Below are 65,539 nucleotides of genomic sequence, written 5' to 3'. Positions count from 1 at the left end.
GGTTGAGAGAATGCCAAGAGTGTGCAAATCTGTCATCAAGGCAAAGGGTGGCTATTTGAAGAATCTCAAATATAAAATATATTTTGATTTGTTTTACACTTTTATGGTTACTACATGATTCATTATGTGTTATTTTATCGTTTTGATGTCTTCACTATTATTCTACAGTGTAGAAAATAGTCAAAATAAAGAAAAACCCTTGAATGAGTAGGTGTTTGAACTTTTGACCGGCATATATGTATGTATGTATGATATATATATATACTTGAAATAGGTAATTACAATATTTACCCAGCAGAAGGCAATGTTGTTTACTTGATTACAGGTCACAGATCCCCCCCACACACACAATTTACATTGGGGGTTTCGAATTACAGGTTAATATTGTCAGGACACGTTGCAGAAAAATAACATGATCATAGCCGTGGGTCTGTGACCTGTAATCGAGTAAACATTGCCCTCTGCTGGGTAAATATTGTGATTACATATTGCAAGCAGTTCTTCAAATTGACCTTAAGAGAGCACTGTATCCTACTACATGTCTATCATCATGCTAGCCTTTGGAAGAGAGAATACAGGATGAGTGCGTCATAGGCCCTATATACGTCCCAATTAATCACATTCTTTCCAATGAATGGAAGTCTAGATAAATGCAGTCTAATAATAGTTTCACATAAACTCAAATCAAATGTTATTTGTCACACGCTTTGTAAACAACAAGTGTAGACCAACAGTGAAGCGCTTACTTACGGGCCCTTCACTTAGCAGCAATGCAGAAAGAAAGAAAATAGAGGAATAATAGAAAGTAAAACACATAATAATAAAACAAATAATACACAATGAGTAACGATATATTGACTAGTACCAAGTCAATGTGCAGGGGTGCGAGGAAATTGAGGTAGATATGTACATATAACTAGGTATAAAGTGACATATAATAAACAATACTATATACTACATGTACATACAGTTTGTGTGATAACCAGGTATAATTAGACCCAGGAACATGTACGATACATGACGAGGGCTAACAGATATCACACACACACAAACTGTGAATAAGAAACCCTGCTCTATGTATTTTAGTGTAAACAGCAACCCCATGAACAGAGACAGTATATTATTTGATGCATTGAACTGTATTCTGGAAGGTTCAATAAGTATTTCTAAGTGTCAAGCTTATCATGTTTGGGCATCTGACCAGGGTCTACAGTGTTGAGGTGGCTCTGGGTAAATCCACACGAGCATACCACCTGAATGCATGCCGAATAGGGCTTCATGCTAAGAGATATGTTAGTGTGGATATTGGAACCGAGCCATACAGTCTCAGGCTTGTTGCGTTGCCACTATTGATGTGTAATTATTCTGAACGCCCAAAATACAGCAAGTTATCAATATGACGTTAGATTTCAACACAAGACTCGTAACAAACGTTTTATGAACCATGGAGAAATGTAGCCATAAAACAACACAGCTTCTGTGAAAAATCTGATTGACCACATATTTCACATAACACGTTTCTGGACGAGGCTGGATACCAGGAGGATCTGAGAATGACAGACTGTTGTTTAGTACAGTAGCCTACACACACACCATTGTGTTCATATGGACAGATGGAGATAGATACAGTAAACCTACATGAGGTCAGATGAGATGGTATATTGACTCTAGAGAGTATTTTTGTACAGTAATGAGGTGACAGGTCGTTGCATTTCCACAGCACAGCCTTGGGAAGGGAGATTTCACTGGAAAAAGCTAGGCCATGTCTCCATCTAATCACTTGCCTTACCGTTTTGAAGTAGGAAACCTAAAGTATTTTATGCCATTGCCACCACATATGAAATTACCAAATCTATTCCATTTGATCTGGATTTGCCAAGACGTAAAACTATTGACGTAATACTTTTGGAGTCAATTCAATCAAACGCACAGTGCAGTATTTGTACAAGACCGTATGAATTTGGCCCTCAGTCAGTGGTCAGGTGCCTTGGTAATAGTAAACAAATTGTGAAATATATATCTCTTGCAGTAGCTGACAGCTAGCTGACTGTCAGAGTCTTTTAAGAACAGTGGGTTTGGAGTCAGGCGCAGAGAGCAGAGGGTTAGAATAAATGTATATTTTATTACCGGAAAAAACGATCACGCCAAAAACACAAGGCACATCAACTGACCGGCCCATACACAGGACCCAAAATGTCTGGAGAAACAAAACACAAGGCACATTAACTGACCGACCCATACACAGGACCCAAAATGTCTCGAGGGCGACCCGGGGGTCGAGGCGCTGGGCGATCCGGGTGGAGGCGGTGGAAGTCCCTCAGTAGTGACGGGTCAAAATGTCCCCCACCGGTACCCAGCACATCTCCTCCGGACCGTACCCCTCCCAGTCCACGAGCAACTGTAGGCCCCTCACCCGGCGTCTCGAGTCCAGAATAGCACGTACTGTGTACGCCGGGGACCCCTCGATGTCCAGAGGGGGCGGAGGGACCTCCGGCACCTCACCTTCCTGCAGGGGACCAGCCACCACCGGCCTGAGGAGAGACACATGAAACGAGGGGTTAATACGATAGTAAGTAGGAAGCTGTAACCTATAACACATCTCGTTTATCCTCCTCAGGACTTTAAATGTCCCAACACACTGCGGCCCCAGCTTCCGGCAGGGCAGGCAGAGGGGCAGGTTTCGGGTCGAGAGCCAGACCCGGTTCCCCGGTGTGAACACGGGGGCCTCACTGCGGTGCTGGTCAGCGCTCCTCTTCTTACGTCCACTAGCCTGTTTTAATGATTCCTGGACGACTCTCCAGGTGTCCCTCGAGCGCTGCACCCATTCCTCCACCACAGGAGCCCCGGTCTGGCTCTGATGCCATGGAGCCAGGACCGGCTGGTAGCCCAACACGCACTGGAACGGAGACATGTTAGTAGAGGAGTGGCGGAGGGAGTTCTGGGCTAGATCTGCCCATGGGACGTACCTCGCCCACTCACCAGGCCGGTCCCGGCAATACGACCGCAGAAACCTACCCACATCCTGGTTTACTCTCTCCGCCTGCCCATTACTCTCGGGGTGGAAACCCGAGGTCAGGCTGACCGAGACCCGCCGCCGTTCCATGAACGCCCTCCAAACTCTGGACGTGAACTGGGGACCCCGATCAGAAACGATGTCCTCAGGCACACCGTAGTGCCGGAAGACATGGGTAAACAGAGCCTCCACAGCCTGTAGGGCCGTAGGGAGACCCGGCAATGAGACGGCAGGACTTAGAAAACCGATCCACAACGACCAGGATCGTGGTGTTTCCCTGAGACGGGGGAAGGTTGGTGAGAAAGTCCACCGACAAGTGCGACCACGGCCGTTGTGGAATGGGGAGGGGCTGTAACTTCCCTCTAGGCAGGTGTCGAGGAGCCTTGCTCTGAGCGCACACCGAGCAGGAGGAGACATAAAACCTCACGTCCTTTACCAACGTGGTTCACCAGTACCTCCCCCTATGAGTCCGCACTGTCCTCTCGATCCCAAGATGACCCGAAGAGGGTAGTGTATGGGCCCATCGAATCAATTTATCACGGACACCAAGCGGCACGTACTTAACACCTGCTGGACACTGAGGGCGTAACGCCCGCTCGATCTCCGTGTCCACCTCCCATACCACCGGTGCCATCAGACATGAAGCTGGGAGGATGGGAGTCGGCTCGATGGACCTCTCATCGGTGTCATAGAGGTGGGACAGCGCGTCGGCCTTCGTATTTTGGGAGCCTGGCCGATATGAAATCGTAAAACGAAAACGGGTAAAGAACATGGCCCACCTGACGCGGATTCAATCTCCTCGCTGCCCACATTACAATGGTCAGTCCAGATGAGGAAAGGGTGTGTGACGACCCTCCCACTCTGTCTGCCGTATTCTCTCTGTTATTTCCTTATTAGGATGCTGGTGGGCGGAGTTGGGAGGGTCGTCAGCTACATGGGAAACACCTGGGCCCGGTGTCTCCCAGGATAAATACACCACTTCCCCATTCATGGAGGAGACTCTCTCCATGCAGACACCCTCTGTAGATTGTGTTGTGGTTCTTGGTGGCCGTTTGTTTGTTTGTTTGCTTTGGCACCTTTCATCACCCTGCATTATCACATTCATGCATGCAAAACACTCACTTACACTACTGATTACTGATTACACACACCATTGTCTATTATACTTAGTTGCTTTAGGTAATAAATACATATTTTGCTACTCATTATCTCCACGTTGTCTCCCTTTGTTACGGGCTTTGAGCCGGTTCGTGACAAGTGGGGGCTCATCTTCTTGAATGAATGACCTTCTTGATCCAAATCAGTCAGGTTTCAAGACTAGTCATTCAACTGAGACTGCTCTTCTCTGTATCACGGAGGCGCTCCGCACTGCTAAAGCTAACTCTCTCTCCTCTGCTCTCATCCTTCTAGACCTATCGGCTGCCTTCGATACTGTGAACCATCAGATCCTCCTCTCCACCCTCTCCGAGTTGGGCATCTCCGGCGCGGCCCACGCTTGGATTGCGTCCTACCTGACAGGTCGCTCCTACCAGGTGGCGTGGCGAGAATCCGTCTCCACACCACGTGCTCTCACCACTGGTGTCCCCCAGGGCTCTGTTCTAGGCCCTCTCCTATTCTCGCTATACACCAAGTCACTTGGCTCTGTCATAACCTCACATGGTCTCTCCTATCATTGCTATGCAGACGACACACAATTAATCTTCTCCTTTCCCCCTTCTGATGACCAGGTGGCGAATCGCATCTCTGCATGTCTGGCAGACATATCCGTGTGGATGATGGATCACCACCTCAAGCTGAACCTCGTCAAGACGGAGCTGCTCTTCCTCCCGGGAAGGACTGCCCGTTCCATGATCTCGCCATCACGGTTGACAACTCCATTGTGTCCTCCTCCCAGAGCGCTAAGAACCTTGGCGTGATCCTGGACAACACCCTGTCGTTCTCAACTAACATCAAGGCGGTGGCCCGTTCCTGTAGGTTCATGCTCTACAACATCCGCAGAGTACGACCCTGCCTCACACAGGAAGCGGCGCAGGTCCTAATCCAGGCACTTGTCATCTCCCGTCTGGATTACTGCAACTCGCTGTTGGCTGGGCTCCCTGCCTGTGCCATTAAACCCCTACAACTCATCCAGAACGCCGCAGCCCGTCTGGTGTTCAACCTTCCCAAGTTCTCTCACGTCACCCCGCTCCTCCGCTCCCTCCACTGGCTTCCAGTTGAAGCTCGCATCCGCTACAAGACCATGGTGCTTGCCTACGGAGCTGTGAGGGGAACGGCACCTCAGTACCTCCAGGCTCTGATCAGGCCCTACACCCAAACAAGGGCACTGCGTTCATCCACCTCTGGCCTGCTCGCCTCCCTACCACTGAGGAAGTACAGTTCCCGCTCAGCCCAGTCAAAACTGTTCGCTGCTCTGGCCCCCCAATGGTGGAACAAACTCCCTCACGACGCCAGGACAGCGGAGTCAATCACCACCTTCCGGAGACACCTGAAACCCCACCTCTTTAAGGAATACCTAGGATAGGATAAAGTAATCCCTCTCACCCCCCCTCCCCCTGAAAAGATTTAGATGCACTACTGTTCCACTGGAGGTCATAAGGTGAATGCACCAATTTGTAAGTCGCTCTGGATAAGAGCGTCTGCTAAATGACTTAAATGTAAATGTAATGTCATCCGGGACATTTGAACTATTGGTTTGGGAGACCGTGGAGGTACGTGTTTGGGTTGCTAATTGTGTTTGATAGGCCCAGTATTGGTTGCCTTTTGTTGTTTGGTTTGTGTGCTGTGTTGGAGAGACTATAATGGTTAGTTTCCAGGCCCTGCCTAGCCTGAACTCTTGTTCTACTTTCTGTTGGGACATCAGTCTGAGGTGAGTAATCTGCTGTGTACCTCGGTGGGAGATTTGGGTAGGGTAGTGGAACTTGCTACCCGGAGCTATAGCCTTTTTCCCCTGATAGGTTTAGCGACGTGTTTCATTTTTTGGAATATGTTGGGCATGGTTAATGTTTGTTATTTTTGTGTGGTGTCTGTGGACTGAGCAGTTGTCTCGGGGGCACATCCGTGGCTTGGTGGAATTTGCCAGCATGCTGGGGAGTTCTATTTCCTTGCCAGCAGGCTACAGTGCATAAATTCCCACCGCAAATCTGCACGAAGACTAGGGTTGAGTTATTGTAGGTTTTGGGGAAGCTCCGTATCTCATCTCTCTTCTGTGGTACTCAGGGGATTGTCAATTCTCGGGTTGTGGTCTGGTGTGCTCAGCAGAAGGGAAGAGCCAGAATTTTTTTTTGTGTGATTATGGCGTCTTATGTAGATAAGTTCATTCGCTCTCCATCAGAGGAATTGTTAGATTTAGGTACTAAAGAACAGCTGTTGAAGGTCGCGGAACACTACAAGGTTGAGATGAGTGATAAACGTCTAAAGAATTCTATTAGGTTGATATTGAAGGCCAATCTGATGGAGAGTGGTATTCTAGAAGTTACCACTGGGCCAGCCTCTGCTGAGGATTTGTTGTCTCCCCATAACGTTACAATGGACATTCCATCGGTTAGTCCTAGTAGCCTTCTTTTTGAACAGCAGAAAGAACTGCTTTTGTTACAGCTGGAGCATGATCGTGAGAAGAGAGAGCATGATCGGCAGCATGATCGTGAGAAGCTAGAGCATGATCGTGTAAAATATGAAAAGGAATTGGCATTTAAACAAGATATGGAGCGTGCTAAAATCAAATTGCAACAAGAACGTATAGAGTTGGTTAGGGAAGGAAAGATCTCAGGGGAGAGTTTGTTTTGGGAAGGTGACCCAGATTTACCTAGGGGTAGTTCCGCTTTTGGTCGTGCCCCAGAGACATTTGATATTGTTGGGAACTTACGGTTATTGCCTCGGTTTAATGAAAGGGACCCCGAGACATTCTTTTCGTTGTTTGAGCGGGTTGCTAACGCTAGGAGTTGGCCTGATTCTGACCACACTTTAATGTTGCAGTGTGTGCTGACTGGTAAAGCGCAGGAAGCATATTCAGCTCTTAGTGTACACGATAGTGCCAGTTATGATAAAGTTAAAACAGCTGTGTTACAGATTTATGAATTGGTCCCTGAGGCTTACCGCCAACGATTTAGAACTTTAAAAAGGGATGATAACCAGACTCATGTTGAGTTTGCGCGACAGTTGTCTTTACAGTTTAATCGCTGGTGTTCCGCCTCTGCAGTTGTGACTTTCCAAGGGCTGTGTGATCTGATTATGTTAGAGCAATTTAAGGACACAATTCCTGATCGTATTGCCACGTATATTAATGAACAGAAAGTAAAGAATGTTGCTGAAGCTGCAGTTTTGGCAGACGAGTATGTGTTGACTCACAAAAGTGTCTTTGCAGAACCCCGTATTCGGAAAGGTTCGGATAGATGCTCACCAAGATACTTTGGTTCTCGGGCAGAGTTCTATTCAACTAGGGTTGAACCTGACTCCCATGGTAAAGCTGACTTTGGGCATGAGTGTCACTACTGTCAAGGTTCAGGGCATTGGAAAAACGAATGTCCACTTCTCAGGTCAAAGGGTGCTTACGCTAAATCTAAGCCTACTGCATTAGCTGCACCTGTTCCACATCAGTTCATTCATGGCTCATTTCCTCAGGCCCAGGAGAATGTGAAAGTCCATATTGATCCAGACTATTTACCTTTCATTACAGAAGGTTTTGTGTCTATGTTAGGAAGTAAAGACCTAGTGCCAGTGAAGATCCTGAGAGACACAGGTGCCTCTGAATCATTTGTGTTGGAGTCTGTGTTACCCTTTTCTGCTGAGACTGATTCGGGGAATAGTGTTCTAATTAGGGGAATAGGTTTGAACACTCTATCAGTTCCATTGCATAAACTGATGTTGGATTGTGGGCTGGTGAAGGGTGAAGTTGTTGTGGGTGTGCATCCTTCGTTGCCTATTGAGGGTATCGATGTTATCCTTGGGAATAACTTGGCTGGTGAGCGTGTATGGCCTGTCGTGTTTCCATCTCTAGTGGTTTCCACTAAGCCGTCATTTGTTGGGATTCCTGATGAGAGTGTACAGAGTTTCCAAGAGGTGTTCTCTGCGTGTGCAGTGACACGTTCTATGAGCCGTGGCGAACTGGTCACTGCGCCGACTAATGATAATAATACAAAGTATGTCACTGTTTTCCCTGTTATCCCGTTATCTGTAACCCGCTCAGATCTAATCAATGCGCAACGGGATGACCCCACGTTGGAAGAGTTGCGTGATCAAATTGTGCCTATAGAACAGTTGGGAGATGTCGCCCATGGCTATTTTCTCCAAGAGGATGTCCTGATGAGAAAGTGGGTGTCTCATGATAGTGTTTTTCTGGGGAGGCAATTAGTCAGGTTGTTGTACCAGTTAAGCTTCGTGAGTTGGTGTTGGAAACTTCTCACAGCGACGTGGCTGGACATATGGGGGTGAGGAAAACCTACAATCGCATATTAAGACATTTCTTTTGGCCTAGATTAAAGAGGGATGTTTCTGATTTTATCAAAACTTGTCACACCTGTCAATTAACTGGTAAGCCTAATCAAGCTATTAAACCAGTACCATTGTTTCCTATTCCTGTACTCAGCCAACCTTTTGAGTATCTGATTATTGACTGTGTGGGTCCTCTGCCTCGTTCTAAAAAGGGTAGTAGTTACCTGTTCACTGTGATGTGTCAGACCACTAGGTTTCCTGCTGCCTATCCTCTCCGATCTATCACGACTAAATCGGTGTTAAAAGCTTTGACTCAGTTTCTCTCATTGTTTGGAATCCCTAAGGTCATTCAGAGTGATCAAGGATCTAATTTTACCTCTAATCTGTTTGGTCAGGTTCTTCAACAGCTCCATATTAAACACAATTTGTCTAGCGCCTATCACGCGCAAAGTCAAGGAGCACTGAACGTTTCCATCAAACACTAAAGTCTTTGTTGAGAGCTTATTGTACTGAGATGGATAAGGATTGGGAGGAGGGGTTGCCTTGGTTACTGTTAGCTGCTAGGGAAGTTTCACAGGAGAGCACAGGTTTCAGTCCAAATGACCTTGTGTTTGGACATAGGGTGCGTGGACTTTTATCTGTTCTCCAGGATAACTGGAAGTCTCCCGAGCCTCCTCAGTCCCTGTTATGTATGTGTGTGATTTCCGGCGACGGCTGTATGCCGCTGGTGAAATGGCTAAAGAGAAGTTATCATCTTCACAGGAGAGGATGAAGGGCATATTTGATCGCCGAACTGAGCCTCGTCACTTTAGTCCAGGTGACCAGGTTCTTGCTCTGCTGCCAATTGTTGGTTCTCCTTTTCAAGCCAAGTTTCAAGGTCCATATACAGTGGTGCGCCAGTGCACTGAGCAAAATTATCTAGTTGCCACTCCAGAACGGAGGAAAGCACACCAGCTGTGCCATGTAAATCTGTTAAAACCCTATTATGCACGTTCCTCTGAGACTGAACAGTGGGATTCTACAGAGGACGGTAAACCTGTTCTTTTGGCTGATACCGTTGTTTCCTTGGGTTCTTGTCGTGCTAGATCTGTGCATGAGGAGGAAGATGTTCCTGGTCCTGACGATTGTATATTGCAGGGTAGATTGAAAAATTCAGAAACACTGGATATTTTAGACAGTCTTCTCACTCACCTACCTGTTGATGGGCGGAAAGAGATAGTTGGTCTGATTCAGAGATTTCCAGGTTTGTTTTCTGATACACCTACACGTACAAACTTAATAGAACATGATATTGACATTGGAGGTGCTGACCCCATTCGTCAGCGCTTCTATAGAGTTTCTTCAGAGAAACTACGTTGTCTGGATGCTGAGGTCAAGTACATGCTGGAGAGTAAGATAGCAGAGCCTTCTTTCTCCAGTTGGGCTTCTCCCTGTATCTTGGTCAGTAAACCGGATGGAACAAACCGTTTTGTACGGACTACCGTAAGGTAAACAGTGTCACAAAGCCAGATTCATTTCCTCTTCCTCGGATGGAGGACTGTGTTGATCAAGTCGGTGCAGCTAAGTTTGTGAGCAAATTTGACCTGTTAAAAGGCTATTGGCAGGTGCCACTGACGAGTAGGGCACGTGAAATCTCTGCCTTTATTACACCCTTTGGTCTGTACTCGTATTCAGTTATGAGTTTCGGTCTGCGCAATGCACCTGCCACTTTTCAGCGACTTATGAACAGGGTTGTCGCCGGTCTGACCGGGTGCGCTGTTTATTTGGACGATGTAGTGATCTATGCAGATACTTGGGAAGAACATCTGTCCCGTATTCAAGCCTTGTTCGAACATCTGGCTGCGGGTCGCCTCACAATCAATCTGGCAAAATGTGAGTTTGCTCAGGCGACCGTTACATACCTTGGAAAAATGGTTGGGCAGGGTGAAGTGCGTCCTGTTCGGGCTAAAGTGGTGGCTATTGATGCTTTTCCACCACCAACTACTAAAAAGGAACTGATGCGTTTCTTGGGCATGATTGGTTATTACCGTAGTTTTTGTAATAACTTCTCTACTGTGGTCGCTCCCTTGACAGATATGCTGAAAGCTAAGGCTGTTTATGTTTGGTCTACTCGTTGTCAACACGCTTTTGAAGAGGCAAAGAGGTTGCTTACCTCAACTCCAGTGCTGGCTGCTCCTCGCATGGATTTGTCATTTACCTTGCAGGTGGATGCTAGTCATGTGGGGGCAGGTGCAGTTTTGCTGCAAGCAGATGTGTCTGGGATTGAGAGGCCTGTTAGTTTTTTTTCCAAAAAGTTTAACGATTATCAGTTGAACTATTCGGTTATTGAAAAGGAAGCGCTAGCATTAATTTGGGCACTACAACGATTCGAAGTGTATGTCGGGTCGGGGGTAGTACCTATTGTGGTCTACACCGACCATAACCCCCTCACTTTTTTGAGGTCCATGATGTGTCCAAACCAGAGGATAATGCGATGGTGTTTATTTTTACAATCATTCCATCTCGATGTGAGGCACATCCGGGGGACTGAAAACGTGATTGCTGATGCGCTCTCTCGTGCGCCCTGTTCCTAATGTTTACGTGACTGACCATTGTTTCGTATTGTCATGTTCTCTCTGTCCTGTCTGCTCCCTCCTGGTCTTGTTTTCTTCTTTCCTCTTAAATGTTGCTTCCTGTGCGAAGGTCGCTGAGGTCTGGGGAGGAGGTTGGCTGGGGCAAATTGTAAGTGTGAACACGTAAACCCTCATCAATTTGTGGCGCAGAAGCTGTGTCAATTTGGAACTTAGAGGCTGGTATTTTGTTCCGGGGTCCTTGTTGGTCCCCGGTTTTATGGGGGGGGATGTGACGACCCTCCCACTCTGTCTGCCGTATTCTCTCTGTTATTTCCTTATTAGGATGCTGGTGGGCGGAGTTGGGAGGGTCGTCAGCTACATGGGAAACACCTGGGCCCGGTGTCTCCCAGGATAAATACACCACTTCCCCATTCATGGAGGAGACTCTCTCCATGCAGACACCCTCTGTAGATTGTGTTGTGGTTCTTGGTGGCCGTTTGTTTGTTTGTTTGCTTTGGCACCTTTCATCACCCTGCATTATCACATTCATGCATGCAAAACACTCACTTACACTACTGATTACTGATTACACACACCATTGTCTATTATACTTAGTTGCTTTAGGTAATAAATACATATTTTGCTACTCATTATCTCCACGTTGTCTCCCTTTGTTACGGGCTTTGAGCCGGTTCGTGACAGGTGCTTAGCCCCCTCAAGCCAATGTCTCCACACCTTCAGAGCCTTGACTACAGCTAACAACTCCCGGTCCCCCAAGTCATAGTTCCGCTCCGCCAGACGAGCTTCTTCGGAAAAAAAAGCGCAGAGGTGGAGCGCTATGATAGCACGGCTCCCACCCCAGCCTCGGACGGGTCCACCTCCACTATGAATACCACAGAGGGGTCCGGATGAGCCAGCACGGGAGCTTTGGTGAACAGCTCCTTCAGACGACTGAAAGCTCTGCCCGCCTCAGCTGACCAGCGCAAGCGCGCCGGCCCCCCCTTCAGCCACCTGACCAAAACCCCTGATAAACCTCCAGTAGTAATGGGCAAACCCTAAAAACCGCTGCACCTCCTTTACCGTGGTCGGAGTCGGCCAATTATGCACAGCTGTAACGTGGTCACACTCCATCACCACCCCAGAGGTGGAAATGCGATAACCCAGGAAGGAAATGGCTTGTTTGGAGAACACACATTTCTCAGCCTTGACCTACAGGTCATGCTCCAGCAGTCACCCAAGTACCTTGCGCACCAGAGACACGTGTGCGGCGGGTGTGGCAGAATAGATCAGTATGTCATCAATGTACACTACCACTCCCTGCCCGTGCAGGTCTCTGAGAATCTCGTCTACAAAAGATTGGAAAACAGCTGGAGCACCGGATTATACGCACTCCTAAGGTCCAGTTTTGTGGAGAAACGCGCCCCGTAAAATTATTCCACCGCCGTGGCGATGAGAGGTAGAGGGTAACTAAACCCCACTGTGATGGAATTTAGACCTCTATAATCAATGCACGGACGCAGACCTCCCTCCTTCTTCACAAAAAAGAAGCTCAAGGTGACGGGTGACGTGGAGGGCTGAATGTACCCCTGTCCCAGAGATTCAGTGACATATGTCTCCATAGCCACTGTCTCCTCCTGGGACAACGGGTACAAGTGACTTTTGGGAAGTGCAGCGTTTACCAGGAGGTTTATCGCGCAGTCCTCTCGTCGATGAGGTGGTAATTGGGTCTCCCTCTTCTTACAGAAGGCGATAGCCAAATCGGCATATTCAGAGGGAATGCGCACAGTGGAAACCAGGTCTGGACTCTCCACCGTCATCGCACCGATGGAAACTCCTATGCACCTGTCTGAAAACTCCTCTGACCACCCTCGGAGAGCCCCCTGTCTCCATGAAATCTCCGGATTGTGATGAGCCAGCCAGGGAATTCCCAGCACCACTGGAAATGCAGGTGAATCAATAAGGAAGAGACTAAGCCGCTCCTTATGATTCCCCTGTGTTACCATGTCCATTGGAACCGTGGCCTCCCTGACCAGCCCTGACCCTAATGGTCGGCTATCTAAGGAGTGCACGGGGAAAGGTTGGTCTAACGACACCAGGGGAATCCCTAGCCTTAATGCTAGCCCACGATCCATAAAGTTCCCAGCTGCGCCTGAATCGACTAGCGCCTTATACTGTAGAGAGGGAGAAAAACCTGAAAAATAAATTAGTAAGAACATATGGCCAACAGGTAGCTCTGGGTGAGTCTGGTGCTGACTCACCTGGGGTGAACGAGGAGTGCTCTGCCTGACTTCCCTACTCCCAGACGAGCTCCTCCAGCACCGATCGGCAGTGTGTCCTCTCCGACCACACCTGGTGCAGGAGGAGCCTCCTCCTCTGGTCCCCCTCGATGCGGCCCCCCCTAACTCCATGGGGATTGGAGCGGGAGGGCATGGAGGTGGAATCAACAGGGCCCGTTCTGGACGCCCGCGGGCAGCCAGCAGGTTGTCCAGTCGGATGGACATGTCAATCAGTTCGTCGAGGGAGAGGGTGGTGTCCCGACAAGCTAGCTCCCTGCGGACGTCCTCCCAGAGACTACAGCGATAGTGGTCCATCAAGGCCCTGTCGTTCCATCCCGCCCGGCAGCCAAGGTCCGGAACTCTAGTGCAAAGTCCTGCGCGCTCCTCGTCTCCTGTCGCAGGTGAAACAGCCGTTCACCCGCCGCTTGGCCCTCTGGTGGGTGGTTGAACACGGCCCGGAACCGGCGGGTGAACTCGGGGTAGTGATCCCTCGCCGAGTCTGGGCCATTCCACACTGCGTTGGCCCACTCCAGGGCTCGACCTGTCAGACAGGAGACGAGGACGCTCACACTCTCCTCCCCCGAGGGAGTCGGATGAACGGTAGCCAGGTACAGCTCCAGCTGTAGTAGGAACCCCTGGCACCAGCCGCCGTTCCATCGTACTCCCTGGGGAGCGCCAGACGCAGGGCACGGATCCGGACGCTGGAGGAGGGGTAGGTGGTGCTGGCGGAAGCGGAGCTGGGGGTGAGGTAGGGAGGCCACTCCTCTCCCATCGGTCCATCCTCTCCATCATCTGGTCCATTGCCGCCCGATCCGGTGGAGAATGGACGTATGATGGAGTACTCACTCCTCCATCGATGGGAGAGGAGGTGCAGCTGCTCCTGCTGACTCCATTTAAACGGTGCGTGATTCTGTCAGAGTCCTTTAAGAACAGTGGGTTTGGAGTCAAGCGCAGAGAGTAGAGGGTTCGAATACACAGGACCCAAAATGTACAGAAAAATAAAATACAATCGAACATCCACAACTAACGGTAAAACAATCCCGCACAAACCTAGGCGGGCCTGACTGGCTTAAATAGACAAAAATCAAGAAACACAATAAGGAACAGGTGCAACTAATAAGACCAAACTAACAGAAAAGGAAAAAGGGATCGGTGGCGGCTAGTAGACTGGCGATGATGACCACCGAGCATCGCCCGAACAGGCAGGGGAGCCACCTTCGGTGGGAATCGTGACACTGACATTCATTATGTTGGTATCAGAGACATGGGGGAACTTTAAGGAAATGACTCAGAACACAGAATGACACAGAACACAGCAACAACAGCACAGTTTCTGTTTGAGCCATCTCATGATACTTTGTGGTGGTTACAGCACCTACACAAAATAACCCCATAATGTCAAAGGGGAATTATATTTGTCTTTTTTCTACAAATCAATTAAATATGAAAAGCTGAAATGTCTTGAGTCAATAAGTATTCAACCCCTTTGTTATGGTAAGCCTAAATAAGTTCAGGAATAAGAATGTGCTTAAAGTCACAGAAACAGTAGGTTGCATGGACTCACTATGTGCAATAATAGTGTTTTAATACTGTAGTGGGCTAAATCAGGGTCACCGTGATTATTTGTAGTCTTAAACAAATCTACATTGAAACAAAGTATATACCTCACACACATGGTTATGAGCTTAAAAAAAGACACCTATACCATGTCAGATATAGAGTTGATGTATTACATTTTGATTTTGCATCCCAATATTACACTTTATATACATCACAGAATACTTTAAAAATATATATATTTTAATTTTACCCCATTTTTCTCCCCAATTTCGTGGTATCCAATTGTTAGTAGCTACTATCTTGTCTCATCTCTACAACTCCAGTATGGGCTTGGGAGAGATGAAGGTCGAAAGTCATGCGTCCTCCGATACACAACCCAACCAAGCCGCACTGCTTCTTAACACAGCGCGCATCCAACCCGGAAGCCAGCCGCACCAATGTGTCGGAGGAAACACCTTGGACCTGGCAACCTTGGTTAGCGCGCACTGCGCCCGGCCAGCCACAGGAGTCGCTGGTGTGCGATGAGACAAGGATATCCCTGGGTGGGAGGCCCCGGTGCACAACTGAGCAAGAGAACAAGTACATTAGAGTGTCTAGTTTGAGAAACAGACACCTCACAAGTCCTCAACTACCCGCAAAACACCAGTCTCAACGTCAACAGTGAAGAGGTGACTCCGGGATGCTGGCCTTCTAGGCAGAGTTCCTCTGTTCAGTGTCTGTGTTCTTTAATCTTAATCTTTCCTTTTTATTGGCCAGTCTGCCTAGAAGGCCAGGAATTTTAATTAGGAATTTTCTATTACTGTATCTGTACTTTTACAGAATTATGACAATTGGATACCTTTTCCACCACTGGTTAGAGGTAATAATACAGACAACAACAATAACACATCATCTTCAAGCAGGCCGACTGTTCTCTTTCTTCAAGGCTTCACTATTCGACCCGTTTAATCTGCATGTGGTCTTTTCCATTTCTCAAAAGCCCCCTTCACTCCTTGAATGTGGAACGAATCTTTCAATTACCAATAATAAACTGCCCTTTTAGATTTAGGTTCCCTACACCCAGTGGTGGAAAAAGTAGCAGTTGTCAGACTTAAGTAAAAGTTTAGATACCTTAATAGAAAGTAGAAAGTTCCCTGAAAGTCACCCAGTAAAATACTACATGAGTAAAAGTCTAAAAGTATTTGGTTCTGAATATACTTAAGTGTCAAAGGTAAATGTAATTTCTAAAATATACTTAAACATCAAAAGTCAAAGTATAAATCATTTTAAATTAATTATATTACGCAAAACAGGTGGCACCATTTTCTTGTTTTGAAAATGTACAGATAGCCAGAGGCGGATGACCATGTGTTCTCTTGATAAGTGCGTGAATTGGACAATTTTCCTGTTCTGCTAAGCGTTCAAAATGTAACGAGTACTTTTGGGTGTCAGGGAAAATGAATGGAGAAAAAAGTACATTACTTTCTTTAGGAATGTAGTGAAGTAAAAGTGAAAGTTGTCAAACATATAAATAGTTAAGTAAAGTACAGATACCCCAAAAACCTACTTAATTAAGTAGTACTTTAAAGAATTTGTACTTAAGTACTTTACACCACTACCTACACCCTAGAAATAGCCTAAATATGACATACCCTAACTATGCTATTCTGGGGTGCCCAGGTAGCCTAGCAGTTAAGAGTGTGGGGCCAGTAACTGAATTGTCTCTGGTTTGAATCCCGAGTCAGCAAGATGGAAAAATCTGGTCTTCTGCCCTTGAGCAAGGAAGTTAAACAACAACTGCGCCGATGACATGGGATAAGGCAGCCCCTTGCACCTCTCTGATTCAGAGTGGTTGGGTAAAATGTGGAAGACGATGACATTGAATAAGGCAGCCCCTTGCACCTCTCTGATTCAGAGGGGTTGGGTAAAATGCGGAAGACAATAACATTGAATAAGGCAGCCCCTTGCACCTCTCTGATTCAGAGGGGTTGGGTAAAATGCGGAAGACACATTTCGGTTGAATGCATTCAGTTGTGCAGCTGACTAGGTTTCCTCCTTTCCTTATTCAGTTATATACTGAGGAAATCCTTACTTTAGGTGTTTTCTCCTTCAAGGAGTGTTTATCGTAGCACCACTGTCTTGATTTCGGGGTTTTGGCAGCTCACAACAGAACAAGGAGAGGAAAAGGAACATTTCCTTAGAATAGGAACCCTTGTTTCAGTTCTGCTTCTGTTTTTTTTAAGGGAAGGACTGCTTCTAAAATGGGGATATGAGGATGTGTTAGATGCAAAGCTATGGAACAGATAGTTCTGTTTTGGTTCTGTGATGGTAAGAGAAGGCAGGGAGGAAGGCCCTACTGCCAAGCAGAAAGCAGCTCTCCACGATCAACTCAACCATGAAGGCTTTAACTCGACTGGGACTGAGAGTGAAGCTTGAAAGCCTCAATCCCTGATGTCTGTTTGACAGTAAAAAACATAGAAGAAATCCCCATCTCTGTCAGGAGAGCTTGTCTCAGTAAGAGATGGAAGTCTAAGCCATTTAAACTGACAACTATTTCAGTAATGGGATGAAAAAATCTAACTAACTGGTTGGATTAGTTTAGAAAAATGTGTTATTTATTTTTGGGTAGCATAACATTTAATCAACTCTACATATAAACCTAATCCAAATATGAATGAATTTGCCCCTCTGCCCACTAAATGGCAGAAAGGTAAGCCTCACTTGAATCCTGCCCTAAATTTAAGGTGCTTTTGAGTGACATCAGAAGAAAAGTTGAGGCTAGAAACACAAAAAGTTTTGTAGATGAAACAGGGTGAAACTAAGAGGGACTTTTCGATTTAGTGGAAGAGTGCAAAAGGTATCTTTAGGAGAGAAAAGAGAACAGAGTAAACTTCAGTTGGAAATTAGATCTTGTGAACTCAAGTACACGTATTTAGGGGGTCCCTTTGAGTCGGCATTATGTCAGTGGGTTTGTTTGTTAGTCCTAAATGTCAAGTTTCCATCCCCCACATCTGTGGATGAAACTGTTCCTCCAGACTATGTACACAAACACTGACTGAACAGAGCCCCTGACATAGCCCCACTGTGGTTACTGGTGAATAGGTGGAGGGTAAAAAAAAATAGTGCACTATGCACATCTGCTTGTCCCTACCTTCAGCCTCAGTCTAAACCGACAACAACAGAAAGTGTAGTGACAAAAACAGAAAGTGTAGTGACATCGGTCTCGTCTCTGCAGCCCCTTTTACTTAATGTGGTCTGTCGAGGGAAAGTCGAGCAACCTCAGACAAGGTCTCCCACGCGTCGATGGAAGCTGTGAAACCTTAAAGTGCAGTCAGTTTAGCAAAGCTAAACCCACACACACATATATATATATATATATAAAAACAAGCACAGTTATGTACAGGCCTTTAGCAGACCATGGACCACATACTGTAGACAGAGAGACGTTGTGGAATATAAACCATTTCTATATCCATCAACTCCCACATATTTACCCAACATGTTGACACACAAACATTTGTTGACTCATGTCTGACAGGTTTGTGGTGTTGAAGGAACTGATGTTTGAAACTGGATATTATTTTCGTGTACCTTTTCAGCCCTCTGACTAACTGGGAATTTACTAATTCAACGTTTTCATTCTTAAACACCCCTTTCTCAAGATTTTAAGAAACCCCAAATGTGTGTGGCATGTAGTTGTAAAACTCCTACTCACTGGACATAGGTGTAAGTTATGGCAATTGTATTTGCTTATAAAATTGCTTTGATGATATTTGCATTAAAGAATAAAGTACAGATGAAAGAAAAAAGGGAAACCATTACAATTGATCCACTAATTGGTACCAGGTGGCAAAAACAACAAATGCAAAACAGCAAGAGCTAGCAGTGACAGCTTTGCGCCTGAAGACAGCTTCGACACTTGGTATTTGTAAACAGTAGCCAAGTCATATCGATGAACAACTTTAGTCATTTGAATTATACTTTATTACCACGTAGGGCCTAGGCTATAATTATACAAACAACTCCCACAAAGTTGACGTAACGATGTGGCCACTCTATGACGCGTGTTGTTGATACGGAGCTGTGCGGTAGCGGCGCTAGAGAGTGGGTTGCATTAAATTACATTGTTGTTCGATGTGGAGGCAGGCAGCATACATATATGTTGGATAGTAGGTTGTAAATAGCCTAATGGGTATAACGTGCTTGTGTCCACATTATTTAGCGTCCAACCATCGCTCATTCTGAAATATCTGACGACCGATGAACGAGGACTCGTCGGCGATATCCACCTGACAGCGGTTACAACACAGATAATAAACAACAAAGACCGAACGGAAGTGTCGCTCTCAGATCCATCCCTACAGAAATCTGTCAGATTCGTTTTTTTTAATGCGAAACCTGCTTTATTGTGCCACCTAGTAATTTAGTTCCACTGATTGTATTGCACACATTTATTTTGCATATTTGGCGTACACGGCTGGAATCCAATCACCTCTCACGCGCCCGTGCATGGAAGTTTGGAGAGCGTGTTTTAAGCGAATAAATAGGGTCTTTATGCTCTCATAGTTCTATACCTACACTGTAACCAAGTTGTCCTTGTCCAATTGTACGTGTTATTCGGTGGACCTGCATCGAGCCTCAGCCCCTGGACTGACCGAACCAGCATTCCAGTTCATTTGACAGGCACCGCCTGAATCAGCTGGATTTGATGTGCTTTTAGAATCCGCTGGACGAAGATGTGGGTGCACCCTGAAGAGGTGTTGCAGGCGGGTGCGTTGTGGATAACCGAGCGAGCAAATCCGTATTTCATCCTCCAGAAACGCAAGGGCCACGGGGACGGCAGAGGAGGACTAGCGGGTGAGATGCATATAACTGTCTCTCTCTCCGTCTCTAAATCATGGATTATTGTAGCCAAGCATAGCTCAACTCCACGAATGTTCTATCGTCGAGTTCAGATATACTTGGCTAGGATTATTTAACGCTATCACAGCTGTGATTGCAAGCAAATTATTGTTCTCTGGCCGGGTCTCTCGCTTGGTTTGGGAGATTATTCATGCCTCACGGATGTTTAGTGATGGAGTGAAGATTGCATGCGTAGTGAGGGATAGAGGTCCGGTCACTCGGATATCAAAGGGGTGACAATGGCATGAGGGGATCTAGACCTGTATGAATGAATAGACACGTGACCCTAATAGCCCCTACTACTATATTTTATTTATTTAACTAGACATGTCAGTTAATAACAAATTCTTATTTTACAATGATGGCCAAACCCTCCCATAACACGGATGACGCTGGGCCAATTGCTCGCCGCCCTATGGGACTCCCGATCACAGCCGGTTGTGATACAGCCCGGGATCGAACCATGATCTGTAGTGACGCTGCTAGCATTGAGATGCAGTGCCTTAGGCCGCTGTGCCACTCGGGAGCTACAATAACTAGACAAATGCAGGTGTGATTTTAATCTGAATAAGGTTTTAGAATAGTCATAGGGCCATTGTTGTATGCTTATGGACCACCTCCCATAGAACTACATACAATGGAGCTAGTGGGCATTCAGCAGCTAATGTACCCTATTGATCAGCATCCCAAGATCTGGGCTATTTATGTAGGCCTTGTACTTTAGGTGATCCTGGAAAATTGTAACGAATATTGTTGCAAAGAGTAAGCCTTCTATATACCCTTTAAACCATTAACAAAACAAGGAATGAAATGCATAGATTTGTTAAATAGATAATCATTGACTGTGCTTAGTTCACTCCAATTGTAATCTCATTAGGCTACTAGCTAGCTAACATAAGGCTGGACACATCTCCCCTGACAGGGAAGACAAATTCCAGCACTTGGGACCGTTAAAAGGCTCCAATAAATGGAAATGAACCTGTGATTGATTAGAGCCCAGCACGCCCAGGGAATGTTAAAATGGCTGGTGATGTGTCATACCCCGTACTGAATTTTGAATGCCACCGAGACAACCCATACACAAGGAGACACGCAGAGCAAAGGCACACTCTTTCTTCCCGGCAGGAGTAGTACATGCTGAATCATCTCTCCCTCTCCTTTCTCTACTCATCTCCTCTATTCCTCTTCGACTTCACTCACTCCCATCCAAATTAGTCCACAGTCACTAGGAGGACTGCTACATCAGGGAGGAGCAATCATTTTAAGGACCGTAAGTGGTGGCGACTGTCTGCATCTGAAATGGTGCACTATTTCCTATGTAGTGCATTACTTTTGACCAGGGCTCATGGGGTTCTGGTCAAAGGTAGTGCATAATGTAGGGCATAGGGTGCCATCCCAGTCAGGCTGACCTGGATTCAGTCTGTCTGTTGAACTCATCGCAACTGTGAGAATGATGTGAATGATGCTACCTTCTTAAAAAAAGGATAGAACATGATCAGTTGAAAAGTCAGTCGGGTTCATTAAAGGTACAGTAGATTCAGTCCAAGTCTTTGACTCTGAGCCATAGAGATGACTCTGTATGAATATATCTATAGCCCTCTCTATACAGTATCTATGTAGCCCTGCTTTGACTAGACTGGCCGTCGCAGTCATGGTGGGTCAAAGAGAGTTGAACTGTGTGCTGCTGTCCTCAGTGCCAGTCAGTCACTCCCTCTTCAGTGTCAGCCAGCCAGTAATGAATATGACAAGGGGAGCCAAAATGGCCTGCAAGTATCTCACTTCATTGGTCAGCAACAAGACATTTCGCTGACATTTTACTGAAGGACGGAGATATTATTTTTCCCCGCAATCCAGCGACTGAAAGTTAACCCCCGAACCAACACTGCCTCTCCCTATTGTCTCGGGATAGCGACACAAAGCGTGCGGTGGTGATATGTGATGATGTCATTGTTATGTGAATACTGAGCGGGACCGTGTGGTGTGCCAGTTGGCCTGCTGAGGAGAAGAGAGAGCCTGGGCACAATGACTGGCACTGCCCAGTAAACACCCCTTTTCAGCGGGCAGAGAGAGAAAGCCAAGCGAGCACCTGGTCCTCCTGGGGCATATGGAAGGGCACCAGGGCCAACGCTTTTTGATTTATAGCCATATTTATGAGGCTACTTGATATGAGGAAAAGTCAACATTATCATTTTTTAAATTTAATTGATTTATAGAGACTGAGAAACAAAAAATAGTACAGTTTCATTATAGATGACTAGTTCCCCTAAAATCAATCTTAAGTCATAAGATTTGAAAAATGTCAAGCTTCAATTTTGAAATGTTGACTATGGTAATTTGGTAGGTGCTTATATTTTTTTCTATTTCCCTCTTTTACAATTGTGTATTAATACGCATGTGAATTGGAAATGTTTGTTTTTGCATATCCCCACTCTCCTTGAGACACCCTCAGAGAGTGGTGTCTCTGCTAGGGTCTGCCATTATCTACAGCGACACTGGAGCAATTTGGGTAAGTGCTTTGCTCAAGGGCACATGGGCAGATTTTTCACCTTGTCGGTTCGGGAGTTAGAACTAGCAACCTTTCGGGTGCTGGTCCAATGCTCTAACCGCTAGGCTACCTTCCACCCCAAATGTTGGATTGGAGCTTATTCACCATATGATACTTTCAATGCAGAAATTACACTATCCAAGGGACAATAAGCTAACCTATATTACCTAACATTTCACAATAGTGTGACATTTTGGAGTTGTATGACCTGAAACTCTACTAGGCCTACATGTGTTGGGTGACTAACATCATGTAGACCTGATGACATCGCCCTCAATAGACACTTGGACTAGACTTCTAACCATCGACCTCTTTGACCATCGAACATTACCCACACAATCATCTGCTGCTTTACGTCACCTATCTATCTTATCTGGTGACCTCTGACCTGGAGGTACACATTGAGGCTTGGGAAAGAAGAAAAGGAATAACACTACAGCTGTGTTACAGGGGGTTAGGTTAGAGAAACATGACTTAAAATAACATGTATGGTGTTACTTCGTATCAGGTTCTTGTTATTTGAAACAATATTGATTCTCAGCCAGTGGGGTGATTAGGTGCAGTGTCAGTACTTGGGAGAATATAGACCAGTGTTTCCTCTGTAGCCATTTAGCTGTGGTGCTGCTCCACAGCAAAATCATTACCGCCACGTCCAAAACAATATGGAACATGAGAAAATCTTTCTGCCAATGCTAGAACAGTCCACATGTACTTTTCCTCTGCAAACAAACGAGTCATGAATATAAAAATCTGGTAACCCCATAGTAGAATCGTTAATATTTTATAGTCGGCTTGTTTTTGTGTGTTCTATGCAAGATGCATATTATTCTCATGGCACATTCAAGTTACAAGTGCCATAAGGAGGGAAACATGCATTCTGACAAGCAGTCGATGCATGTGTATTTCTCAACTCTTAAATATGCACGAACTGCACCAGGCAGTTTTTAGTGCATGGGGGATATTTGGGATAAATGTAACACTGGTCAATTGTAGGATAGCTCAAGTACAGGCAGGGGGTGTGTTACACTGGGTTACCCTACCAGGTAGCTAGCTCTACACTATATTCACTGTGTTTATGCATAATAACTAGTTGCCCTATTGGGCTAATCATTAACCAATTAGTTTAACTGCAGACAGGTAGTCGCATGCTTCAGCCTATTTATTTGCTCTTCTCTGCATCAGTTGGGCTACAAGTGATCATGCTTATTGCTAATAGCATACCTGATAATAGACTATATGCATTGTCCAATATGTTAAAATCTTTTTTTCAAAATAATTTTACAAATGTGTTATTGCGCTCATTTCTGGAGGTGGAAATTATATTTGAAATGGTGTCAGCATAATTTTATTTTTGTTGATTTTTGCAGTAGAAAGTCATTTTTTAATAAGTCACCAGTACTGAGCTTCTCAGTCCTTCTCCATACAAAATGATCTGGCAGGGAACCCAGACCCCCAAAGCAAGGGTGGGACCCTTCCTTCAATCCCCATCGGAACTTCCCCTCCACTGCTATATATTTTTCCAGATGAAACACTGAAATAGACCCAACAGAAAGAAGGATGGAGACCGATTGTTTTTGCTCTAAGATGGTGTTTTTTCCCACTCTTGAGTGGAAAGTAGGAACTAGCCATCTCAACTGAACAAAGAATGGAGCTTTGCTAAGTAACAATAGGCAGCCCAGCTTCTGACCTTGTTTCTTGGGTTCTCCAATCTATAAAAAGTCCAAAACATCACATGATGCTGGTCTGTTCTCCAGTCTACTGTATGTAGACTCGGGCTCGTTTCTTTCCATCCCCACCCACAACAAAGGAAGCATTTCTCATCATTGGAGCTTAGTTTCTGTACGTCTTGTTTTTCTTTGGTCGTGTGTGTGTGTGTGTGTGTGTGTGTGTGTTAGTTACGTTGGGGGTGTTGAAAGTACAATCAAATGTATAGGAACATATAGTCACAGACAATTGTGTGGTTTCCCAAAGTTCATGTTATGGATTAAAGGGTAAACACTAGGCTATAGGTCTGGGGTCCTTCTCTTCACCATATACAAAACACCACAGTACAGTAGTTCATGTTAACTCTTGTTATTATAGCATGGTGGAGGATCATGTGTTCTGAGGGGAAAAGTAGCCCTCTGATCAAAACAAGTAATATTGTCACGATGATGTAGGGTGCACTAATTCCTTCTTCATAAAATACCGTGCATACTAATCCTCTCCATTGCTGTTTATCTTAACTGTGCAGATTATTTGGAGTGAGAGGTTTGAGCTGTAGGTTGCATGTAGTCGTGGAAGTCACAGGATGTTGTGGGTCTCACTCGTCAGTGGTCTCTTTTGTTGTGCTTGACACCTGTACTTCCTGTGTTAACCCCTAACTCACATCCCTGCAACACCGCTGGGTTCAGGTCATGCCCTGCCTATCCAACTGAGAGGTGCTTCACAGATATTTGTTCAGTGTTCTGCAACTCCATGTCTTGAGGTAACCCCCATGGTTGCACATTTTGTTCCAGCCCAGCACTAGCACACTCAATTCAACTAGTCCACTCATCATGTTCTTAGTTGAATGTGGTGTTAGTGCTGGGCTAGACCAAAAATGTGCAACCCTGGGGGTGCAGAACTGGATTTAACACTGTTCAACAGAAACAACCGGTTGAAGTTTGAAACTGAAAATGTCCTTATATGCCCACAACATGTTTGTCAGAAAGGCCCAGATCCTGTATTCTTGCATTAGCCAGCCCCAAGTAACAACAACAGCTTCGGTGTCTGTGCTAACCCTTTGAAATGGAGGCTAACACACAAACCTTTTGCATATCGGCCAAGCTGTTCTGTTCTCTCCCATCTAATTCATTTTCTGTTTCCCCGTGATTTCGTACTGTAGCTCTATGTTTGTTCTGCTTTTGCCATTGCAGTTAACACTTGAAGCAAATAAATATTCTAACGTTTCTGTACAGTTATCAATGGTGACTAATGTGAAGATACAGTTGAAAGTTTGTCTGTTGGTTTTGTTCACGGTGAGTTGCAACTACAGGTATAGGCCTAGTTCAGATGGGAAATCTCAAGCCCTTACACTTGTCAGAACCGACGGCCATATTGATTACGACCATCCAGTGTGAAACCTGAATTGCCCTTACTGCTTCTTAAAGGCCCACACTGTGATATATACAGCCATCATTGATCATTAACATGTTAATGATATATTAATTATCTATTTGCCTTTAATCAAATCAAATCAAATTTATTTATATAGCCCTTCGTACATCAGCTGATATCTCAGTGCTGTACAGAAACCCAGCCTAAAACCCCAAACAGCAAGCAATGCAGGTGTAGAAGCACACTAAGCACTTCTCATTGAATTCGTCCTAACCTTTGATTGCACCCTGCATAGGATTAAAAGAGAGAGAACAGGAGGGAGAGGGAAATGAATCCCCATAGATGTAATTGTATTCAGATGTCTTTATTAGAGCAGCTAGTGGAGATGAGTGGTGTCCCAGAAGTCCTCCAGCAGACATCATGTATGGACAGAAGAATATCATCCAGACTGGCCGTTTTGGTTTCTCTTGCTCCCTTTCTGCATGTCTGTCTCTGTTCCCCTCTCTCCCCATATTGCTCTTTTCATCTATCTCGGTCTGTGTGACTCATAGAATTCTATGCGTCTGATGCGCCACTGGCAAAAAGCTGTCATGGTAAAATTCCCAACAGGGAATAGTTTCGGGGTGACTGGGGAATATGGCAGTCAAAAAGCTTCTTTCTATCAAAGGTTGAGTTTGTTGGAGGAGTGTCATTTCCACTCAAACTTTGATGACAACATATTAGTGTAGACCCCAAGACATTAAAAAAAACTAGACTTATCACTATTCACAACAAAAGCCTTTCAGCAAGACTAGGGTATTCATCACTTCAGATGTTTTTCCTCCACTTTAAAAAATATATATATATTTTTTGGGGGGGAATTGTGGTACCAGTTTCTTATTTTATGATCTTGTGGTTTACAATAGACAGTAGCTAGACACTAGTCATGTAGTATTACTGTAAACAACTCTTTAAAAGAGACTGGAGTTATTGGCTTCTTTCAGCTGTCATGAGTCCATAATCTGTCCATCTATCTCTCCACTTCCCTCGTTCATTAGATTATAGGGGATTCATCCCTCGTTCATTAGATTATAGGGGATTCATCCCTCGTTCATTAGATTATAGGGGATTCATCCCTCGGTCATTAGATTATAGGGGATTCGTCCTTTTTATTCCAGGGGACTTTACTCTCACCTTCTTCTCTCCGCATCGATCTGTCACATGGGAAATCTGAGCTCTGTGCCATCTGCCCATCCACCCCATTTCTCCATACAAGAACACTGATACCAGATTCACACATTAGTGCCAACCAGAACCGTACTGTGCTGGCTGGGATATTTCTTCATTGTGTCTTTTCCAGCACAGTTCCAGCAACTATGGTGGATGTGTAACCAGGCCAGCCCAGACCCCATCCACTAAATGTCTCAGAGTAGGAGTGCTGATTTAAGATCAGGTCCCCACCTGTCCATAAAAACATATCTAATTATGATCTAAAAGGCTAAACTGATCTGAGTTCAGCACTCCTACTCTGAGATGCTTTGTAGATATGGGCACAGCCCTGGTTTGTGTGGCTCGGTTTGGTCCTATAATATAAATTGGGCATGAAGCAGTCAGGACAGGAAAGCCACAGCTGCCCGTCAGCCCTAAATACCCCTTCCTCCTCCCTCTATTTCATAAGTGGTGATCTCATAGCCAGAGGGCTCCATCAAGGGCCTTTCAAGGAGAGCATAAGTGGTCTAACAAGGGTTAATGTCCCAGAACGGTCTGCTGTCTCACATGGTGGAGGGGGCTGCTTTGTTACGTTTCCGAAATGGGCTAAAACAGAAACTCTTTTGTTGGGTTTTTGCTTTGAAGTCATTTTTTTAGGGGGAGGATTCATGACTTGTTTGTATTTGCTTTTCAAGACAATCAATGCATTATCTATTCAACGTCCAAACAATGTTGTATAGATGATCATGATATTCCCACAGTGTCTCCCTTCCTAACCCACGGTATTCCCTACTCCTCCCACCGCAGGTCTGTTGGTAGGAACACTGGACGTGGTGCTGGACTCCAGTGCTCGAGTGGCCCCCTACAGAATCCTTTACCAGACACCTGACTCCCTAATCTACTGGATCATTGCTCATGGTGTGTACTGTGTGTGTCTAGTTCTCTCTCGCTTTTTCTTTCTCTCCCCCCTCCCCTTTGCACACAAGGCCCTCTCTTCCTGCACCATGTTCTCACTTCCTGCTAATGCCAAGCATCACGTCATGGCCCACTGCTCTTAAAGGGCTAGACTGGGGAGAAACGGATACCAGGAATGGGAATCGATGGTGATTCGCTCAAAATACGAGGGGCTGTCATGCTTTTTTTTTTTTTGTTAATTAGCTAGCATGGTAAATCTTACATTACATCTGCTGACTTCATCTGTTAACACTCTCTCTTTGCATGTTAAAGGGTTAACCACCCTAATGTCCTATATGGAAAAGCTAAAAGGATAACTCGGGGCTGTAAATGTAAGATACTGACACGATCTCAATCAAATGGGCTATCTCATCACACCTCTTTTGGCTAGTTACAATGGTTTGTGACATCACAGAAACCCCAATCTTCACCTTCCTCTTTCCTTGAGCAGTTCTGTCACACAAATAATTTATTACTCTGGAGGAGCCACAATGCAATCCCATGGACCCATGACAAGCGGACAGGAAAGGAAGGATTTATTTTTAAAGAGGGATCATTGTGTAAGTAAGGAGAGGCTTCAGAACTATACTCCCCAGATGTAATGAACAATGGCTCTGTTTTTAAATGAATGGCGAGAGAGCGGAGAGACACACGCACACTGCAACGGTTTTGACTATGACTCTTGAGTTTAGTTTTAGTTAGGGGGTCACGGGTGCCAGGTAGGTCATGTTTTGATTTCTCCTTTTTGTTTGTGAGTCAGTCTCATCTGTCAGACATAGTCTAGACCAATACAAAGGACTGATGACAAAGTCGGTATTATAATATTGATAGAAATAACTTTGTTATTTTACATTGTATGACCCAAAATGAAATGATCATGGAAATAATATCAAAACACATTGTATCACAACAATGACTTTTCTAGTCACAAAATAATATAAATTGACTTAGGAAAGTCCTGCACACACACAGCATCCATGATATAATAGAAAGGCCTGTAGCTCAATCTGGCTTTATCGGGGGGTCGAAAAGTCTGTTATGTTGGAGGACTTTGAATAGTGTGTGACTACGAGCATGTGTATTTGCCTTAGTGAGTGCTCCCATATGGAAAAAGGAGTAGGGGAAAGAAACAGGAGAGAAGACCCTCTCTGAAATGGAAGCCCAGAGAAGAAGACTCCTGAGGGCTGGCCTTGAAATGGCAACCACTCCTCCCTCCCCTCTCCCTATCCGCCCATCCTCCAGCACAGAGGGAGCGTGGAGCAGTCTGTCTGCCAGACGTCATCGCTAATGTAGCTAAGAGATGAGCAGCAGTGGGCTACTTACAGGGGAGATGGATGACGGATGAGGCCTCTAACAATAGTGGACACTGAGGTTTCTGTGCTAGCAGGCTCTGCCTGGACTGGCTCTCAGATTTCACTACCACTAAGTAGCTGCTAACAAGTAGCCACAGTAGCACCAATAAGGATTTGCCTGCCAATACTATTCACAATTCTCCTTGAATTTAAGGTGTGCTGTATTGCAGGGCATTATTATTTCACCTTTTTAAGTAGGATCGTAACATATCTGAAGCTAATTGGCCAATAGCGCTCTAGCCATGAGCTTATCGCCATATGTGTGGTAGTTCGAGCAGAGGGGATGGCCAAGTAATGTCAGTGGCTGGGCTGTCTAGATTTAATCAAACTTTATTTATATAGCACATTTCTTACAGGATGCGTTTCAAAGTGATTAACAAATAAAAGATAGTTATTTGTATTTAAGACAATAAAACATTTAAGAGAACTTAAAATAACAGTACATATGAGACTAATTCATTAAAATACATGTGATTATATATGGGAATATGATTAAAATAACCCTAAGTGAAAGCATGTCTAGATGCTGTTCTAAGGCCAGGACCATAGTGGCTGTTCTGAGTGACCTTTGGAACAGCTGAAAGGCTAGTGACAGAGGATCAGAGGGACAACCCGGCACATAAGATATCAGACATGTATTCAGGTGCAAACCCACGTAGTGCTTTAAAAATCAATAAAGCAATTTTAAAATCCACTCTAAAACTAACCGGCTTACCAATGCAGTGACTTTAAAATAGGTGGTGTGTATGTGCTCTCCTCCTGGCCTTTGTAAGCACACGTGCTGCTGCATTCTGAATGAATTAAAGCTGGCTTATGTTTTTTTGTTGAGGGGGGAGACCAGACAGGAGTGTATTACAATAATCAAGCCTGTCAGTAATAAAAACATGCATTAGTCAGTGTGGGCTTGACAGAGGAATAGTCACACTTTGACAATGTTTCTAAGGTCATTAAAAAGCTGATTTGGGCACATTTCTGATGTGGGCCAGTAAACGAAAGGGTGCTAGATTGAGTCCCCGAGCTGACAGTTTAAAAATCTGTTCTGCCCCTGAACAAGGCAGTTAACCCACTGTTGCTAGGCCGTCATTGTAAATAAGAATTTGTACTTAACTGACTTGCCTGGTTAAATTTTTTTTTTAGGTCAGTCTAAAATAACACCTAGGTTTATAGCCTGGTGGGTTGTCTAGTAGTCTTGATTAGCCGTCTGAACAGCTTGTTACTGCTCTCCGTACTGTCTTTCCCCTCGTCTGTCACTGGTCCTGAATCATGTACCTCCATACTACTTAGTATCCAGAAGAGTAGGTTAGGATTCCAAGTATGCTACACATGTTCAATTTGCATACAATTGTAAGAATGATGAAGAGCGTCTCAGTCGACATGCTGTAATGTCTTAAAGAAAATGAATGGGTGAAACTCCATGCCTCCACATTCTCCTGGGAGCCTCTTGTAATCAAGTTCCCTGATGCACCCCTGTCTCCTCCTCCGTCTCTTCTCCCCTCCCTCGTTCCATAGGGTGCTCCCGTAAGGAGATCACAGAGCACTGGGAGTGGCTGGAGCAGAACCTCCTGCAGACGCTGTCCATCTTTGAGAACGAGAATGACATCACTACCTTTGTCAAGGGCAAAGTTCAGGTACTGTTTAGTGTATATATGAGTCACTTAGCAGATGCTTGTCTCTAAAGAAACAGTATGGACTTCTCTGTGATTTGGAAGGTTGGTTGTGTTTTGTGTTTAGAGGGATTGCATGGTGGGCTTTGTGGAATTTCACAAATCTTTTTGTAATGGTGTTTGTGACAATAGTAATGGTGGTTGTCAGCAATTCATTTTGACAGTTTGGATATTGAAACATATCACGTTTGACTGTGAAATGTTCGTCATGCCAGGTGTAATATTAGCCTAGCATGTAGTCAAAGTAGTATTGTCAAAATAACTCCTGCCAGGGGCAAAATAACAAAGCCCGGCTATATTTACTATTGTAACCTAAGAACAGGTCCAGCTCCTGACACAGCCTCTAAATCAGGTTCTGTATTTATCTGTATGGTGATGAAGTAGTTCTTACTCAATGAATAGATTACAAAAGCTAGCCAGATAAGATTTATTTAGTTCTCTCACTTTGTCTGCCACTCACTCTCTCACTTTCTAGCTATCTCTATTTGAAAATGAATTGTTGAACTTTTATTGATTGTCTCTCTTAAAGTCCTTCACTCTGTCTATTTCTTTCTTGCCCCCAGGGTATTATCGCCGAGTACAACAAGAACCACGACGTGAAGGAGGACGATGACACTGACAAATTCAAGGAGGCCATTTGTACGTTCCGTAAGCTGTTTGGCATGCCTGAAGAGGAGAAGCTGGTCAACTACTACTCCTGTAGCTACTGGAAGGGCCGTGTGCCCCGGCAGGGCTGGCTCTACCTCAGCATCAACCACATCTGCTTCTACTCTTACCTGCTGGGGAAAGAAGGTAGGGACCACTGGCATGCTGGCACAGGTACACACACCACTGCATACCTGGTTAGTACTACATACCGATTATGCATAGCTTTTGAAGACCCTTCATAAGTCCCAAAATAGTACAGCCCCTTGATATTTTCTCTGTGTGGATACAATGTCTTTTTTTAAGATGAGGTGATGTATATTTCAAACGATCGGCTTTTATGCAACCCAAAAATGTATAAATGCAACCATCTTCAATTTCTCTTTCTCTCTCTTTCTCTCGCTCGCTCTCTCTCCGTCTCTCTCTCCGTCTCTCTTTCTTCCCTCCTCAGCCAAGCTGGTGATCCGCTGGGCCGACATCACCCAGCTGGAGAAAAGCGCCACACTCCTCCTCCCCGATGCAGTCAAGGTGAGCCTTGTAAATCATATCAACTATACTGCATGTTACCATCGCTTTAACGTCTCTTTATCCATCCATACACCCCTCTAACCTTCATTCATGCTTCCATTCCTCGGGCCAAGGTGAGCACGCGGGTGGCTGAGCACGTCTTCTCGGTCTTCCTCAACATCAACGAGACCTTCAAGCTGATGGAGCAACTGGCCAACATCGCCATGAGACAGCTCCTTGACAACAAGGGCTTTGAGCAGGACCGCTCTCTACCCAAACTCAAGAGGAAGACACCCAAAAAGGTGTCTGCCCTCAAGAGGTGAGGTTTGGTGGAGGGGGTTCTGGGGAGGTTCTGGGAAGGTTTGGTGAGGCTGGATGTTGTAGTTGATAGATTTTTGTTGGTCTCCCCTCAATAGGTTCGGTTGATAGTTGAGGAGGATTGGTTTCCTGGGGAGATGTAGTCATTTATAATGCTGCACAAAATTCTTTGCTGCGGGTGACTTATAACCATTCACAGCCATTCCATGTGGTTGCATGACATTGTAAGTTTTACACAGTTTAATAAACAATATACCAATACTTAACTAAATGACTACATAAGACCACCAACAAACAACAAAAATGACTTCAGAGGAAAGAAATGTATAGTCTTGTTCCAACGTGCCTGAAGGAAAACCAGCTGAGGAGGCATTAGTAGTATATTTAAACTGGGTTCCTTTCTAGTAGTTTGGCTCACAGACACTTTTGCATTCTTTAAATCTACAGCACGACTTTGTCATAATCATTTTAGGTACAGCTGAACTTTTACTGGCGCTATTAACTTTGAACACCCAAGTTTGCTTCATTAGCCCAAGACTTTCAAATGTATTTCCCTCAAGACAGATTCCAACTCTCTAACTACTACTCATACTGTTGCCCTATATAGATGTCTATTGTAGAAGGAACTGTTGCCCCATCCAGATGTCTATTGTAGTAGGAACTGTTGCCCCATCCAGATGTCTATTGTAGTAGGAACTGTTGCCCCATCCAGATGTCTATTGTAGTAGGAACTGTTGCCCCATCCAGATGTCTATTGTAGTAGGAACTGTTGCCCCATCCAGATGTCTATTGTAGTAGGAACTGTTGCCCCATCCAGATGTCTATTGTAGTAGGAACTGTTGCCCCATCCAGATGTCTATTGTAGTAGGAACTGTTGCCCCATCCAGATGTCTATTGTAGTAGGAACTGTTGCCCCATCCAGATGTCTATTGTAGTAGGAATTGCCCCATCCAGATGTCTATTGTAGTAGGAACTGTTGCCCCATCCAGATGTCTATTGTAGTAGGAACTGTTGCCCCATCTAGATGTCTATTGTAGTAGGAACTGTTGCCCCATCTAGATGTCTATTGTAGTATTATACTGTCATACTTGGTTGCAAATTGCTCTTTCATTACATTGACCTGATTTTATTTTATTTTTCATCCAAAGAAAAAAAAACATTTGAAATTGTTTTTGGGATGCATTTTAGGATGCATGGGAAATATAAAACATTGGCCAAATGTATTTTAATGTGTGACATACATTTGTAAAGGTATTTGGAATATATACATTTTTATGGAAATACACTGCGTACAAAACATTAAGAATGCCTGCTCTTTCCATGATATAGACTGAAGTGGAGGAGAAAGGTTAAAGAAGGATTTTCAGGCCTAGAGACAGTTGAGTCTTGGATTGTGTGTGTGTGCTATTCACAGCATGAATGGGCAAGACGATAGATTTAAGGGCCTTTTGAACATGTTATGGTAGTAGGTGCCAGGCGCACCGGTTTGTGTCAAGAACTGCACCGACAGTTAGTCTCAATTTACTGCTGCTATTTAAAGACAACAGATTATGTTCCGAATTAGATTCTTGACCGTCTCTAGACTAGACAATCTCTTGAACCTTGTTGTCTCACCCAGGGACCTGGATGCCAGGGCTAAGAGCGAGCGTTACCGGGCCTTGTTCCGTCTGCCCAAGGATGAGAAGCTGGACGGACATACAGGCTGCTCCCTTTGGACCCCCTTCAACAAGATGCACATCCTGGGCCAGATGTTTGTCTCCACTAACTACATCTGCTTCACTTCCAAGGAGGAGACCCTGTGCAGCCTCATCATCCCCCTTAGAGAGGTGAGTCTGGCTGGGTACAGGCTCTGGTGATAGACCATAGTCCTGGAGCTTAGTGTTGGCCCGGAGCAGTAGTCTGCACTGACTGGAGCTCTCTGGGATTTCGGGTTGGTGACCGTTGAACTAGACTTGTTGGATGATGCCAAGACATAAGTCAATGTGGGACCACTATAGATTTGAGATTTTCCATCAGGAAAGAAAGGTTACCTTTGACAAGTTGTGCTGTAGGGGTTACTAGCAGGGCAGTTGGAAAGAGCAGCAGCCGGCTTAACACTCTGGTAGGGGCTGTCACTCCCAATCTGCTTTAGTCACTGGCTGCCCCTCGCCCAGCCATTGCCATGTCAATCAGGACCCCATCGCCCCACCCACCCTGTCACATCCTATCCCCATCAGCCATCTTAAACTACCAATCGCTGGCAGGGCAGAACGTGGATCGACTACTAATGTCTAGTGTTACGATGTGTGGCACTGAATCAATTCAGTCACCTAGTATGTGGGTTGAAGTGTTGATATGGTGAAACCTATTGTGTGCTTGGTATGGTATGTTGGCCTTAGGTCAATATTCTCATGTGCAATGACCTATGTGGTTAGATGGTGAAATAAATCAATACACATGTGATGGGTTACTGTAATTCGTGTTCTACATCGAACACTTTCTCATATGAAATAGGAGATTTATATCTTATGTTGCATCCTCATATCTTATGACTGACGTGACTGGCGTATCTGTTGTCTGACACAACCGGGTGGTAGCAGGCTAGCACCCGATTACTCAACCCTGCACCTCAGAGGCTGCTGCCCAATATACATGGAATCACTGGTCACTTTAATAATGCTTACTTACTGCGTTACTCATCTCATATAATATATTTTATACTGTATTCAATTTACTAGTATTTTAGTCAATGCCACTCTGACATTGCTCGTCCTAATATTTATACATTTCTTAACTCCATTCTTTTACTTTAGATGTGTGTGTATTGTTGTGAATTGTTAGATATTACTGCACCGTTGGAGCTAGGAACACAAGCATTACGCTACACCTGCAATAACATCTGCTAAATATGTGTATGTGACCAATAACATTTGATTTGTTATGACTGGCATATCTGTTGTCTGACATATGGCTGACATCTATTGTGACTGACATATCTGTTGTGACTGATACATGAATGACATATCTGTTGTGACAGACCTCTGTGTGTCTGTCCCTCCCAGGTGACGATAGTGGAGAAGGCAGACAGCTCCAACTTTTTCCCCAGCCCAGTGTCCATCAGCACCAAGAACAGGATGACCTTCCTGTTCGCCAACCTCAAGGACCGGGACTTCCTGGTCCAGAGGATCTCTGACTTCCTGCAGCAGACCACCTCCAAGATCTACTTCGAGAGGGAGACCACCGGGAGTGTGAACAGCTCCGACGATGAGGTGAGGGCACATCTATGTCATTGTATATCTAGGATGTTGTACATCATTTAGGTCTATACTCTTCCACAACTGCTCCCCAAGTTTGCTGATAAGTCTCCCTCTACTCCAGGTCTTCAGTAAATACTTAGCATGATTATTATCACAGGTCTCTGATCAGCTCTTATCATAAAGCACACTGCATTAACTATCCTTACCCTGATCCTGGACTTGTTCTGCTCTCCACCAGGTGTATTCTCAGTATTATTAGTTTGTCATCTCATCACAAGTCTCAGAACAGTTGTTATGATAAACTCATGATAATTTGTTGCATTAACAATCTCCTAATTCTGATCCTGAATCTGTGTCTCTCTCTCCTCTAGGTGTACTCCCAGCAGGGCTCTCTCCTCTCCAGCAGTCCCCAACGCAGCAGTCTGGGCTCAGAGGGCTCCTCCGAGGGTGAGCGCCAGTTTAACCTCAATGACAACAGCGTGCCCACCGCCACCCAGGCCCTCATGACCATGTACCGCCGCCGCTCGCCGGAGGAGTTCAACCCCAAACTGGTACGGTCAATGAATGTTCTGTTCACATGTTGGGGGCTCTCGAGTGGCGCAGCGGTGTAAGGCACTGCATCTCAGTGCTAGAGGTGTCACTACAGACCCTGGTTCGATTCCAGGCTGTATCACAACCGGCTGTGATTGGGAGTCTCATAGGACAGCGCACAATTGGCCCAGCGTCATCCGGGTTTGGTTGGGGTAGGAATGTCATTGTAAATTAGAATTAGTCCTTAACTGACTTGCCTAGTTAAATAAACATGTGGTCGAACACAAGAAGATGCTATAGTAGAGAATTGGAATGATTGCACATGATTGATGGAACTGAACTTGGACTAAATTAATTGAGTTGAATACATTTATTTAGTGACAAAATATTGTAACAAACTGTAATTGCGTGTATATACCTGCATGCTGAATAAGCCATTGGGAATCCAATTTCTGCATGTAGTAACCTGAGGCTTTTCCCAAGCCTCAAATCAAATTGTATTGCTTGCCTACAACTATTTAGCAGATGTGATTTAGGAGCCAGAAACAGAGCGGCCATGTCTGTCGGGTGCCATCAGTGTCTCAACCTTGATCTAAAACAAAGCTTGGCTTACAGTCAGTGTGTTCTGTTCCTGCGCTAACCTCCAGCTGGCTTTGCATTGCACAGTTCAAAGGCCTGCAGGGATGTTGCAGATGTAGACCAATGGAGGGGGAAGTGTGTGGAAAGTATATTAAATCCAAGTTAATTTAAGTAAATAAAGCCTTAATGAAATTCTTCAGAGACCTCTAGGGGAGTATTTGTGCTGCATACGTCTGTGTCGAAAGATAGAAATATTGTTTAGGCTTTGAAGGCTCTCTGGCTCGTTATTTAATGAGGTGGTAATTAGTTTTTTGCCTCCTACGAACCATCCTGATCTCTCTCGCTTACATTCTGTGTGTATTAAAACAATGTAAGCATGTCTACTTTCTTTCTCTCGCTCTCTCTGTCCTTGAACATCATTCTGTAGTTCTCTCTAAGGGGCGCTTTACTGGCATGAAATGTGTCTCTTATGACATTTCTCTTTTTTCTTTTTCCAACACATGCAAGATTATTAACTGTCAATTTTTATTTTTCCCCAGGCCAAGGAGTTCCTGAAGGAACAGGCGTGGAAGAACCACATCACTGAGTACGGCCAGGGGGTGTGTATGTACCGTACAGAGAAGACCAAGGACCTGGTGCTTAAAGGCATCCCAGAGAACATGAGGGGAGAGCTGTGGCTGCTCTTCTCCGGTGAGGCCAACAGTCGCACGCGTTCTCACAAACAGTCCGTGGGCATGATCTCACAATGCACTCTCACATTCACTGTACATAGTCATTTGTATATTACATTATGCCCCCGGGTTCTTGACATTCATATACTCGACTTTCACTCATTCTGTATCTCCACAAGCCGCGCTGACACACACTCAAAGACCACGGATAGACAGTACTACGTGCTCATACACCAACTCCTAACCTGCATTCGGCATCATGTGGTGGGACCACACATCTCATTACTATAGTTATTGTTATCACAGGAGGAAAAACAACAGGAAAAACACATCAGATTTTAGTTTTGGGTTTTCCCAAACCCCCTTTTGTGGTATGAGCACAGAATGGTTCATCATCCAGGTGTATTAGAATTATTGATAGTCAAATATTAGCTTTTCTTTCAGTGTACATATGGATTTGGGTAGCCTCATTAAACATGCATTAGCTTGGCCTTGGCAACGCGTTCCATTCCCATCTCCTGCCTGAGCAGCAGTATCGTACTGTATCTAACCTGTAACTGGACTGCATGCTTCACGTCCACTGCTACAGCATATTACAGTGAGAGCACACATTCTATAGTCTGCTTACTGTACGCCAAACTGAACACTGTCAGTCTGGTTTAACCAGGCTTAACAAACACAGCAGCTTATGTAGGGGTTGTGTTAGAGACGTAGGCCTACATTGTGACCACCGTAGCTGTGAAAAGCTGACCTATATAAATAAACCTGAAGAACCAGTTGGCCTACAGGGAGAGTCACTGCTGAAATCACCAAACAATGTTTTATACTTCAGCCTCTTCTTCCTGGAGGAAATTCCTTGCACCCACGCGACAGCACTAACAGTTAGCGACTATCTACCTGCTCTTTCCGTCCCCTAGTGACCTACTTGTGGTACCTTCCGCAGTCGCCATGGCAGCCATACATCTGCACTTCCTGGAGGGACTGGTGTGTTTACATGTTAGCCTAGCGTCTCTGTTGGCGAAGCTCGCTAGCTGTGTTTTTATGTGGAAGAAGATGCAGAATTTGAATGCAACCTATATACTTTTCCCTCTACTCACACTCACTGTCACAGTGGGAACTGTTGATAAGCCTGAGTTTGACTGCACTAGAAGAGTGAGTTTGAGGGTGTTATGATTCAACAGACTTTTACCCAGGACCCCCCCACCCCCTCCCTCTTAATGGTTTAGCCTATGTTGTTGTTGCTGCTTCCACAGCTGGGAGTACAGGAGTGCTATAAAGGCACTAAGGTTTTAGTGTAGAAGGGATTCTGCCTAAAGTGTTGAGTGGAAGGCTTACCTCTGCATGTCTACTAGCTGCTTGCCGCATCCCTCCGTTAGTAGAGATGGAATGAGCAATGGCTTGAGTTCTGGTTTCATCACTCCAACCATTTCTGAAACTGATAACATTGAATATGCAATGCCATTGCAATGCTAGCCTAATTTAGCCAGGTGTAAAATAAACGCCTGAAACTAGATCCCCTATATGGTCTTGAAGAGAATAAAAAAATAACTGTTGGGGGGGAGGTTCTCTTCTGCACTGTTCAACCAATCCAGTAAATGTGGAGGAGTTAAGATGTTGCGTTAACGTCCAAATGCAGAAGTCTCATCACAGGCTCTCTTTCCATTTCCCCCTGAAAATCTTAGGCCTGACATTAACTTTGTTTCACCAGACCAATTTTTAAAATGGCAATTGGCTGATGGTCTGGTGCCAATGGACCTCGTTTAATGCTATACTAACTGTGGTCCCTATATCCCGCCCCAGGGGCGATCAACGAGATGGCGACCCACCCTGGCTACTATGAGGACCTGGTAGAGAAGTCTATGGGGAAGTACAACCTGGCCACGGAGGAGATCGAGAGAGACCTGCACCGCTCCCTCCCTGAACACCCAGCCTTCCAGAACGAGATGGGGATCGCTGCCCTACGAAGGGTCCTTACTGCCTACGCCTTCAGAAACCCCAACATAGGCTACTGCCAGGTACACGCATGGTATATAGTATACACGCATGGTATATAGTATACACGCATGGTATATAGTATACACGCATGGTATATAGTATACACGCATGGTATATAGTATACACGCATGGTATATAGTATACACACAGCCGCACCAGTCCTGTCGCTCAAGATCCACTGCCAAAGCAGAATGTCATGAGATTACTTCAAAACCGGCCTCTAGGGGCAATGTTGGCGCTATTACCTTTAAGTCCTGTGGACAGGGATGGCGGATGGGCGTAAGCTGCGAGCTCCGGCTCTGAAAGTCGCGTGTTCAATCCCAGCGCTAAGCACTATTTTTGTCTATCCCAAACCTTAACCCTTAACCATTCAGAATGCCTAATCTTCAAAATGTTATGTTTGTGGACAAACATCTGATTCTGCAGTGAGATCGTGAGAGCTTGTTACACACACACACACACACTTATTTTACAACACAAACATTCACACTGCTCTTCAGTTTATAAATGGTCAAGTCACATAGTAGTTTGCCACTTCTATAGCTGTCCTGACTCCCCCACGGGTCCCTAATCTTGGTTCCCCCTGCGGGTCGAAGTCATGTGGTTCCCTCTTGACTGCCAGTCCATCTGTTGGCAGCTTGAAACTCTGAAGACGTTTAACTCAGGCTGAAAACTGTAGTCCAGACCTACTGTCACATAGCTGTTTAATTTGATTCTTGTTTTGCTTTTTGATGGGCTTTGAGATTCTGTAAAGAAAAGCGCTATAGAAGTTGAATGTATTATTCTGAATAATCTTGGTGGTTCTTCCTAGGCCATGAACATTGTGACGTCGGTGCTGCTGCTGTATGCTAAAGAGGAGGAGGCCTTCTGGCTGCTGGTGGCTCTGTGTGAGCGGATGCTGCCTGACTACTACAACACCAGGGTCGTAGGTCAGTTGGAAGCTCCTGGAATGAGGCTGTAGTAGGGCAATGGGTGGCTTTGTGGTTGACTGGTGTGTTTGCCTCTGCGTTTTTAACTTGGTCTCAGTGTCTCTCTATTTTATGTTTTGTGTTCAGATGTGTGTATGTGTCCCTCAGTCTTTGTGCATATCTGTTGGCATCGTTCTCCCTCTTACTGTATCAGTGTCCGCATAGGCCTACTTTTTTCTGTCTTGCTAACCTCCCACTTCTCCTTCTCCAGGAGCTCTGGTAGACCAGGGTGTTTTTGAGGAGCTGGCCAGGGAGTACGTCCCTGAACTCTACGACTGCATGCAGGACCTGGGAGTCATCTCTACCATTTCCCTCTCCTGGTTCCTCACCCTGTTCCTCAGTGTCATGCCCTTCGAGAGTGCCGTGGTGGTGGTCGACTGCTTCTTCTACGAGGGCATCAAGGTCATCTTCCAGCTGGCCCTCAGCGTGCTGCACGCCAACATCCACCAGCTGCTGGGGGCCAAGGACGATGGAGAGGCCATGACCGTACTGGGAAGGTGAGGACGGGTGGGGGTGGAAGACCGACAAGGGGCCAAAGATACTAAAACAGGGCTTTTCATTTTCGGTCCTGGAGGGCAGAAACACTTCTTGATTTGTTTCTACCTGGTAGTTAATTGTATTCACCTGGTGCACCAGGTCTGATGAAAACCAGAATGGTTTTTATCCCTGCAGTACCAGAATTCGAACAGCCCTGGACTAAAGGGACATGATTGGTAGGCCAACTCATGACTGGAACCCTAAACCTAACCTGAACTAAAACCCTAACCTTTGCCCTGACCTTAATACTAACCATAACCAATTAGGTCATTCAACATGGGTTTGCTGGTCAGTCATGGTACTTTAGTTTTTCACTCAAAGAGCAGACCCCATGAGTTGGGTCAAAGGTCAAATTGTGTTGGCGGAAGTGACACGAGAGATCATCTTGTTTTGAAACACTGCAGTAAGAACACTTCTTAATTCAATTAAAGCTTGATATTGATAAGCTGTCAATATAAAGGATTTGGTTGTGTGACATGTTTGTGTGTAGGTACCTGGACAGCGTGTCCAATAAGGACAGCACCCTGCCTCCCATCCCCCACCTGCACTCCCTGCTGACAGACGATGGGGATCCCCACCCGGAGGTGGACATCTTCAAGCTGGTCCGCAGCTCCTACGAGGTGAGTCTTCTCAACATGACCAGGACACCGTCATTCAATCACTCCTTCAATCTGTCAGAGATGGGGTCAATTAAGTTTAAATGGAATTCAGCCCAACCATGCTTCCTAGACCCAAGTGTATTCACTGGTAGAACTGTCACTCTGTTTTGACCTTTACTCTGGCTGGTGATTATGCAGTCTCAGTGAATATCCCAGCCGTAGGATAGCAGCAGTGTTGACCTCTCTCTCTCGGTCCCATGTGGCTGTTTGTAGAAGTTTGGCTCCATCCGGGCAGACGTGATCGAGCAGATGCGCTTCAAACAGAGGCTAAGGGTCATCCAGACCATCGAGGACACCACCAAACGCAACGTGGTAATGACCCCTGCTATTACACACACTGTATGGTACACCAGATGTTTGGTGTGGAGGATTTCAAGTCATTTTAAGCCATCGTTTCTGATTGTATTCAATGCTGGTTAGTTCTGATCTCCTCACACAGCTCCTAAATCCACTGTTCTCTTTCAGGTCAGAACCATTGTCACGGAGACTGCCTTCAGCATCGACGAACTGGAGGAGCTCTACGTTCTGTTCAAGGTGAGTGACAGCCATGCTGTAGCCAATATGAACTAAATGGAACTGACCTCTAACCAATAGGAACTTAAAGGAACTAATCTCTTCCTGTATTGCTTTTTCTCAGCCTCCCTTTCTCTTTGGCAGGGCGTCTCATTTCTCCTAGCTCTCACATAGTGCCCTGCTGCCACGGCAATGCTGAATTATGGGCTATAGTTGGAGCCGGTACTTAATATCCATAGAGACAGACCTAAAACCCTGGCAACAGCATTTTACTCTTCATCCATTAACACAACAGACGCTCACTGCGCAGTCCTGTTAGAGGACATGGAGAAAGACGGATGAGTCTTCAGCACAGTTCTAATGGTCAGGGTTGCTGGTATAAGATGTTAGAAGTAGAGAACTTTTAATACCCAATGTTGTGCTATGTTCACATTGTTCTCTGATATCATGTACTTATCCATTAGAAACATTGTGCAAAGCAATTCAGCGGTATCTATATGCATTTCCTCACCTTGGGCGACCACATTTTCCCACATTTAGCATAGGTATCACCATTTGGTCTCATTCTACCTCGCTTCTTTATACTTCAACATTTTCTAGGAAACTGCTACATAAATGTAATATATTTATTTCATTCACATTAAAACCCTGTTGAATCTATTTCTACCATCTTCATTCTCCAGGCGGAACACCTGACCAGCTGCTATTGGGGCGGAACGGGTGGCAGCAACCCCACGGAGCGCCACGACCCCAGCCTGCCCTACCTGGAGCAGTACCGCATCGACCTGGAGCAGTTCAGGGGGCTGTTCTCCCTGCTCTTCCCCTGGGCCCCTGTCAACGGGGCCCATGCAGACCTCCTGGCCCTGCGCTTCTTCAGGCTCCTGGACCATAACGGAGACTCTCTGATTAATTTCCGGGAGTTTATTAGTGGACTGAGTGAGTATTGGTGGAGGTGGGTGAGGGGGTGTATCAAATAGAAGTTGACTAATGATTGTAGCAACTGGTCAAAATGGATATTAAGTCTATATAGACATAATGAAATGTCATGACAAATTATCACATCTATGGTGTATTTCAGGTGTTTTATGCCATGGGGATCTGACTGAGAAACTGAAGCTCCTGTACAAGATGCATGTGATTCCTGGTAAGTGTGTGTGTACTGTTCCCAGAGAGGGAAAGAAGTCCAGAGGGAAATCTATACTCCTTATATGCTGTCATAACTGAGTGAGGGGGAGGATGTTTTAAGGATAGGGGATTGGATTTATTTACTGTAAAGGAGCAAAGATAACTTATTTTGTTCTCTCCCTCGCTTGGTTGAGCATATGGAGAAGGGAAGCTGCGGTTGGATGGTGCTCAAGACTCACACAACAGTATTTTCACTCTGCTGGAAATCTACCTCTCAATCAGAAGAGCTTTCATGGCTCTCTGGCTCAGGTCGCGTTAATTCCCTGTATAACAGCAAAGCCTGAAGCAGCTATTGTTTTGATTCTCGGAATGATGGGGTTAGCTTTTTTCCTTTGCCAGCCACATGGAAATATTGTCTCTGGCAGAATGATATATGTTGAGAACTAACAGATGTTTAGCGAGAGGAGGATACAGAAATGACTTCAGACTTATGATCAAACATTGGGATGTGTGAGGCCTCGATGGAAAGATAATGATAAATGGATACAATTTATATTGCACTTTTTCAACTGCAGTATTTGAGGCGTTATGATAACGCCCCTTACAGCACTTGGAAAGGCGCTATATAAATGCTATCAATTATAATAACAATGGTAAGGCCTAAAATGTTGTATCTTCCTGTCCCCTCCCAGAGGTGACCCATGAGCAGGAACCAGACTCTGCCTTCGAGGCCACCCAGTACTTCTTTGAGGACATCACCCCGGAAACTTCCAATGGTAGGCCATGTCCTCATCAACACGCCAGAGGTTACACAATGTTTCCACCCCAAATTGCACCCTTTTCCCTGTATAGTCCACTAATGTTGACCAGAGCCTTATGTGCTCTCAATCACAGTCACACTCCACTCATGGCATGAATCAACCTATTTCAACCTCCCACTTTTTTTGTCTTCAGATAACTTCCTAATGTGTCCTTTGACCTTTGCACTCTTGACCTTTCCCTTCCTCCAGGCCTTGACCCCAAGTGCAAGAGCGAGAAGGATGATGGCTTTGTCAGGGTCACGTTCAAGACTGAGAAAGGTACGCACTGCTATAAAATAGTTATGAGACATACGTATCTATCGCTAGTTTGTAAATGCTCCAATCTAAATGATAATACCTTAAGCCACAATGTCTACCGTTCATGTTCCTTTTTTTTTTGCAAAGGCCTTTATTTACTGTACCTCAAGAACACCCATTTCACTGTAAGGAACTTAGCTGTAGCTCTCTAATCTCCCTCCTATTTGAAATGATTTCAAACCATTTGACTCCATACACACACATCCCAAAAGTCTGGGATGAAAAGGGGAAGCACTGTTACTTTTCTATGTATCATGTTTTCTTGGAGCAAAAATAGTCTACGGTCGCTGATTAGGGACGATATACTTACTGATTTTCCAGACAATAAGAATTGAACAGTCTCAAAGTGCAACTGGGAGTGTTGCATGTTAAATGGTCCCCAAGCTAGGCCTGCATGCCACTTCAGTTTATTGAGGGCATTATTGGTGTATGTTCTCTTATTCATTCAACACTTTTTACTTGACAACAGCACATACATTAGTTGTTGTTATGGCCTCCTATAAATAGTCAGTGTGCCAGGCTGCTAGCTTTTAACTCTTAATGGCCACCTCTGTTTCTACAGTGAAGAAACTGCACACCCCTGACTACCGCCACTACCTGAGGCTGTGGAACCAGGGTACCAAGAACAAACTGGACAACATGAAGGATCTGCCCAAACTCAACCAGGTAAGAGCATTAAGAACCACTCCACCTCCCCAGGGGGAGTCAGTGGAGTCCACTTGATCAAAGTGGCTGTGTGAGGCTATTAAATTGTGTGTCGTGCCAATTAATCTACCTCATCTTCCAATCCAGGCTAACCTGTATGTCTTCCTCTCTCTCTCTCCTTCAGAGCCAGTTCATAGAGCTGTGCAAGACACTGTACAACATGTTCAGCGAGGACGCCCAGGAGCAGGAGCTGTACCACGCCACGGCCACCGTCACCAGCCTGCTGCTGGAAATGGGCGAGGTGGGCAAGCTCTTCTGCCATTCCAAGGACCAGGAGGAGCAGGACCAGGATGATCCAGAGGAGGCCAAAACCAGTGGGCCAGCCCGAGATGGAGGGACCAAGCCTGGGGGTGTCTTCCAGCAGAGGGGCCAGGGAGAGGGGGAGAAGGAGAGCCAGGCCAGGCCCTGTGGCCCTGCGAAGAGGGATGGCAGGGGCGAGCAGCTGTCTGCCATGGAGGACATTAAGCTGGAGGACTCGTCCCCGAAGGACACGGGGACATCGTCCTCCATGCTCATCTCAGATGACGAGACCAAAGACGACACGTCCATGTCGTCCTACTCTGTGCTCAGCGGCGGCTCCCATGAGCTCGACGACAAGCTTCACTGCGAGGACATTAATGACGACACGGTCCTGGTGCGCAGCAAGAACGGGCCCCATGGTGGAGGGGTAGGGAACGGGCTTCACGGTGAAGGTGGGCCCCATGGCAGAGATGGGGGGCTGCCTCACAGCACCAGCATAGATAAAGACTGGGCCATCACCTTTGAGCAGTTCCTGGCATCGGTGCTCACTGAGCAGGCCCTGGTGCTTTACTTCGAGAAGCCAGTGGAGGTGGCCGCACGTATCACCAATGCCAAGAATGTGAGGAAAGTGGGGTGCTCCCTACTGTCCGCCAGCGACTATGAGATCTCCCTGTCTGGGTAACTAATGCCTCAATGAAAAAGAGAATTTACAGAGACAGACTCTTGCTCTGTAGGTTGACTGCTTCGGAAAACAGGGAAACGTGTCATGTAAATGTACAACGTGAAAAACCCAGTCTTCTCCTCTTTGTTGGGTGACAAGAATGACAGTCTGCTGGAACTGAAAAGTCTAACATTTGTGTGCAATACTATAAGAGTAAAGAAATCAAATAAATACCTGCTCTTAGCAATGTATTTTACCAGATGTCAACAACCTGTTTTATCTTTAGGGTTAGAAGATTCTGCTCAGCAGAGGGACCAGGGAAGGACAAAAAGGGCTTTATTGACCTTTGACCTCAAAAGTAATTCAGGCAGAGCTGTGGTGTGTGTGTACTGTACATGTTTTTAGCTGTGCTTGCTGTACTTTATATGAAGTCATGTATACATGTTACTACTAATAATAGCTAAACCAGTTAGACTACTACGTATCATGATGTTTAAGTCTTACAGACCACCAGCCCAGTCCAGGAGTGGCCTGTCACAGTCCCAGAGGAACACTGCTCAGTCGTTGTAGAGTTCTGTCACCCGCTAACTCATTAACCGCTAGGCTAATTGACTAACAGCAACCTGTGGAGCAGTTGTACTCACTGCTAATCTATTAGCTGCTAATTTACACTAGAAACAATGGTTAAGAGGGGTAGCTTCCGTTAGCTACAATGAAGTGACTGTACTTCTAGAGTTGGGAAGATTAGTTTCTGCCGCTTCAGGATAACCCACACTTGCACTGGAATGAAATATGAATGGTGGTGAAAGCTTTATCTGACTAGATGTACTTCAGTAAATTCACTAAGGAAAACACTGTTTAGATTTCATTTGTGTGGTAGCTTAGCCTGCATGCTGAACTGTAGAGCACACGCACTTTGTTTTATCAGGAAAAAATGACATTTACAACATCTTTCCTTTTAATTCCAAAAGCATGTTTTCTGCCTTTTTTCTGTGCCACTCCTGCACTCGTCAGCACACTCCAAAAGCTTCTTTCTTTTTTTTAAAAACAATGTTTTTGAACTTTTTGCTCTGTATATTTTTATGCTGTTTTATATATTTTTTTGTTCCAATGTCAATGATTTTGTCATGTACAAAGGTCATGATTTTAAGTGTACCACTTCAACTAAATAAAAAGTGTAGAATGAACGGTCTTACGCTACATATTAAAAATGTCTCATGTCTCTTTATGGGATTTATCCATTAGGGTTGCTCATACTGTAGCCTGGGATAAATATTGATAAGCTCTGTTTCGACATTGAGAGGGGAAGACAGATCTATACAGAGATTGAGACAGAGCACCCTCTGCTGGAGAAGAGAATGTTCCAGAATCAGACCCAAAATCCTGTAATGCCACCAAAGATAAGGATAAATGAGGATGCTTTCATAAGGCTGTTTATCATTGAAAGAATGTCAGTTCCTGTCTACTTAAGGGGGTGGCTCTCCCATAGACACCAATGCGATAGCAGTTGGGTCTGGTCTACTCAGCTCCATTTTAAACAAGAAAAAAATGAGGGAGTAGAATATCTGATGCCACCACTGCAAATACTTTTCTCTTTTCTACCTAAGGGTTAATGGCTAACATTTTTGCAGTTCTCTAGCTTCGACAATGGTGCGCAGTGTCAGCGTGGGAGACATGCTGAAATAGAGACTTTGTCACATACAGGTTGTTTGTGAAATCTCTCGCTTCCTTCTCATCTGCTGCTCTGCAGATGCTTGGGGGTGTGGTTCAGGTTGACCAATAAGAGCTTGCCATTGTAATGCATATGGGAACATTCTCTAGCAATGATTAATCCATTAACGTAGTAATGGATTGGGTTGAAGTGTTTACTGGTCTGCTAATACGTCATTCTCTGTCCTCCTTTGACTGCAGTTATGTAATAATTGTTCATCCCAGGACCTGAGCAAACGCATCATGTCCCTAAATTATGGATTCAAAGGTCATTAGAATGTAGAACAGGGTTTCTCAAACTCGGTCCTGGGGCCCCCCTGGGTACACGTGTTTGCACTACACAGCTGATTCAGGACCGTCTTTGGGAAACTGATGTAGAACACTGAATTTTAATTAATGTTCTGTGTTGTTAGGATAAAGAATTTGATTTATTAAATTATTAACATCTAATTAATCATGTGTGATGCTGAATGATAGTGTTTATTTTTTTTACCATTCATCCCAGAGCCTACACGGTAGAGAGCCTACACGGTCTTATGTGTGGTAGCAAACAATGTCCCCAATTCCCTCTTGCTTTTAGGATTATTTTCTGTTTATACTCCAATCACTGTTTTTTCCTCTTTGGCCACAGGGGTAATATGTTAACCAATAATGTTCTGTTTATCAAGTTCTCATTCCTGTGTGTTTACCATGAACCTGGGTGGTCAGCCCAACCGCGCTTCTTAACACCCGGAAGCTAGCCGCACCAATGTGCCTGAGGAAGCACTGTTCAACTGACGACCGAGGTCGGCATGCAGGTTGCCCGGCGCACCACAAGGAGTCGCTAGGGTGCGATGAGCCAAGTAAAGCCCCCTCCCCCCAACCCGGATGATGCTGGCCCAATTGTGTGCTGCGCTATGGGACTCCCGATCATGGCCGGTTGTGATACAGCCTGGGATCGAACTCGGGTCTGTAGTGATGCCTCTAGCACTGCCTTAGTGTCTTAGACCTCTGCGCCACTCGGGAGGCCCAGGGTCAGTTTTGTCTTTTACATAAGAAGGTGGCGTTTCTCAGTAGCTGAGCAGTAGCTAAATTTGACATTTAGTCCCTAGTTCACGTCACAACCCTCCCACTTCTGTCACCTCTGTATATTGACTGAGAGGCAAACTCTTCACTCCACATGTACCAGCATTACGATTTGAACGGTTCTGGGACATCAGTCCATTCCAACATGTGCTCAAACATTTTGTCCCCCTAAAAACACCAGTGACATGTAACTTATTGTAGAGAATTAAGGTAGCTGCTAGCATGGTTAAACCAGACTGAACACTACTGCCTGGTATGTTTAAACGTCTCTATCAATAGGCAGCCAATCGAAATAAAGCCAACTATCCCACCTGGTCTGTCACAATTTCATCAGGAACACCAGTTACCTTTTGACAGACTGTCATGAATCTGGCTGTTAGCCAATTAAACTCTCCCACCTTAAGCCCCTGTCCTCGACACCCTAACTCCTATTGGCTGAGAGCTTAGACAAGCCTCTCGACAGCTGGGTACGATGGGTCCCCTGCACGTTACTGATGTTATTGCTAGAAATGTTGTAGATAAGCAACATATTGTTGTAATGAAGTGAATGATTACATTCAGTAAACCCATCTTCGTGTTACTGATACTTCTGATATTCATATAGGTCTGCTGGTAGCTGTGGGGTGAACAGAGTAAAAGAGCCCCAGTGGTTCCAAATACTCTGTGGTAGATAGCTATGTAAACTCAGCAAAAAAAGAAATGTCCCTTTTTCAGGACCCTGTCTTTCAAAGATAATTCGTAAAAATCCAAATAACTTCACAGATCTTCACTGTAAAGGGTTTAACAGCTTCCCATGCTTGTTCAATGAGCCATAAACAATTGATGAACATGCACCTGTGGAACGGTCGTTAAGACACTAACAGCTTACAGACGGTAGGCAATTAAGGTCACAGTTGTGAAAACGTAGGACACTAAAGAGGTATTTCTACTGACTCTGAAAAACACAAAAATAAAGATGCTCAGGGTCCCTGCTCATCTGCGTGAACGTGCCTTAGGCATGCTGCAAGGAGGCATGAGGACTGCAGATGTGGCCAGGGCACTAAATTGCAATGTCCGTACTGTGAGACGCCTAAGACAGCGCTACAGGGAGACGGGACAGACAGCTGATCGTCCTCACAGTGGCGGAGCACGTGCAACAACACCTGCACAGGATCGGTACATCTGAACATCACACCTGCGGGACAGGTACAGGATGGCAACAACTGCCCGAGTTACACCAGGAACGCACAATCCCTCCATCAGTGCTCAGACTGTCCGCAATAGGCTGAGAAAGGCTGGACTGAGGGCTTGTAGGCCTGTTGTAGTAAGGCAGGTCCTCACCAGACATCACCGGCAACAACGTCGCCTATGGGCACAAACCCACCGTCGCTGGACCAGACAGGACTAACAAAAAGTGCTCTTCACTGACGAGGTGCAGTTTAGTCTCACCAGGGGTGATGATCTGATTCGAGATTATAGTCGAAGGAATGAGCATTACACCAAGGCCTGTACTCTGGAGCGGGAGCGATTTGGAAGTGGATGGTCCGTCATGGTCTTGGGCGGTGTGTCACAGCATCATCGGACTGAGCTTGTTGTAATTGCAGGCAATCTCAAAGCTGTGTGTTACAGGGAAGACATCCTCCTCCCTCATGTGGTACCCTTCCTGCAGGCTCATCCTGACATGACCCTCCAGCATGACAATGCCACCAGCCATACTGCTCAGTCTGTGCGTGATTTCCTGCAAGACAGGAATGTCAGGGTTCTGCCATGGCCAGCGAAGAACCCAGATCTCAATTCCATTGAGCATGTCTGGGACCTATTGGATCGGAGGGTGAGGGCTAGGGCCATTCCCCGCAGAAATGTCCAGGAATTTGCAGGTGCCTTGGTGGAAGAGTGGGGTAACATCTCACAGCAAGAACTGGCAAATCTGGTGCAGTCCATGAGGAGGAGATGCACTGCAGTAATTAATGCAGCTGGTGGCCACACCAGATACTGACTGTTACTTTTGACCCCCCCCCCCCCCCCCTTTGTTCAGGGACAAATGATTCCATTTATGTTTGTCACATGTCTGTGGAACTTGTTCAGTTTATGTCTCAGTTGTTGAATCTTGTTATGTTCATACAAATATTTACACATGTTAAGTTTGCTGAATATAAACGCAGTTGACAGTTTCTTTTTTTGCTAAGTTTATGACAAAAGGTACCAAAAGGTACCATTACACAATGAGTGGTGAATGTTGCCACATTGCACTGAGATTAATGAAATATTCCCATTAAATGTTGCATTGTAGTTTCAAAGTAATTCACCGGTAAATGTGTTGTTTTTCACAAATGTTAGAAGCTGTGCGCTGCTGTAGGGTTGATTTGGACATTGACTTTCTTGACAGTGAGTGGACTTTGGTTTGGCCCGTGCTCCTGTACACAGTAACACCTCTCTCTGTGGCAAGTCAGTAAAAAATGGAATAAATATGAGGATGCACAACTCCTTGTTTCAGGGTTAGGGCTGGCTCCCTGGGACTGTAGTTTGGGCTCTCACGTCCTGCAGTAAACCAATAGCTAGTCAAACGGAATTTAATCCACTGGATTAATAACAATGTAAGTACTCTCAGATATTACCTGTTAGATTTCGCTACACTTGCAAAACAATTTGATTTGATTTGACCAGGTTTAATTTTTTGTTGTTGGTTAGACCTAATATAGGTTTTGTAAATCTTGGTTTCTTTTTGAGATGTGTTGCACCATTTAATTTAAACCTGGATTAGTTAAACTAAGGTTTGATCTTTAAACTATGAGAAGTTACATGTGTCATAATGGATTCACCATAGCAACGTGTTCTCATTCTATTTCTATGGAAACAAATTAGCACTGGTCATTGCTAGCTTGTGTCCTTTATACAGGCTATTAAAACTATACTTTTTGGTCAAATTAGTTAGCTGGCTAGTTGACTTTTACAATCATGGTATCCACAAGAGTGTTAATCACACTGAAAATGAAGCACATACACTGACATTTTATCAATTTAAACCTCCTGCAGGAGCAGTTCAGAATAATCCCTTCTACATTTTAATTTCATTTTAAAACGATAGAGCAAGAAGATTTAAACTAAGAACAAAAATAAACTTAGTTTAGAAGAAGGTTTACATTTAACAAAGATGAATTTAAAACTAGGTTTAAAATGTGGTGCAACAAGATTAATACTTGAACCTTGATTTAACCCAGTTTAAACCTTGATTAAACCCAGTTTGAGTTAATCCATGTGGGTGCAACCCACCCCTCAAGGTTTAAACCTTGATTAAACCCAGTTTGAGTTAATCCATGTGGGTGCAACCCACCCCTCAAGGTTTAAACCTTGATTAAACCCAGTTTGAGTTAATCCATGTGGGTGCAACCCACCCCTCAAGGTTTAAACCTTGATTAAACCCAGTTTGAGTTAATCCATGTGGGTGCAACCCAGTTTGAGTTAATCCATGTGGGTGCAACCCACCCCTCAAGGTTTAAACCTTGATTAAACCCAGTTTGAGTTAATCCATGTGGGTGCAACCCACCCCTCAAGGTTTAAACCTTGATTAAACCCAGTTTGAGTTAATCCATGTGGGTGCAACCCACCCCTCAAGGTTTAAACCTTGATTAAACCCAGTTTGAGTTAATCCATGTGGGTGCAACCCACCCCTCAAGGTTTAAACCTTGATTAAACCCAGTTTGAGTTAATCCATGTGGGTGCAACCCAGTTAATCCCCTCAAGGTTTAAACCTTGATTAAACCCAGTTTGAGTTAATCCATGTGGGTGCAACCCACCCCTCAAGGTTTAAACCTTGATTAAACCCAGTTTGAGTTAATCCATGTGGGTGCAACCCACCCCTCAAGGTTTAAACCTTGATTAAACCCAGTTTGAGTTAATCCATGTGGGTGCAACCCACCCCTCAAGGTTTAAACCTTGATTAAACCCAGTTTGAGTTAATCCATGTGGGTACAACCCACCCCTCAAGGTTTAAACCTTGATTAAACCCAGTTTGAGTTAATCCATGTGGGTACAACCCACCCCTCAAGGTTTAAACCTTGATTAAACCCAGTTTGAGTTAATCCATGTGGGTGCAACCCACCCCTCAAGGTTTAAACCTTGATTAAACCCAGTTTGAGTTAATCCATGTGGGTGCAACCCACCCCTCAAGGTTTAAACCTTGATTAAACCCAGTTTGAGTTAATCCATGTGGGTACAACCCACCCCTCAAGGTTTAAACCTTGATTAAACCCAGTTTGAGTTAATCCATGTGGGTGCAACCCACCCCTCAAGGTTTAAACCTTGATTAAACCCAGTTTGAGTTAATCCATGTTGGTGCAACCCACCCCTCAAGGTTTAAACCTTGATTAAACCCAGTTTGAGTTAATCCATGTGGGTGCAACCCACCCCTCAAGGTTTAAACCTTGATTAAACCCAGTTTGAGTTAATCCATGTTGGTGCAACCCACCCCTCAAGGTTTAAACCTTGATTAAACCCAGTTTGAGTTAATCCATGTGGGTGCAACCCACCCCTCAAGGTTTAAACCTTGATTAAACCCAGTTTGAGTTAATCCATGTTGGTGCAACCCACCCCTCAAGGTTTAAACCTTGATTAAACCCAGTTTGAGTTAATCCATGTGGGTACAACCCACCCCTCAAGGTTTAAACCTTGATTAAACCCAGTTTGAGTTAATCCATGTGGGTGCAACCCACCCCTCAAGGTTTAAACCTTGATTAAACCCAGTTTGAGTTAATCCATGTGGGTGCAACCCACCCCTCAAGGTTTAAACCTTGATTAAACCCAGTTTGAGTTAATCCATGTGGGTGCAACCCACCCCTATATATAACTGATGTGTATTTGATCTGGTTGATTGTATGGATTATTATAATCAATGCTGTTCAGTTGTTATTATGATGTAATGTGTTTTCAAATATCACAAAATCCCTCCGGCCACAACAATGGGCTGCACAGGCTATTGTACTTTAGAAATGATGTAATGTGTTTTCAAATATCACAAAATCCTCCGGCCACAACAATGGAGGCTGCACAGGAATCAATAAATTGACCGGCATATTTACTCAACAATATCCTAAGTATCCACAGCATTTTGTTCCAAGGGTGGTAAGAGAGAATAGATGTGGCAGTGTTGACATCCTTCCCTCTTCCTCCTTCACTGTCTGCAGTACCAGGGACCATGGTGGGAATGAAGCCCTCTGATACACCCCCTACCCTGGGGGTGAAGCTGCTGAGTGCTGGCTCAGCCGCCTGCATCGCTGACCTGGTCACCTTTCCCCTGGATACAGCCAAAGTCAGACTCCAGGTAATGGTTCACTGTCCACCTCCAGCCCTGAAGACTTGAGTCTGACCTCCTGTAACTCTGAATTTTACTGGCACCTCCTGTAACACTGATTCTTGTGGGGACCTCCGTTAACACTGACACTTGTGTACCCCAGATTCAGGGAGAGAAGGTGGCGTCGGAAGCTACCAAGGGCATCCGCTACAGGGGGGTGTTTGGGACAATCAGTACCATGATCCGGACGGAGGGGCCCAGGTCGCTGTATAACGGTCTGGTGGCGGGCTTACAGAGACAGATGTGCTTTGCCTCCATCAGGATCGGCTTCTATGACAACGTCAAAAACTTCTACTCTGGCGGCGCAGACAGTAAATTAGGATAACAGTTATTCATCGGAGATAATAATCTGTGATGTTACATATTTTGTACCAAGAGAAGAAGCATCATATAGTACCTCAGTCATCATCCTTTCAGTACTTAACAAACCCTCTGCCCCTGTCCTACCCCAGCTGCAAATATTGGTATCCGTATCTTGGCCGGCTGCACCACAGGGGCCATGGCTGTGTCTTTCGCCCAGCCCACTGACGTGGTGAAGGTCCGCTTCCAGGCCCAGGTCAACCTGACCGGGGTGGCTCGTCGCTACACGGGCACCATGCAGGCCTACAAACACATTTTCAACCACGAGGGCATCCGCGGGCTCTGGAAAGGTTAGTCAGTACGACCCTGGGCCCAATCGGTTGATTTGCAAGTAACACCAATCTCCATTGGTTGTGTTGCTGCTAACCTTGAGCCCCATTGATTGTGTTTGTCCGTAGTGGAACTGTTTGCATAGAAAAGACCAAAGATTGTTGTCTATTTCACTGTCATTCAATGTCAGGGATGTACAGATATTGATTGGAGCAGATGCTGCAAAGGCAAAGTTGATGATCCCATAGGACAGAACTTGAGTGCACCTGAAAATAAAGCTTGGCTTTGCAGGTTGTTGTTGAGTTATCTTGGGCCTTTTATTAATGATAGACTAGTGGTTTTATTCTGGTATAACTATTGGGGTTATTATCCAACCGACCTGCTTCTTGTTCACTCCAGGCTGTCTACCCAACATCACTAGGAACGCTCTGGTCAACTGCACAGAGCTTGTGACCTATGACCTCATCAAGGAGGCCATTCTTAGGCACAACCTGTTGTCAGGTGAGTGGGTGCTATTGGTGCATACAGTCACAGCGAGACAGCTGACTGGGCAGAAGTCCACATGCCCTCTCGCTCTTTTGTTCTTCATGTATCTTGAAAGCCTGATAACAGTATACATATTGGTACATAATATTCTGTCCAGCTATGGAATAACACAGAGCTAACATTTATCTAAAGGATTTTTATTGCACCTTTCACAACAAAGCGGTATAAAACAGAGATAATGATTTCCTGTAGGCCTCGAGACAGAGGCCTTATACAGTACAATGTTTCTGCATGGCACTACTTGAACATTAACTTTAGTGTCAGCATTTCTGTTACACATCTGTGTTAATCCACTAGTTCATCTAAGGTTCAATCTTTAAACTATGATTAGTTACACGTGTCATAATGGAAACAAATTAGCAAATTGAGTTTGAAATACAGGCCATTAAAATGAATTGCACTTTTTGGTCGAATTAGTTAGCTGGCTAGTTGACTTTTACAAACATGGTATCCACAAAATCTAAAATTGTTAATCATACTGAAAATAGGTGCCCATTGATATCTTTGTGACAGTGTTTCAAAAGGGCTTATGATGACCGTTTTCCCACAGATAACCTCCCGTGCCATTTTGCTTCTGCGTTTGGCGCCGGCTTCGTTACCACCTGCATTGCCTCTCCGGTGGACGTGGTGAAGACACGATACATGAACTCTCCGCCGGGCCAGTATAAGAGTGCCATCAACTGTGCCTGGACCATGGCCACCAAAGAGGGACCCACGGCCTTCTACAAAGGGTGAGCTCACAGACAGTCACACACACTGTACAAACAGACCAGTGTCCTTCAGTCTGTTGATAGAACAAGGCAGTCGGATGTAGTTGTACATTTTAGAGTCCTCAATGATATATAATTGATTTAGCTGTTTTGGGTGGTTACCTTGACACAGTAGCTCTTCCAGAGGAGGCTGGTGGGGGAGATATAGGAGGACTGGCTCATTTTAATTGCTGGAATGGAATCAAACATATTGAAACCACGTTTGACTACGTTCCATTTATAACATTCCAGCCGTTACAATGAGCCCATCCTCCTATAGCTCCTCCCAGCAGCCACCTCTGAACTCTACTAAGCAAAACTTTGGAGCATTCGCAGGGATCTTTAGTTGAAAGTCTCTCCCAAACTAATGTTTAATTTGTCCTCTCTTGTTCCCTGTAGATTTGTGCCCTCATTTCTAAGGCTGGGCTCATGGAACGTTGTGATGTTTGTGTCGTTTGAGCAGCTCAAGAGAGTCATGATGGTAGGAAAGCAGAAGATGGAGGACAAAAGTTAACTTCATTCCTACGTGCAAAGAGCCCTTTGCAATGATGACAAGCGCACAAACCATAGCCATATTGAGTTGGACCCACAATGTAGTGTAGACTACAGGAACACTATGGACCACGATCCATAACGTTAAGATTCCTATGTGTTCTGTCAGCATGTTGTATGAATAATGAGGAATCCTTTGTTAAAAAAGGAGTTATGAAAGTACATTTGAAGTGCATCTACCTTCGAGAACAGTTTTATTTTCTCTTATTTATTTTGACCTATACTTCTCCTACGGTCTCAAACCAGTCCTTGTGGACCTCTAGCCATTCTCTATAGTGTATTTAGCACACCTGCCAAATGTGAACTAATCAGCAAGCTGCTGTTACTTTAAATCAGATGTACTAGGGTTAGGATACAGAGTACTCTAGGAACGACTAGAGTTAAGGCAACCTCCTCCGCAACGCTCTGATTTAGAGGGGTTGGGTTAAATGCGGAGGACACATTTCAGTTGAATGCATTCAGTTGTGCAACTGACTAGGTTTCCCCCTTTCTCTTAATTCCCACAATTTAAAAAAAAAATTAGTTATAGTTTAATAATTCGTATTTAGATGTTGGTAATTTGCAATATATTGAACTTTATAAATATACTTATTTTGTTTGTCTGTGTTCATTGTATTGTTCATTACACGCTCCATTTAATCTCGGCCTGACAGCTGACAGTCATCACACACACATCCAAAAACATCACATCAGAAGTTTCATTTATTAACACTGGGCACGTGTCAGTCGTTACAAAGATCCATACTGGGTCTACAAAATGTCAAATCATCTTCAAAAAACAAAATCAGGGCCCACGGCCTATAAATAACAGACAAAATACCATACAAAGTCAGCTTTCAGCAAAGACAATATTGTACGAATGTGTGGAATAGGCAGCGGTGTAATAACCAGTAATCTCAGCACCACCTATTGAAATGTATTGACAACAAGACGGTATCAATCCAAACGCATTAAAACATGCACAGAGCTCTCCGTGTCGGAGTAAGTAGTACAACCATTGAGCATTAGGTAAACAAATTATTCCTTCGTTTTAAGTCTACTACGATATAAATTCCCTCTCTGGACACATATTTGATTCCTGAGCAAGAAGGACAAATACGAGAATGAGTAGGCAAAGTTATTATGAATACATGCGAGACGGCACTTGTTGACTTTGTTAAATAAATTCAAACCTAGTTAATATTATTCCCCAATCTCCATTTCCTCTAAAACTATTGTGTAATTGCTTTCCATGTCCGCTGAAAAGTACACAGCCAATCAACTACATAGAACTAGTGCCCTACTATTTTATTTCCCCTTTTGTAATATTTGAAGCATTGGAATGGTCATTATTTGAGGCAGAGGGTTGAATTCCAGTCACCTGTTCTTACTTATTTCTAAAAGCTACTAAAGTCACTAATTTATAAAAAATTTAAAAAGAGGTGTGTAGATTGGGTCTAAACTAAGATCGAAGGGAAAGCTAGCTCAAAATGTCCCTTATAGATTTGGAAGTACGCTGTAATGTATCGAGGTTCTGGTGGTCCCAATTAGGTCCAAGCGAGACCCGTTCAGTCGGTTGGTCGGTCAGTTACTTCTTGGACTATCCGTCATGGTGAGGGCGACGGCGGGGTCCAGTAGTTGAATCTTGATATTGTCGTGGAACTTTTCCCTGTAGTGGTTGAACTCCATGATGCTCTCGGGCTCCTCCTCCACCCAGAACTTATCAAACTTGTACACCAGGTAACCTGAAGCAGGGAGGCCAAGACAGAGTTAGGGGTTTAGGTAACCTGAAGCAGGGAGGCCAAGACAGAGTTAGGGGTTTAGGTAACCTGAAGCAGGGAGGCCAAGACAGACTTAGGGGTTTAGGTAACCTGAAGCAGGGAGGCCAAGACAGAGTTAGGGGGTTAGGTAACCTGAAGCAGGGAGGCCAAGACAGACTTAGGGGTTTAGGTAACCTGAAGCAGGGAGGCCAAGACAGAGTTAGGGGTTTAGGTAACCTGAAGCAGGGAGGCCAAGACAGACTTAGGGGTTTAGGTAACCTGAAGCAGGGAGTTATCCCCTATGCTACTGACAAACAGAGTTGAGCGCGATTAGCATACACTTACAGAACAGCTGATGGAGGTGCTGCAGTTGGGGTCTCCCAGACACCGTGTTGTAGAAGTGGGGTTTGAGAGCACCACTCTTCAGTAAACTGTACGCCATCTCTGTCAGGTTGATACCCACTATGGCATAGGAGTACCTGAAACATAACACACATATGATAATCATTAAAAGGCTATAAATGTTGTCAAAGTAGGTTTACTTTGGGTGTGCTTGTTTTAGCTTGTTTGGGGCCCAGGTGGGCAGAGGTTTCACTTTAGGACTAATGGAAAAGTCTCAAATGTGGAAACTCTACCCACCCAGTACATTGGGCAAGCTAAAACAAACACAACTATTGACAGATGAGTGAATATACTGAAATGTGCAACAGAACAGCTGACATATAAAGAACAGAGTTCAACAGGCCAGTCAACTCCTAAAATGAGATAATTACATAATCCTTACCCCAGTTTGGGATGGTTTGCGTGGGACAGCACTTGCCGAGCCTCTTCAGTGTAGTTCTCACTAAAGAACCTGTAATAAACAAGATACCGAATAAAAAAAGTTAAGAAATCTAGCTTAAACTTGAGAAAAAAAATATACAACTTTTCAGAATAGTAATGAGCAAGGTTAGATTGTTAAGGACTGTACAGTCATTCAGACAACATAACTCACACAAGGTTGGTTAGGCCCAACATGCCCATTCCTCGGAAGTCAGTCTTGGGGTCATCGCCTTGGAAACCAATGTCGCCCCACTGTTTGGTAACTCTGGACTCCAGTTTGACCTCGGGCATCAACAGATCCCATAACTGTAGAGTCAGACAAGTCCATTCCTGTTAATACTTTACACTTACCTTTAAATAGAGATGATATTAAAAAGTTTGAAACAGTCATGTTGAATCATCTCATCCAGAAACATTCCACTGCTCCATGCTAATCATTGACATAAAAAAATGAACGGCCACAGTACCTTCAAAAGCATTTCCTCGTGTTGGACTTTATCAGAGTCAAAATTCTCCTTCCTCAACTCTTCCACGGACGTGAATAAGTTCCTGTATCCCGTTATTTGTAAGAGACACAGCTTCAGATTCACCTTAAACCTAGGACCAAAGAGACACACATTAGTCATCAACACATACCATATAAAATAATCTATATAAAACATGAATAAAACTGTAAAGGGTAACAAGACTGACGTGGGATCCCTCTGCGTTTTGACATTCTTTTCCCTCATGATAAGATCCAGATGCTTCTCCAAACCATCCTCCTCCACATCCACAGCAGCTCTTAATAGCTGGAGAGAGGGAAGGAGAGAGGAAGAGAGAGGGAGGGGGAAAGGATGGAGGGACAGAGGAGAGAGATGGTGTGATTAGTTATCTCATCCATGGTAATAGCTCAGAGTTTGTGTTAGTACTTCTCCTACAGACTATGATGTCATAACAAGCACGATGATCACAGAGGTCAGATGATGGAACCACCAACTATGTATTACCTACTGCCTTAACTTTGTATGGGGGAAATGCCATAGTAACAGAGTGATGCTGAGACACAGAATTGTTCCCTTTAAAATGTATGCCGAACAAAAACGAATATTTGCAAAGTTAAGCAAACCATACAACTACGCACGACGACTTTCAACAGTGCAGATGCAAAGGTTTGGTAAGTGAATGACGACACCAACAGCACAAACCGTCATTTTATTACCAAACTTTGCATCTGCACTGTTCAACTAAATGTGTTACCATGGAAATGCCCACGAACTGTTGATAAGAATGTGCTTAGCATAACAAGAATAACAACCATCGCGGCACTGATCAATGGATTTGTTAAGTGCGTTAAATGTAACAGTTGATTATGGTTGTCTGTCTGATAACTAGTCTACCATGCATTCCTGCTTCAGTAAAAATCAAGTGAAAGGAATGATTTCCAACATTTACCTTAGATTTGGAGTTCTTCAGTGAGTATTCTGAATGAAGAAAAATCAAATGACAGGTTAAAAACAGTTCAAAATGATAATGAATAGCACAACTGACAACTTGTTTTTCGTAAGGGTTGGGTAGTGTTCATTGGGCGTCGAATGGAGGAAAAACGCGGAGGACTATCTGGACTTGCCCAATTAGAGATGCCAATGGTTGTTTTTCCGTAACAAAACGCTTTAAAACATGTTCTGTTACCCTAATGAACACTATTTAGCTCTAGAATGTAACCTCACCTGCTTTCGTTGTCCTGGGCGCCCCAGGCTTGTAGCCGGCACAAATCCTTTGCAGCTCGCATTTCCCTGTCACCTGTCTGATGAACCACTTCAGCCAGTATCTAAGGAAGGACGTGTAGAAGTATCCCCAGATGCTGCCGAACATGGTCTACAACATAAACATATCAGCAAGAGTTCCAAATACAACAAGGCAAGTGAATAACACCATAATCATACGAGTCATCCAAAACATATACTGGTAGGACAGCAATGGTGAGCCGTGCCTCTTCTTCGAGACATTGACAAATGAGCACCCAAAAAGATTCCCCGTGTACTCCAGACAAGCCAATCGATTTATCCTTTAGTTGTACGCCGCGCAATGGAATTAATGGCTGGAGAATTTTTTTAAATCCAGCAATGGTAATGTCTCTGTAGTAGGAGCTAGCTATTGATACCTTCAAGCTATCAGTCTAAAGTACTGCAGGACCTCCCCAAAAACAATCATTCGCTACTCTGTACAAAACCCCATATTCAATGGGAACGGTTGATACGTAGCTAATCTTAAAATGGCATGTCATCAGATAGGCCTAGGTGGTCAAGTCAATCACTGGAAAGTTACCGTAGCAGTAACTTTCCACGGTGTCCCCCTCCCAAATTATCTAAATCTAACTGCAAGTATTTCACAATCATTGATTTGCTAGCAAGCCATCTGTTGAATGCTGTTCCAGGACAGTCATTTACTTAGCTAGGAGACCAGGCGTGATTCATTTTTTTTCATTTTAGTACAGCCCAGAAACCAGGTGCAGGCTGTGGCACTGCTGAACCAGGCTTGCCAGGGAGTAGAAGTGAAATGAGAGAACACGTTGCAACATGAACAGAAAGGCTCTATTGTAATTTGAACTCCTACTTTAGTAGGTGTCTTTACACAAATGGCTTTTGCTTGGCAAAATAACTGCTTTTGTTAGCCGACTGGCAGCTTGTCTTTTGTTTAGCAGCTAACGTTAGTTATCTCCTAACTAACAGCTAGCTAGTCAGCTCGCAGTAGATAGTCTCATTTCAGCCACTGTGCCTCCACCGTAAAGCTTCAGCACAGTAGCTTGAGGTTTCTAAGTCGTTGGGGGTACTAAAAATGTACAGTAATTTCATTGACCGGTACAACACTAACTAGCCTAGCTATAACAAACTGACTGTTCTGGAACAGTCTTCAACTGATAGCTTGCTAGCAAATCAATGACTGTGAAATATTTGCAGTTAGAGACCTAGATAATTAACCCCAGAAAGAAAGTCAACATGTTAATAAACACAGTTAGCTATACCTGGCTTTTAAGCGTTAGCTAGCTACCTAACATTAGCTATCTTAGCCACACATTCACAACAGGTTGTCAATATTTACCTCGAGTAATCAGGTGGATTATGTCAGCAATTACACCTTGACTTGAGTGAAGATAGCAAGAAATATACCTAGTGGGGAGCGTTATTTACTTTAGCAATGGCAAATTCCTCAGATTAAACTAAAATATGTGTCCACTGAGGTAGTGATGTTGACAAGTATTTTGGCTAACCTCTTCTTTGATTAATAGAATCTCGACCCACAAGTGTACCACTTTACCTTTAGCGCCACCTGTTGGGTTGGGGTCTGGTGAGTTGCTGGAATCATGGGGTGTATTCAATACGCAGATTCTGTGTCAAAACGTTTTGCAACAGAACAGAAACCGTGTACTCCAAACGCTCTTCAACGTGACATACAAGTTGTTGGGTTCTTAAACGGACGTTGTAGTTCCTTTTAATTGTATGGTTTCCACGTGTTGCCATTCCAATCTGAATAGTCTGCTAAGGGTTTGGCACAAGCTGCTATAAATTATAAATTCTGCTCTAAAGTGAAGTTTGTGGGGTTCCTTCCAACTTCTTCTACTCGCTTATTTTATTTTTAAGAGAGACACAACTCAACTACAACTTCTATTTAAGAACAAAACGGAACTCACCAACATTTGGAGTAAACTTTTTTACCTGCTAATTAATTGCACCCATCTGGTGTCCCAGGTCTAAATCAGTCCCCGATTAGATGGGAACAATGAAAAAAAAAACAGTGGAACAGAACAGGCTTCGAGGTCCAGAGTTGAATTTGAGGGCACTAACCTATTATAATAGCTGCATTTCCTATACTTGCCACATGAAGGTGCGGATGTTGCATAGGATGTATGGTGAAAATACTTCCCTAAAGAAACCATGGTCACTGGTCATAGGGATTTAAGTTTAACAACTCGACAAATTCCTTGAATTAGTAGTGTGTTCATATTTGATTGAAGTATGAAATCAGACATGTCAATCTCCCATTTTTAAACACTAATGTTTTGGCAAAAAAAAAACATTACATGTATGGATACTTTACTTTACTTTATCTATGAAATAGCTTTATCAATCTAAGTATCTTCAACTATTTATCTATATATTTTAATCAATAATGTATTATATATTGTTATATATTTATCTATATCTATATGGTATCTATATGTCAATAGATTCCGATAGCACATTTGACCACATCAATCAAATCAAGCTTTATTTGTCACTTGCGCTGAATACCAGTGTAGACCTTCCAATGAAATGCTTTTTTGCTTACAAGCCCTTAACAAACAGTACAGTTCAAGAAGAGTTAAGAAAATATTTACCAAATACACTAAAGTAAAAAATAATCATAAAAAGTAACACAATAAGGCCTCCTGGGTGGCGCAGTGTTTAAGGACGCTGTACTGCAGCGCCAGCTGTGCCACCAGAGACTCTGGGTTCGCGCCCAGGCTCAACCGGCCGCGACCGGGAGGTCCGTGGGGCGACGCACAATTGGCCTAGTGTTGTCCGGGTTAGGGAGGGTTTGGCCTGTTGGGATATCCTTGTCTCATCGCGCACCAGCGACTCCTGTGGCGGGCCGGGCGCAGTGCACGCCAGCCAAGGTTGACGGTGTTTCCTCCGACACATTGGTGCGGCTGGCTTCTGGGTTGGATGCGCGCTGTGTTAAGAAGCAGTGCCGCTTGGTTGGGTTGTGTATCGGAGGACGCATGACTTTCAACCTTCGTCTCTCCCGAGCCCGTACGGGAGTTGAGACAAGATAGTAACTACTAACAATTGGATACGACGAAATTGGGGAGAAAAGGGGTAAAAAATTAAACACAAAACAAAAAAAGTAACACAATAAGAATAACGAGGCTACAGGGGGTACCGGTACCGAGTCAGTGTGCGGGGGTACAGGTTAGTTGAGATAATTTGTACATGTAGGGGTGAAGTGACTATGCATAGATAACAAACAATGAGTAGTAGCAGTGCACAAAAGGGGTGGGGGGTCAATGTAGATAGTCCGGTGGCAAATGTCAGACATTTGTTCAGCAGTCTTATGGCTTGGAGGTAGAAGCTGTTGAGGAGCCTTTTGGTCCTAGACTTGACGCTCCGGTACCGCTTGCCGTGCGGTAGCAGAGAAAACAGTGACGGGAGTGTCTGACAATTTTATGGGCTTTCCTCTGACACCACCTATTATATAGGTCCTGGATGGCAGGAAGCTTGGCCCCAGTGATGTACTGGGCTGTACGCACAACCCTCTGTAGCGCCTTACGGTCAGATGCTGAGCAGTTACAGGCGGTGATGCAACCAGTCAGGATGCTCTTGATGGTGCAGCTGTAGAACCTTTTGACAATCTGGGGACCCATGCCAAATCTTTTCAGTCTCCTGAGGGGGAAAAGGTTTTGTCCTGCTCTCTTCATGACTGTCTTGGTATGTTTGGCGCTTTGTGACATCATCTGATGTAAGAAGGGCTTTATAAATACATTTGATTGATTGGTGATGTGGACACCAAGGAACTTAATTAAAACTCTTGACCCGCTCCACTACAGCTCCGTCGATGTTAAGGGGCCTGTTCAGCCCGCCTTTTCCTGTAGTCCACAATCATCTCCTTTATCTTGCTCACATTGAGTGAGAGGTTGTTGTCCTGGCACCACACTGCTAGTTCTCTGACCTCCTCCCTATAGGTTGTCTCATCGTTGTCGGGGATCAGGCCTACCACTGTTGTGTCGTAAGCAAACTTAATGATGGTGTTGGAGTCGTGTTTGGCCACGCAGTTGATGGTGAACCGGGAGTACAGGAGGGGACTAAGTACAGACCCCTGAGGGGCCCCAGTGTTAAGGATCAGCGTGGCAGCTTTGCACACTCTTGGCATTCTCTCAATCAGCTTCATGAGGTAGTCACCTGGAAAGCATTTCAGGTGTGCCTTGTTAAAGTTAATTTGTGGAATTTCTTTCCTTCTTAATGCCTTTGAGCCAATCAGTTGTGTTGTGACAAGGTAGCGGTGGTTTACAGAAGATAGCCCTATTTGGTAAAACACCAAGTCCATATAATGGCAAGAACAGCTCAAATAAGCAAAGAGAAACGACAGTCCATCATTACTTTAAGACATGAAGGTCAGTAAATACGGACAATTTCAATAAATATTTAAGTTTCTTCAAGTGAAGTTGCGAACACCATCAAGCACTATGATGAAACTGGCTCTCGCGGGGACTGCCACAGGAAAGGAAGACCCAGAGTTACCTCTGCTGCAGAGGATAAGTTTATTAGAGTTAATAGCACCTCAGATTGCAGCCCAAATAAATGCTTCACAGATTTCAAGTAACAGACACATCTCAATATCAACTGTTCAGAGGAGACTGTGTGAATCAGGCCTTCATGGTCGAATTGCTATATAGAAACCACTACTAAAGTCACCAATAAGAAGAAGATACTTGCATGGGTCAAGAAACATGAGCAATGGACATTAGACCAATGGAAATCTGTCCTTTGGTCTGATGAGTCCAAATATGAGATTTTTGGTTCCAACCGTTGTGTCTTTGTGAGACGCGGAGTAGGTGAATGGTTGATCTCCGCATGTGTATTTCCCACCGAGAAGCATGGATAAGGAGTTGTGATGGTGTGGGGGTGCTTTGATGGTGACACTGTCTGTGATTTATTTAGAATTCCAGGCACACTTAACCAACATGGCTACCACAGCATTCTGCAGCGATACGCCATCCCATCTGGTTTGCGCTTAGTGGGACTATCATTTGTTTTTCAACAGGACAATAACCCAACACACTTCCAGGTTGTGTAAGGAGGAGAGTGATGGAGTGCTGCATCAGATGACCTGGCCTCCACAATCACACGACCTCAACCCAACAGAGATGGTTTGGGATGAGTTGG

At 44.7% G+C, this 65,539-nt stretch overlaps 3 protein-coding genes across 5 annotated transcripts; 2 read left to right on the top strand and 1 right to left on the bottom strand.

Annotated features, from left to right (window-relative positions):
- Positions 1 to 18,661: 18,661 nt before the first annotated feature.
- On the top strand, positions 18,662 to 46,709 carry LOC115145575 (TBC1 domain family member 9-like). Of its 2 annotated transcripts, none has more exons than XM_029687065.2 (23): positions 18,662 to 18,729; positions 19,528 to 19,664; positions 27,328 to 27,438; positions 30,336 to 30,454; positions 31,054 to 31,282; positions 31,587 to 31,663; positions 31,777 to 31,961; positions 33,579 to 33,786; positions 35,002 to 35,208; positions 35,568 to 35,747; positions 36,846 to 36,996; positions 38,778 to 38,992; positions 39,784 to 39,901; positions 40,152 to 40,437; positions 40,968 to 41,097; positions 41,350 to 41,448; positions 41,602 to 41,670; positions 42,333 to 42,585; positions 42,728 to 42,793; positions 43,467 to 43,550; positions 43,785 to 43,853; positions 44,455 to 44,558; positions 44,722 to 46,709. In XM_029687065.2, the coding sequence occupies exons 2-23, from the start codon at positions 19,544 to 19,546 to the stop codon at positions 45,517 to 45,519; spliced, it is 3,879 nt and encodes a 1,292-aa protein (XP_029542925.1). In that variant the 5' UTR covers positions 18,662 to 18,729; positions 19,528 to 19,543; the 3' UTR covers positions 45,520 to 46,709. The 2 variants fall into 2 exon arrangements, with proteins under 2 accessions (XP_029542925.1, XP_029542924.1); XM_029687064.2 differs by lacking the exon at positions 18,662 to 18,729 and adding an exon at positions 18,763 to 18,911.
- A 3,974-nt stretch (positions 46,710 to 50,683) lies between these two features.
- Positions 50,684 to 56,674, top strand: LOC115145572 (mitochondrial uncoupling protein 2-like). Its single transcript, XM_029687061.2, has 7 exons — positions 50,684 to 50,846; positions 53,433 to 53,569; positions 53,703 to 53,910; positions 54,052 to 54,249; positions 54,629 to 54,730; positions 55,326 to 55,506; positions 55,924 to 56,674. The coding sequence occupies exons 2-7, from the start codon at positions 53,444 to 53,446 to the stop codon at positions 56,036 to 56,038; spliced, it is 930 nt and encodes a 309-aa protein (XP_029542921.1). The 5' UTR covers positions 50,684 to 50,846; positions 53,433 to 53,443; the 3' UTR covers positions 56,039 to 56,674.
- Positions 56,675 to 56,760: 86 nt separating this feature from the next.
- Positions 56,761 to 61,910, bottom strand: LOC115145573 (ELMO domain-containing protein 2-like). 2 transcript variants are annotated; one of them, XM_029687062.2, is made up of 9 exons: positions 61,719 to 61,910; positions 60,347 to 60,494; positions 60,072 to 60,100; positions 59,331 to 59,428; positions 59,105 to 59,234; positions 58,810 to 58,943; positions 58,600 to 58,668; positions 58,161 to 58,294; positions 56,761 to 57,800 (listed from the first exon to the last, which is right to left on the bottom strand). In XM_029687062.2, the coding sequence occupies exons 2-9, from the start codon at positions 60,489 to 60,491 to the stop codon at positions 57,640 to 57,642; spliced, it is 900 nt and encodes a 299-aa protein (XP_029542922.1). In that variant the 5' UTR covers positions 60,492 to 60,494; positions 61,719 to 61,910; the 3' UTR covers positions 56,761 to 57,639. The 2 variants fall into 2 exon arrangements, with proteins under 2 accessions (XP_029542922.1, XP_029542923.1); XM_029687063.2 differs by lacking the exon at positions 61,719 to 61,910 and adding an exon at positions 60,945 to 61,540.
- Positions 61,911 to 65,539: the final 3,629 nt, after the last annotated feature.

The sequence above is a fragment of the Oncorhynchus nerka genome, linkage group LG18, assembly GCF_034236695.1.
Source record: "Oncorhynchus nerka isolate Pitt River linkage group LG18, Oner_Uvic_2.0, whole genome shotgun sequence".
In the NCBI taxonomy this organism is placed as follows: domain Eukaryota; kingdom Metazoa; phylum Chordata; class Actinopteri; order Salmoniformes; family Salmonidae; genus Oncorhynchus; species Oncorhynchus nerka.
The sequence above is the reverse complement of the archived record's forward strand: the minus strand, read 5'-3'. Positions and strand labels throughout refer to the sequence as shown.

Bases quoted from the DNA above. Each gene is read 5' to 3' on its own strand.
- LOC115145575 (XM_029687064.2), top strand. From the start codon at position 18,865: ATGACGCGTGTTGTTGATACGGAGCTGTGCGGTAGCGGCGCTAGAGA. The intron at 40,438-40,967 runs GTGAGGACGGGT...GTTTGTGTGTAG, and splicing joins GCCATGACCGTACTGGGAAG to GTACCTGGACAGCGTGTCCA. The intron at 41,098-41,349 runs GTGAGTCTTCTC...GGCTGTTTGTAG, and splicing joins TGGTCCGCAGCTCCTACGAG to AAGTTTGGCTCCATCCGGGC.
- LOC115145572 (XM_029687061.2), top strand. From the start codon at position 53,444: ATGGTGGGAATGAAGCCCTCTGATACACCCCCTACCCTGGGGGTGAAG. The intron at 53,570-53,702 runs GTAATGGTTCAC...TGTGTACCCCAG, and splicing joins CAGCCAAAGTCAGACTCCAG to ATTCAGGGAGAGAAGGTGGC. The intron at 53,911-54,051 runs GTAAATTAGGAT...GTCCTACCCCAG, and splicing joins CTACTCTGGCGGCGCAGACA to CTGCAAATATTGGTATCCGT.
- LOC115145573 (XM_029687062.2), bottom strand. From the start codon at position 60,491: ATGTTCGGCAGCATCTGGGGATACTTCTACACGTCCTTCCTTAGATAC. The intron at 60,101-60,346 runs GTGAGGTTACAT...TTCTTCATTCAG, and splicing joins GCCCAGGACAACGAAAGCAG to AATACTCACTGAAGAACTCC. The intron at 58,295-58,599 runs GTAAGGATTATG...GTTATGTTTCAG, and splicing joins GCAAACCATCCCAAACTGGG to GTACTCCTATGCCATAGTGG.